The sequence below is a fragment of the Pleurodeles waltl genome, chromosome 4_2, assembly GCF_031143425.1.
Source record: "Pleurodeles waltl isolate 20211129_DDA chromosome 4_2, aPleWal1.hap1.20221129, whole genome shotgun sequence".
In the NCBI taxonomy this organism is placed as follows: Eukaryota; Metazoa; Chordata; class Amphibia; order Caudata; family Salamandridae; genus Pleurodeles; species Pleurodeles waltl.
This window is the reverse complement of record NC_090443.1, coordinates 1,022,600,945-1,022,673,033: the sequence shown is the minus strand read 5'-3', so window position 1 is coordinate 1,022,673,033 and position 72,089 is coordinate 1,022,600,945. Positions and strand designations below refer to the sequence as shown.

General features: G+C 43.0%; 1 protein-coding gene across 2 annotated transcripts; it reads left to right on the top strand.

Moving 5' to 3' along the window:
* Positions 1-11,855: 11,855 nt before the first annotated feature.
* Positions 11,856-67,479, top strand: LOC138293612 (membrane-spanning 4-domains subfamily A member 4A-like). Of its 2 annotated transcripts, none has more exons than XM_069232885.1 (7): positions 11,856-12,005; positions 23,720-23,865; positions 28,446-28,559; positions 34,033-34,089; positions 43,378-43,554; positions 44,820-44,948; positions 61,944-67,479. In XM_069232885.1, the coding sequence occupies exons 2-7, from the start codon at positions 23,734-23,736 to the stop codon at positions 62,064-62,066; spliced, it is 732 nt and encodes a 243-aa protein (XP_069088986.1). In that variant the 5' UTR covers positions 11,856-12,005; positions 23,720-23,733; the 3' UTR covers positions 62,067-67,479. The 2 variants fall into 2 exon arrangements, with proteins under 2 accessions (XP_069088986.1, XP_069088987.1); XM_069232886.1 differs by having other exon boundaries at positions 11,856-12,360.
* The last annotated feature ends 4,610 nt before the right edge of the window (positions 67,480-72,089 follow it).

The following is a 72,089-nucleotide window of genomic DNA, read 5'->3' as shown; positions in this document are numbered from 1 at the left end:
CGGAGCGGGCTTTTTCCTTACATACCAAGCACTCACACTAGCTATTAGAGACACATGATCAGGGGGTGGTGACAAGCCCAAGTTACACCAGGGTTTGCAGTGTTGCCTTACACATGGAGTAGGACGCAAGATGATATCTATCCTCTATACTGCACTATTAGTGGCTGTCGCACACCGTGCTTTTGGCAGTAAGCTTCGATGGGAAGATGGCCTGGGGACCGAGCTCACCACTAAACAATGGGCGATGGCGCTGGAGCACATGAAGTGCGGGTCACGAAATGCTTGCCTAAAATTTCCACAGTTTAACTATCTTCATCAAACATACCTAACTCCACATAGACTCCACACAATGTTCTCTGGGTATCATTGACATGCCCCAGGTGTGGCCATGCAGATTCCACATTTTTGCATATGGTGTGGAAGTGTCCAGTGTTTGTGAGTGTGTGGATCTAGGTACTCGATCAGTTGTCCACAGTGGTCGACGTAAGGTTATTTCCTGATGCACTGCTCTGCCTCTTAGGGATTGCTAAGCTTACCTGGCGATCTACATACCACTTGAAAATGGTAATCCTTGCCTTGGCCCTGTTTAAGAGATGAATAGCCATGGCCTGGAAGGCCGCGTAGCCACCCACAATACTTAGGTGGCTTTAAGCAACCCATAAATGGGCATTAGCTGAGGCAGACGCCATGGTGTCTGACCAGCAGCAGGGAGGCAGAGGAGCCGCCACTCTCTGGGACGCATTTGTCCTCCAGAGGTTTACATAGGTTTTAGTATTGTTTTAGTTAATGTACAATGTTGGTTACTCTTCTGACGGACAGGACGCAAAACCCTGTATGGTATTGTTAACTGACTTCACTGATGCGCTATGTTGTCCTGATTTAAATGCTTTGTATTTCACTTGTCTGTTTTAGGTGCCAACAACACTGATGTACTCGGTGTTACTGAGCTGCTCTGGCTATTCGAACCGGGGTGTACATTTCATTGTCCAATGCATACTGAATGGTTTTACCTTGAAAATACCAATAAAGAAATATAAAATAAACATTATTGGTTAATATTAAAAAATATACCGATTTATTAAAACAAATTAAACAACAACTAAACTATTATAATTAATAGTCAATTAAATTATCAATTAAAAAAAACATTATTTACTATTCAAGTATGAATGATTTACTATTTTAAAAATAATACTAATAATTATTTACTATTTAAAAAATATTACAATATTGTTTTTAATTGTTACTTAACTTCCTACCCTATACCTCTACAAACCTAGCAAACCACACCTTAAAAATAGTAAAATAAATTAGTGTTACTTAATTTACATAATAAATATTAACTACATAATTAATTCAAAATTATCAACTGATAATTAGTACTTAATTAGCTTCCCTCCCTATCCCCCTACAAAACCACCAACCTGCTACAACACTATAATTTACTATTAACAATGGAATAAAAAATTCAAAATCACTCAAAATACAATCTATATTTAAAAAAAAAAATACAAATTATGCAAACAATTGTAATACATAAAATGAATATATGAACTAAAACACATCAAAAAAATTAACGACCCTGGCGGTTGGTGGTAAAGCGGCGGTAAGACAGCAAACAGGCCGGCGGCAAAAAAATTGAATTATGACTGCGGCGGTTAACGCCGCGGTCATCCGCCACTTCACCATTCCGACCGACATGACGGTAAAGACCGCCGGGCTGGAGATAGCGGTCTCCAGCCCGGCGGTCGTCACTAAACCGCCAACGGTATCAGGACCCTGCATACCGCCATGGATCTCGGGTGGTTGGGAAACACCATGAGATCCATGACGGTAGGCACTATCAGTCCGCTACCCCCCACGAATCCTCCCCCGCCACCCCACGCCCCCCACCCCCCTGCCACCCCCCAAAGGTGGCACAACCCCCCTCCCCACCCCGACCCCGAACATGCACATATACACACCCCTACACGCACACACCCACACATACACATACACACACCCCTACATGCACACATACACCCCGACAACCTATACCTGCACACATATAAACAGACATGCACACCGTCCGACCTGCACACAATTCCCATACACACAACACCCCCCACACGCATACACTCACTCACTCACCCCCTCTACACTGTCACACGCACACCCACATGCACGCACACAACACCCCCCCACCCCCTTCCCTAATGGACGATCAACTTACCTACTCCATTGATCCTCTGGGAGGGGACGGGATCCATGGGGGCAGCTCGGCCACCAGCACACCGTCACCAGAACACCGCCACACCGAATCATGGGACGTGATTCAGTGGGCGGTGTTCTGTTGACATGGCAACCTCCACTTTCCCGCCGTCCGCCAGTATGGCTGCTGGCGGCTTTCCATACGAAAAAGGGCGGTGGGCTGCCAACGGTCATAATACGCGTCGCGGAAGACCGCCACCACTGGCGGTCTTCAGCACTGCGGTACCGAGGTCGTAATGACCCCCAATATGTTTACTACATTACTGAAAATATTAAAAACAATAATAGTCTGAGAAATGATATCACTTACCTAAAAAATAATATTCTTGACAACAATATTTTTGCATCACAATATTTTTGTATGACAATATTTTATATCCAATATTTCTGTCTCCGATATTTGAAACGTAATATTTTGCCCAAACACCTTGTAGAATTCTGCTTTTCTTTTGGGGACCACCAAGCCTTACTCCAGAATTTCCCCACTACTGCTCCACTAACTGGGCTACTGGCATACAAAGGTAATATCAGGAGTGAAGTAAGGGGAAGATATGCTGTCCTGTATAGTTTCTCTGGAACCAAGCACAACTGGAGAGCCTAATGGATCCGTAGAATCATAGGAGCCAAGGCCTCATATTCCTGGGAAACTGGACTTCAGTGGGCAAGTGGATGATGAACCAAGGGTTGAAGTTATTCATATCAAGGTAATATCCACTAAGGAGGCAGTCATTTCTCTGCACCCTCAACCAATCCCTAGCTGTTGCCTGTGTGTTTTTTCCTGCATTGTTCTCAGAGTAGGTTTCTTGACTAGGGAAGGAAAATGTTGGAGAAAAAAATGCTCCAATTAAATGAATATGCTGAGTGGGAAGTAGATGAGAATTTGTCCAATTAATTATGAACTCATGAGACTAAAACAAGTGACAGACTTGCTGCATGCCCTTGGAACCCCTGACAATGTAGAATACTCGCCAATGATGCCAGAACGTTTGTGAATATCCTTGGGGCAGATGTCAGTCCAAAAGGTAATAGTCATAGTCGATTATCGTGACAGAGGGTGCAACATCCTGGTTGCAACTCTTGCTCTTCAACAGGAGTGATCACAGCATTTGCCACCAGACACTAAATTCCAGGAAGGAGAGCCTGGCACTGAAGAGAACATTGAAGGACAGGAGTGGAACAGAAGATGGCTCTGTGAACTGAATCTTGACGCCCATAGAAACCCAGTCCCCAATACTGAGGAACTCCAGCTGTTCAAAAAGTTCAGAAGACAGCCTCCCAGAGGGGACGGTTGTGACTTACCTCAGAAATGGGTAGTCAAGCAAGGAGGTTAAGCATAAAGGAGGACTGGAGCTGGGCTTTGTCAGAGGGGGCATCCTGGCCTTGACTCCTTTCTTTAAAGGGCTTATTCCGACCCCTGGATGCTGGCAGGGGACGCAAAACTCATTATAGTAGCCACTTCAATTGCAAAACTCTTTATAGTAGCTGTCAGTTTACAGACCTTCATGGACCACTTGATAATCTCCTCTAGCTTTGCTCTTGCAACAAGCAAAGGCATCAATAAGGTGTTTTGCGACTGTCCACTCTCCATGATTGCATCCAAAAATTTTGATGTGCTTCCTCTGAAGAATCGACTGCTACTCCTGCAGAAATCACGCTATCAAAAGCCTCAGTTTCTGTTCCATCCTTGAAAGTATGGCAGTAAAGTTATCCCTTCCATCAAAGACTGAAGAGGGACTAGACAAGTAGCATAAGTGTTGACAGCAATTAACATTTCTTACTAAGATCTTTTATAGCTCCCTTCACCTTCTCACCCTCTAAATAGGAAGGAGAAGTGTCCTCTGATATTACAGACCCTGGTGAAAAAAGGCCAGCCATGTGGGACTCACCCGTCAACACTGATGGACATTCTTCATTGAATTCCACTAATGGATATATTTGGGACCAAAGTCTAGTTAAGTTAGGTATTTAAACCTCCTTCCAATCTCACGCTAACACTGTAGAATTGTGAAGCAGAATACTCACAGGTTCTTTCCTCTGGCATTGCAGAATAAATTCACCCTCCCTTTCATTTTGTATTGGCTCAAGGAAATGGTCATATTTTGCCTCATTTGCTGCAGAGGTTCACCCACATCTGTGGCTTGGATGTAGCACACCTCATAGTTTGTTCTTCTTGAGCATCGTCGTTATGAACATCAGACTGATCTTATTTAACTTGCTTGGTACCAGGAGAAGCTTCTCTAGCTAGAAGTGCAACAGCTGCAGAGCTAGTTATCATTTGTTCCAATACTGTCACAGAAGGATGCTCAGAGAAAGCAGGCGCATGAGCTCTCCTACATCAGAAATCAAAGTCAGATCATGGTGTTTGTACTTCTCACTGCGCTTCCGAGCTTCTTGATCAGGGAGTTTACCAAAACTGATCACAATAAAAAAAAACAAGCACTGGCAATGCCAAAGGTCTGGTTTTAAAGTAATACTGTATGTCAGTCAGTCAGTCAAAGATCTTTATTCGGCAATTGCCATAAAAGTACAGACAATTTAAAAACACAACTCAGATACCATAACATAAATAAATTACCTAAACAGCCCAAAATCATCTAATCCAAATTCCCCTTTCACAAATAGGAGAGAGATATACTAAGTATGATTTTGATGCCACTTAGAGATGTACAAATTTACAATAATTCTTATCAAGATGTTTACTAATATCATAAAACAGTAAAATGTAATACCAACATTTTGAATAACCTAGAATATAATAAAAATCCTCACTCCATATAAAATCGCGAAAACTGTCATAAACAACATATAAAATTTAAACAAAAATGTAGGAGATAACGTAAATAATTTACAAAATGTTAATACCGGTTCCTGATAGCAATAGAAGATCTAATAACATTTAATACATAATAACACATTTGAATTTCTGACAGTTTCTGAAAATATGTCTGAGTTTCCTTATAGTGAATGAGTCTTAATTTACGAAAAAGAGGTAAAATAAAAAAATGTCTAGGGGTAGCATAAAGAGAACAAAAAAGAAAAAAATGAGAAGTACTCTGCTTTGATCTAGCATCACAGGGACAAGGTGGTAGATATTTTTGCCAAATACACTGATTAGGAAAGGCCACCTTAAAATGAATCAAATTCAATCTAAATAAAGTTAAAAGAGAATATATTTTTGGACATGAGAACCAAGTCAAATAGGGTTCCATGTATGAGGCCGTAACAATCTGAGCATAAGAATCAAAAGTTTTCAGTTTCGGAGAACTATGGAGTCTTAAGTCTAAAATATGCTCAGAGTGACGTAATTTCAGCAGAGACCTTGCATTTGTGGGTAGCGATTGTGGTTCTTCAAATATATACCTAAGCCTCAGCTTTTCAAAAGATGTTTGCAAATACGAAAGCCAGGGAATCCTATTTGAATTGGCCAACAGTAAACATTCAGTAATACATTCCTGCACAAGACTTGCCGCTGGATTCGTCCAACATCTAATCCACAACAAGAGAGGGGCAACAGAGACCGTGTCCTCTAAAAAGCATTGGCCCACCTCCTCGTGGCTAATGATGTTTGCTATACACTTGGGTACCATCAATAACCTACGCCTAAATTTATTCTCAACACGTTGGAGAGTGGGTACTTTGATGTAGCCCCGGACACCTGCCCCATATAGGGCTGCTGAAACACACTTGGAGTTATAGAGCGTTACAATCTGAGAAGAAGGTCTATGGCCCAGTTTACGGGTAAAACGGAAAATCGCCAGTAGTAAAACATTGTGGTAAAAGAGAATGATCATAAAAATGGCACAGTGAGTGTATTTGAATCCCATTTTATGACCTATTACAATAATCTGAGTTAGCCAGTAGATAGTCAATTTAACAGGGATTAGCAAAATTAATTATGACACAGTCTCCATTATCCGCTTTTCTTAGATATTCCTTGCCATTTGCTGGGTCTTAAAATTAAGGTGAGTATTCCATAACATGGAAGAGCTCACATGCATACCTAAATAGCAAAACTTCTTCACCTTATTAATAATATTGCCCCCAATAGTAAATTGTTTAGACTTAGTATTTCGAGGGCCACATGTCATAACAAATGTCTTAGAATAGTTCAGATCAGGATGCAGCATAAAATTTAAAGAAAGGTCCAACAGGCCTTGTAAGCCATTTGCAGTGCGAGCAATTAGTACGGCATCGTCTGCATATAATAAAACTGGGAGCAATCTCTGGCCCATCTTTGGTGCAACCTTCCAGTATTTTATCAAAAAATCGTAAAGCCCATTTATATATATCAAAAAAAGAAAAGGGGCTAAAATACATCCCTGTCTTACTCCCCTAGTTGAGGAAATGGGGGAGGTTCTCTGACCAGATGGGCCAAACTGAACTGACACCTTTAAATCCGTGTGTAGGCGCTTTATGAGCTCCAGTGGGGTCGCATCACACCCCAGGGTTCCCATAATTTGCCATAACTTCTCTCTATTTACCAGATCGAAAGCGCTAGTTAAATCAATAAATGCCATATGAATGGACTCCTTTTTGGCAGTTACGTATTTAGTAAGAATAAGGTGCAAGTTTAATACTTGCTCAGCTGTGCCTAAACCAGGTCTAAAACCAAATTGAATTGGGGATAAAATATGTGCCTCTATCACCCAGTCCTCCAGGCGAGATAAAATCACACTGCCTAGAATCGATAAGAGATATTGGTCTATAACAAGAAGGTCTATTGCCCTTTTTGAATATAGGAATAATAGTTGCCAATTTCCATGAGGAGGGTATATTACTTTTAACGCTTTTTAGCACATTTGTGATTAGGGGGCCACAAAGATTAGGCATAGATTTAAAGATATCAACAGGAACTCCATCAGGGCCTGGAGTCTTCCCTTGCTTTGATCGATTAATGGCTCCAAAGACCTCATGAAGATCAAATGAAATATCTAGGGCATTTGTATTAGAATCTATATTAATCTGTTTAGTAATATTATCCTCCTTAGTCAAAATATCATTATCTGGGTAAAATACTTTCCTAAAATGATTCAACCATACATCCTCTGCAATAAGACAATCATCAGCCTTGATGTTACTATCCGAGAAATATGAGTGATTTACCACCTTCCAAAATTTTTAAGTGTCCTTCAAGTCAGTGGCAGCCAATAGCTCTTCCCATGCCTTAGTCCTTATTTCTAATTTCCTTTTTTCCAAAGTGGCCGTATACTTGGCCCTAGCTAATTTAATTAAATAACGAGAAGGAGGAACTATTTTAAGGACTTCTTTTAATTTTTTATGGGCAGTTGAACATGCAGAATCAAACCATCTGTGGGCAACCGAACCCAGGGGAGGCCTATCCGCCACCAAAGCATGCGAAATAACATTACTTAAAAGTTCAAATTCTTGGACTATATGATCATGGTCTAGCTGCTGGGACAGACAAATATTAATAGAATCTAACCTAGATCTTATAATTTCCTGATTAAATTGTGTTGGATTTATTTTGTCCCATTTCAGACGTAGGCCAGAATTTGTATGGAAAGTGGTATTTCTTCTCGATCCCTTATCCTTAAAGGCCTGATTAATATTTAAGTCTAATTTAATACATAAGGGATTGTGGTCACTAGCACAGTGAGGAATAATCTTAAAATCACAAATTAAATGATAATCTGGGGAACCAATAAGAATGAAATCAATAATACTCTCCTTCGAATTCCCTGTAAAAGTAGGGATATTTAAGGTATCTACTGCCGCTTTCTCCATTACATGAACCAGATCAAACTTACATAGGAAAAAATTCAGAGCTTCTCCTTCAATTGAATGAATTAAATGGGTTAACGACTCTCTGCCCTCAGTTGGGATGGCACACAGTTCTGATGGTTCCTGACAGCATAGGGGAGTATTAAAATCACCAACCCATAAAACAACTAAATCTTCATCCTAAAATTTGGTAGATGAGTCAATAAACTCTACTACATCCTCTAGGTTTCCCATGAGGAGACCACGCGGAACATTATTATAAAAATTTAAAATCAAAATACCTTTACTTCCACTAATAGATAATAAAACAATCATAAAATATGGTGAGGACCAAATTAAAGACACCTCCAATAGTGGTAGTTGTAAGGAAACAAGAAATAAAAGACCTCCTCTTGCCCTTCTCATTGAGGAAGTTAATGCCGGTTGATAAAAAGATGTGTACCCATCCAAGAGAAACTTATCTTTTGACCAAGTCTCCTGTAAACAAATTATGGCAAAAGATGATATAAAACTCATCCAATCCAAGTTATTTATTTTAGACCGAAGCCCCGCAATGTTCCAACTGATCAATGTTATGGGTTTGGGTCATAGACATAATACCGATTTATCAATATTTTTAGAAGGGGAAGTATCAAATAAGATCTCACTTTCTTTCTGTATAAATTTGTCATGGTCATCATCGGCCGTTAATCTCGGCAAGTTTTTGGACCCCGGGTTTACGGTAACCGTGAGTCAATCATTCTCGTCAAGATAATTAAAAGCCAGGAAGCGATTACTAGTAGGAACATATATCTGAAAATATGGCCTAACTGGGTCCAAACTGTGATTACTAGGTTCAACAGTAAAACATTGTGGTAAAAGAGAATGATCATAAAAATGGCACAGTGAGTGTATTTGAATCCCATTTTATGACCTATTACAATAATCTGGGTTAGCCAGTAGATAGTCAATTTAACAGGGATTAGCAAAATTAATTATGACACAGTCTCCATCATCCGCTTTTCTTAGATAGCCTACCCGCTTCACTCTGCGCGCCATAAGGATCTTGTTATTTGGATGATAATTAGATTCGAATTTAGATTTCAGCCAGTGAGCAGACTTCCTAATTAGGGCTTGTGTATCTTCTTTTTTGTTACTATCCAAAGGAGGCACATTTGTTAACACCAGAACATACGGAATACAATCAGAAGGTAAATGCAATACTTCTGCATGATTTATAGATTTGTTGAATATGGGAAGGTTTGGACCAAAGGAATAGACTTCCTTAGGCTTTTCTTGAGGCAAATCATCGTACTTTTCCCACACTTGATAATCCTAAATTAAATGACTGGGAAAGAGTGCTAATCGCGTTGTTACAAAAACAAACAAGTCTTTTGGTTATCATAGTAATAAGTTTCTCCTCTAGAGTTACACAAAAAGATTTAAGTATGGAATCTATTGTACAGGTGGAATCACTAGGAGCATCCTTATTCGTAGGGTATTAATTGGTGAAACCAAAAAAACTGATTCATTGGCACTTATTGCCAGTGGAGTATGGGTTCTCTTTTTAGGGCCCGAGGCCTTTTTTATATTCTTGGACCTTTTACCCGCTCTCCTTTTAATTAACACTTAAAACAGGGGTTTTAATAACATTTTGTGGAGGCATAACACAGTGAACAGACTCTGTAATATTGGTAGTCGAAACCAACGGACATGACCCAACCTTTGGATTAGGAATTATATGAACAGAAGGCTCCAGTGGAGGCTGCTGGGCAGATTTTTGAACAGCCCCAATCGTTTCTTCAACTTGCTCCAGTTCGGATCCAATAGCCCCAATTACAGAGGATAAATAGCTGGTAAGGGAAGGTTGGACTGAAGAGCCCAGTCCACCTTCCCCCTTTTGAAGACTGTTCTTTCTTTTCTCCATTTTATATAATATTCACACACACCTCCTAGAAAAGGAAGGACAACAACAGTACCTTCTGTCCTTGACGTATTCACCTCAGATCTGAATTGTCTTTAATGGTTTGTGTTACAACCAAAAGGGGTAGCCAAGCCCAGCCTCAAACGGGCTCGGACGGGCACAAACGGGCCCACCCTTGTCCCCCACTGCGGGGCACCGCGGCGCGCTAATAAGCGCCCACGCGATATTAGATTCCGCCTTCAGGTAGGCACAATGAATCCTGGGACAGGGAGCTCCCCTAGCAGAGTACAGGTGCCTTTAAACAAATTTTCTGGTGAACACACGTTCTCTGGTCGCAGTGTAGCAGTGGAGATGTCGGGGGGGGCCCAACCCAGCCTCTTCCTGTCGATGACGGGTGAAGGACAGGAGCACGTCCACAAATCCAAAGGGGCTCCGGTCCTGCCCCCACCGCCGACCACAGTTCCAGCGCTTCCCGCGAGGCGGGAGCGCGCTCACAAATTCATAGGGGCTCCGGTCCTGCCCCCACCGCTGACCACAGTCCCAGCGCTTCCCGAGAGGCGGGAGCGTGTTCACAAGTTTAAAGGGGCTCCGGTCCTGCCCCCACCGCCGACCACAGTTCCAGCGCTTCCCGCGAGGCGGGAGCGCGCTCACAAATTCAAAGAGGCTCCGGTCCTGCCCCCACCGCTGACCACAGTCCCAGCGCTTCCCGAGAGGCGGGAGCGTGTTCACAAGTTTAAAGGGGCTCCGGTCCTGCCCCCACCGCCGATCACAGTTCCAGCACTTCCCTACTGTATGGTAAAGTGAAGCATTACAAGTAAATACAATGGGAATAGATATGCATTTGTCCAGAAGCAAAGAACTGTAGAATAACATTGGTGAAGGTTTAAAAGTCAGGTGATAGTTGCGCTGTCAAGCCAGACCTAAAAATCCATGAAGGTTGTTGTCTGCCCTCCTCCCATCTGTGTTGCTGCCACAAAACAACATAAGGTATCTAGTTATCTAAGACACTTTAATAGCATTCCAATGTTGTGCGTTGGCCCCTAAAAGATTGAGCTTAAATAAACAAAATGATTACAGCTGTTAGGAGGGAATGCACATTTAGGGGAAACACAAAACCTCTGCTGAATCAAAACATGTAATTCTGGCTCCCAACATGTGGACGGAGCCAAAGCCTTTCTCTGGTGATGTTCACATAGTTTTCTGGTGACAGCACCACTGCCAAGTCAGACAATAAGGACCGTAATTTCCACTTTAGCTGTTCTATGTAGGAACAAGATTACATATGTTCCTGAAGTCCTACAGTACCACCAGCATTGAAAGAACAGCCAGAGGTGGTGAACGCGGAGCAAGAAGGCCTCAAACCCCTCCCTTTCATTCAGTTGCAAAATGGGCAAAGTACAGAAAATAGGGACAGCTATGGCAGGACCTTGGTGGTCAAAGCACAGCAGCTTTACTTGAACATTAAGCATAAAATCTTGAATCTTTCTGCTGAGTAGGCACACTCAGGTCCATCCTCACAAGGCAGAACGGAACCGGAAGTATTGTGGTTTGCTTCCACCCTTTGAGCTTTTTCTTCGTAATGTTGTGGCTTATGTGAGGCACAGGGTCAAAGTTACCTAACTTCAATTTTTTGAAAAATTGTTTGGCTGGGGTAAGTAAAAATGTTGAGTTAGATGGGACAGAGCTCATGTTGTAAGGACTGGGATGAGGAAGGTGGCTGTGTAGGTAATGCCACCTTAGGGTGACCATATCTTTAGGGGCACTTTTCCCGGTCGTAAATGTTTCACCTACGAATCAGTGATATCAGGTGTGTCAGTCTAATGAGTTCAACAGAAACAAAGTCTACAGAAACTAGAATCAATCATTGATGTTTCTACAGTTGTGAGTTTCTGCCGCGTCACAAGGTCGAGGTCCAGTGGAAAATGACAGGTGTGGCTTTATCTGGAAGTGCTGCCTTCAGATGACTGCACTGAAGATGACATGAGGCGGGCGTGCCCTTCAGCACTAGGTAGCAGTGGATTGCAAGTGTCACAACAACCTCAGTGCTGTTCCATCCTGCAATTGGATCTTCTGCGGTCACAGACTGGTTCAAAGTGGAGCCTCAAATAAGGTGTAGTGATTGCTTTCCCTTACATGTTTTCAGCAGTGCTTAATTTGAGCTGGTGGTTTCCAAGGGGGCTCCCCGACACTCACTTTTGGGGACCAGCACTTACTTTTCCTCACCAGACATTTACCAAGAGCATGAGAGGGAATAACACACAAAGTGGAAAGAAGAAAGAGAAACACTGAAAAACCGCCACACGGGCAGAAAGCGGAAGAGGGCAAGAACAAGCGAGAGGGGCAGGGCGTGTCTGGTGATGGATTAAAAAGGCATTGGGTGGATTCAAGATTATGCATCTTTACTATTCGGAGCACCGACTATTAATAGCACCGGCTGCACGTTTTGGGCACTCAGCCTTTACAATGTAAGTACTGGTTTGTAAGTGTCAAGACCTTTATCTAATATTAAAATAAAGATTTTACAAAAGACATTTAGCAAGTACTTTACAATGGATAGGCTGTAAGCAAAATTGCCTCTGCCCTGCCTTCATTAAAGGTACATGCAGCTCGAGTGTTTGTCGGTATCGGGCTAGACAGCGCATGCGCTGTCTTGAAGAGACATGTTGTTTACAATCTGTGGGTTTCAGCCCGCCCATAGGCTTACCAGTTGCTTACTATGTTGTTGCTCTCACAACCTTTGTCTATGTTTGTCCATGGCATGCATGCCTCATGCCTCGTCTTGTGAGTCCCCCTTCACCAGAGCATGGACCAAGTACTTGTATTCATCCACTGCGCCCATTTTAGGATCCACTTTTTTCTCTGTGTTTGAGCACTCGACACAAGTGTTCATGTTTTCTCTTGCTGTGTCCTCCGTTCAGTGTCAGCTGTTCTGAAATGAGAAGTGATGGTATCGGCCCACACTTGTGAGATTTATCAGTTTAATTCTCGGTGTTTATGTGTTCTCACACCATAACATTTCTTTTTGTTTATTTGTTGTCACAATGCTGAAAATATATAATCAATCAGTAATTTATTAAGGCCCTCATTCCGACCCTGGCGGTCCAAGACCACCAGGGCCACAGGCAACAGGCTGGCGGTGCTTCATTGCCCATTCTGACCGCAGCGGTAAAGCCGCGGTCAGAAAAGGGGATCCAGCGCCGCCATGGGGATTCCGACCCCCTTCCCGCCAGCCTGTTTCTGGCGGTTTTTACCGCCAGGAACAGGATGGCGGGAACGGGTGTCGTGGGGCCCCTGCCACTGGCATGGGCAGTGCAGGGGCCCCCTAACAGGGCCCCAGCATGATTTTCTCTGTCTGCATAGCAGACAGTGAAAATCGTGACGGGTGCTACTGCACCCGTCGCACACCTGCAACACCGCTGGCTCCATTCGGAGCCGGCTTCTGTGTTGCAGGCCCTTTCCCGCTGGGCCGGCGGGCGCTCCCTTGGCGGGCGCCCGCCGGCCCAGCGGGAAAGTCAGAATGGCCCCCGCGGTCTTTTGACCGCGGGGCGGCCAATTGGCGGTTCCCGCCAGGCGGGCGGCGACCGCCGCCCGCCCGGGTCAGAATGACCCCCTAAGTGTGCTACTCACCCGGAAAGGTCTCAAGGCGCTGGGGTGGGGGGAGGTGCTACTGCTCAAAGAGCCAGGTCTTAAGGCGCTTCCTGAAGGTCAGGAGGTCCTGGGTCAGATGTAGGTTGACGGGGAGGGAGTTCCAGGTTTTGGTGGCAAGGTGGGAGAAGGATCTGCCGCTGGTTGTGGTGTAGTGTATGCGGGGGACGGTTGCGAGGGCGAGGTTGGTGGAGCAGAGCTGGCGTGTCGGGATGTGGAAGTTAAGACGCTCGTTGAGGTAGGCCGGTCCGGCGTCGTGGAGAGCTTTGTGAGCGTGGACCAGGAATTTGAAGACGATCCTTTTGTTGATGGGGAGCCAGTGGAGGTCTCTGAGGTGGGCTGAGATGTGTTTGTTGTGAGGGAGGTTGAGGATGAGTCGTGCTGAGGCGTTTTGGATGCGCTGGAGTTTCTTCTGGAGCTTGGCCGTTGTTCCGGCGTAGAGGGCCTGCATGGGTGACCGTTCTTCTGGTTTCCACGGGGATCCATCTGAAGGTCTTGTGGAGCATGCGAAGAGTGTTGAAGCATGAGGATGAGATGGCGTTGACTGGCTGGGACATAGAGAGCGAAGAGTCCAGTATGAAGCCGAGGTTGCGTGTGTGGGTGATGGGCATTGGGGCCGACCCCAGAGTGGCAGGCCACCAGGAGTCATCCCATGCTGATCTGTTGGGCCCAAAGATGATGATCTCAGTCTTGCATATGTCACAAATTTTCACTTGTTGGAGCAACCATCATTTGATATGTACATAGATTGTTTCATGTACATGGGATAAATATACATGCTTTGTGCAGTAATTTCTGTCGTGGCGTTTTCTTTTTCTTTGTTTTTCCTTATTGGAAACACCTTTTTGGGTGTCCCTTAAAGAAATAAAGGTCCCTAACAAATAACTGATACTGGCAGGGCCTTTCTCTGTATGTATCTTATGCTACCCGGGCCCTGAGGTTTACTGGGTAACCCAATGGATTGGAATACTCTCTCATGTGCAGCGCAGGTCGTACGCTTTCTCTGTGGGTATCTGTGCTTCTCTCGCCTGCATAGTCTCAGATTCATAAGGCAGTGGCTGCCACACAAAAACAAGAATAATTTGTTCTGCAGATACCGAGGTTAAGAGCTCTTACCTAAATGGTATTGAGTTTATCCATTGATATAGAGTTTTCGAAAATAAAGATTTCTTGCGCAACATGAAACGTTTTTGATAAACTCAAGATGTTACAAATATTGCTTTGGTAGAAAACGGTTATTGCATGAACGCTACAACACCGCAGTGCAAAAGGAAACAACAGAGGTTTTAAGAAACTGTTGCATGTCAGAATGATATAAATGAATTTCCTGAGGCAGACAGTAGGTGGCACAATTTCCTCGCATTCGGAGAGAATCATGCTTCTCAATTATATTGGTGCGTCTGTTTGCCAGCCAGAGTACTCCGTTTCTATGGGAAATGTAGCACACGTCTCTTCACGTAAATCCACACGTAAATCATAATTACACTCCACAAAAATCCATTCCACACCATGCCACATAATTCCACAATACACCACCCAGTTCTATACCACACAATTCAACGCCACACAGTTCCACACCACACAACATAATTACACTCCACATACCACTCAACACCACATAATTCAACTCAGCATAATTATACTTCACTCCATGCCACAAAATTCCACTTCAAGGCTACGTTCCACATAAATACACTCCACACCATGCCACATGCAGGCAACTGCCTAATGTAAAATGAGCAAAGTTGGTCAAGAGAGTTACCCTAATCATTTCTTGACAAAACAATGGGTTGAAATAATGACTGAAAGTCCTTGTTCTAGGATGTACTCCCTGCCCTCTCTGAACCCCCAGGGTTAAGGGGTGGGTAGAAGTAAAAGGGGTCTAGGGGTGGGCATAGGTAAAGGAGGTATGTGTTATTTTATGGATTGGGTGTGTGTTGAGGTAAAGGGCTAAGGGTGATTTTAGGAACTACGCGATGCTAAAGCCCCTAGCAAACATGTTACTTCCCTCTCACACCGTGCTCCAGTGCCTAAAGTACTGCACTCCAGATGTTGTTGGACCCATTAAGCTAAACAAATGAATGAATGTATGAGTGAAGTTGAATGCTTCATTGTGGGGTCTTCACCGCAGCATGGTGGGCTACTCTCGTCAACGGTGGGCTTTGGAGGAGCTGTTAGGGAGGAGAGATCTGATCTCATGGCCAGGTCTGCCCACTTTGGAACTGAGGAACCGGGTTCGAGTCTCGGCTTTGGCTCGACATTCTGTGACTCGGGGAAAATCACTGCTTCTAAAAAAGTAATCTGACCTTTGGTAAAGTAATCCGGTGCTCATGCAAAACACTTTAATACAAAACTGAAAAAACGGTGAAAGTGTGGTCAAGTTGGTATCTCGTGTTAGAAAAAAGTTTAATTTTCTCTATTTTTATGAGAAATTTCTCTTTGCAATAGCCAGGGAATTGGACGAAATGTAGGGCCTGATTTTTTTTGTCGGGGAGGGTTACTCCCGTCCACCACATTCCGATCCCATAACAGCCTATGGAGCTCGTAACATGGCGGACGGGATATCCGTCACGTTTGTGACCAAGTGACATGTCCGCCAAACTGTAAATCAGGCCCTTGATCTAATCTAAATTGTGTCATGGGAACTACATTTTTCCGTTTACTGATACCTCCATAGTGCTCATTGAGACTAGCACTGGCAAAGTCAATAGGACTGGCGTACAACAGAAAGTGCCTGGATGCCTCCGTGAAGTGGCCCCGCAGAGATGACCAACGCACGTTCCGAGAGTGAACAATGTTCTTCTTTATTTAAGTTTATCAGTGACAGGAAACAGGTCCATCGGCAATGACCCCCCCCCCAGGCTCAACTGACATGAATCAGTTCTACACATCGCAGACGCAATAGAACTCAACCATGTCATAATGCCCCAACACTCTATCACACCAAGCACAAACACACACAACACATCCCCCCCTTATCTTAAAAAAAACTTAACACATTAATGAAGAACACGCACAATACAAACAAGCAACCCAGACCATCTCTGTCTCTAAATACCTTGGGAACTTATTATTTATCCCAACACAAAATCCTTCAACTAACAAGGAGGTGTAACCTTCCTCTTTCCCGCTCTGTTGGAAGTTCCCATCTCAAAATCCGATACTTGCCCCTTACCTCCTGCCCATCCTTCACACTCATTATCACCGCCTTCACAATCATTAACACATCCTCACAATTATCCACCACATTTGCTCGACCAAGATTAGAAGAACAATCAGAATTAGAAGAACAATCAGAATTAGAAGAACCATCCTCCTCATCCTCCAACAAGTCAAAAGTTTTCCTCTCATCCATTTTTCCATCCAAACCACCCTCACAACTCCTAATGTTCTGTCCATCATTATGCAGTGAACACGTTTAAGATTCCAGACTCTACCGTCACTCAATCTAATAGCGTTATGCAGCACCTCCATCACTTGCTCTGGCCCAAAGTACTGACTCTCACCCTTCCCACCCCTATAGGTTTTTTTCACACGAACCCAATCTCCTACACTGATCTTGAAAGTTATCACACTGTGCAACTTATCATAAAAAGATTTATTATTTTCCTGTGATCTGTTCAAACAATCCTTCACCAACTCTGGGGACCAACGTCTAATTCCAGTATCCACCAACCAAGCAGGATTATAATTTCCTCTTGGATTCCTTCCACTCATAATCACAAAAGGACTTAACCCAGTAGTACTGTTCTCAGTAACTCTGTATGCCCAAACGGCCTTAAACACAGCAGTATTAAGAATGGCTGACTCTATTAAACCTTTCCACAGTGCCATTACCACTGGGATTATACAGGGATGTAGTTTTGTGCTTGATACCTACTCTCTCAAAATGCGTCTTTGCTGCATCAGAAACTAATTGGACACCATTGTCGCTCAACAAACTTGCCGGAATACCCTAAAACAAAAACGTTCTGTCAATAAATTCCAAAACTGTAGTAGTGTTAGCCTTTTCTATTATTCCAATCTCCGGCCATTTAGAATACAAATCCATTAGCACAGTTACATACTCTTGTGCTTCACCTACCGGACCAAACAAATCCACAGCTACACACTCCCATGGCTGTTTAGGTAAAATCATTTGCTCCATAGGTGGTCTCAAAGTGCATAAACTTTTATCGGCTGTAGAACACACTCCACAAGACCTGACAAATCTTTCCACAGCCTTATCCACACCCAGCTATCAAAATAAATCCTTAACAATAGATTTGGGGCCAGATGTAGCAAACATTTTGCATGGTGCAAACTGCGAAAATCCATGCAAAATGCCTTTTGCGATGCACATTCACAATTTGCGAGTCGGTACAGCGAATGCGGTCGCAAAGCAATTCGCACTTACCACCAGTGTCACACTGGTGGTAACCAATTCGCAGAAGGGAAGGGGTCCCCAGGGGACCCCTTCCCCTTTGTGAATGTTGCCAAAAAGGGTTTTTCAGAGCAGGCAGTGGTCCAATGGACCACTGCCTACTCTGAAAAACCGAAACCACATGCTTTCGTTATTTTTTTTATTTTGCAACTCGTTTTCCTTTAAGGAAAACGGGCTGCAAAATAAATAAATAAATGCTTTATTTAAAAAGCAGTCACAGACATGGAGGTCTGCTGTCTTCAGCAGGCCACCATCCCTGTGAGTGCAGGGACTCGCTATGGGGTCGCAAAATGCGACCCATCTCATTAATATTAATGAGGTGGGTGTTTGCGACCCCATAGCGGCTCGCAGTCGGTGTCTGAGACACCGTACTGCATCCGATTTTGCAAATCGTAAATTGCGAGTCGCACCGACTCGCAATTTCCGATTCGCTAAATTGGAAAATGCTACATCTGGCCCTTGGTCGTGACGATGCCAAAGTGACCCTCATGATACAGTTCCAAAATCATCTCCATTACCGCACATGGAGGAATAATTTTAACTCCCCTCAGAATAACATCCTCATCCACCGAAAGTTCCGACCTAACTTCCCAAAAGTACCTACAAGATTCTGTCAACTGATCCTTCCTAGGCCACCCTTCCAAAACATACTTCAAAACAGACTGCAACACTACATCTCCTTCCATCCCCTTCCCCCAAAATTATTTTTTTAGAGCAGGTCTACCAGAGTCATGTATTAGGGCAGTACTGAAATCATTCCATGGATCATCAACACATTTCTATAATGGACTAGGCAATCTAGACAAACAATCAGCCACCCGATTATTCTTACCAGTTACATACACCATGCAGTACATAAAGTCTTTCATGCGCATGGACAAACTTGCAAATCTCGCTGAAGCCAATACACTGCCCTCGCACATGAGTAGCATGATCAAGGGTTTATGGTCACATGGAACTGTCACCTCCTTACCCCACACAAACGCAGGGAAATGTTCCAATGCCCAGGCACAGGCCAAGGCCTCCTTTTCAATGACCGGATACTTCTCCTCAGAAGGTGACAAGGATCTGGAAGCAAACATAATTATCCTTTCCTTTCCATCCCTGTCTTTTTGAGATAAAACTGTTCATAGTCTTTTGTTGCTAGCATCCGTAGTTACAAAAGTATCTGGCTCCGGGTCAAAATTTCCCAAATTAGCCACTTTACTTAACTCACTCTTGACCCTGATAAATACTTGCTCACAAAGTTCATTCCACACAAACCGTGTATTTCTTTTGAGGAAAAGCCTCATATTGTAATCCTTCTCTGCGAAATTCGAAACAAATTGCGCGCAAAACTCAGCCATTCCCAGGAACAATCTCACATCATCCTTGCTTGTGGGAGTTGGCGCATTAACAATAGCATCTTCCAACGACAATTTAGGTTTCACTCCTTCACCACTGATCTCATGCCCCAAATAATCCACACTCTTGCATTTACTCAACTCCACCGTCAACCCCTTGCTTTCCAACACCTCCAACACATGCGGCAATCTTCCATCATGCACATTCCTACCCTCCCCGAACACCAAAATGTCATCCTGGAAATACGTCACCCCCTTGCACCTTCCAAACAACTTATACATCAAACGCTTAAAAACAGCAGCAGCTGACACCAGTCCAAATGGCATTCTCTTATACTGGAAACACCCAAAAGGTGTTATGAAGGCTATAAGTTCCTTTGAATTGGCAGAAAGTGGAATCTGATGGTAGGCCGCAGACAGGTCTATTGTTGAAAACCAATGAGCCCTCTTAAGACTGGAAACCATTTCGGTGATTTTCGGCAACGGAAAACGATCAATAACAATATTGTCATTTAAATACCGTAAGTCAATGCATAGCCTAATATTTCCGTTGCTGCTACATGCTATTACCACAGGTGAAATCCATTCAGAACTTTCTATAGGTTTGATGACATCCATCTGCATTAACTTGTCCAATTACTTTGACACGTCATCTCTTGTCATTATTGGCACTAATCTCAGCTTGTGAATCTTCAGTACAACACTGTTTTTATTACAATATCATGTTCAAAACCTATTAACCTTCCCAGTTGTTTGCCAAAGACTTTAGGGAATTACTTATCCATTTCTACGGCTAATAAATGACCATCATTCACCACCATCACCTTCTCCTTGCCATTCGGATCCAAAATAATTTGTAATTGTCCTTGATCTTTTCACCCAAGCACAGATGGCCCACTCTTTGCTACATACAATTTCCCTCTGGCACACCTGTTTTTGAATGAGAACTGTAGCTATCTGAATCCTAATAAATCAATCTTCCCTCCAGTATAACTTTCAAGTTGTATATCCGTTTGCAATAAATGTGTGCCGATTTTATCCACAAATGTCTTTTTCCATACCTCCTCACTAATTATGGTGAATGGTGAACCAGAGTCTGTATACATCACAATAGGAATACCTCCTACTTCCATTTCGCACACCGGTTTTCCCTTTATATTTTCATCAGTTATGTTCAAAACAAAATTTCCTTCCTCCACAGCACCTCTGGATTCGACATTTCTTTCCTCCATATCACTACCCGTCTGGTCACTGCCTTCATATATGCACTTAATTATCTTCTTTATACTTCTGCATACTCATGCAAAGTGGCCCACAATGCCACACTTGCTACACTTCAGTTTTAAAGCTGGGCATGTTTTAGCGAGTGCCTGATGCTCCTTGCTGTCGCACCAATAACATCTCCGTTCACCATTCCTGCTCTGTGAAGTTTTCTGCTCCTTCGCAAATTTTCGGTTTGTCACTTTATAAACACAGTCATCACAAGCACTTTTCTCAGATGACTTTAATTCGGAAGCACACCTTTCGGAAATTCCCACCTTCCGTACTATAGCCAAAACATCCTCAAGTGGAGAATCACCATTGATCCACAACCTTTCTTGGATGGATCGATTGTTACAATGCATAACAAGTTGGTCTCTTATTAGATCATGATGGATCGCACCAAATCTGCAGTCAATTGCCAACACCGTCAAATTTGCAACATAGTCATCCACAGACTATCCTTTCTAATGTTTTCGTTGAAAAAATGTATATCTAACAATACCTATGCAAACCTTAGGTACAAAGTACCTATCAGGATCCTGTATTGCCGCTCCAAAAACACATATATCACCACTCGCAGAACATTTCGGCATTTTATTGTATGTCTTTAATCCAATTGGACCTAACAAGTGTAATAAAATTCTCTTCTTTTGTTCTGCAGTCATTTTATGTCTTCATCAACTGCACTAAGGTAGTTATTAAAATAGTCCTTCCATTCCATCCACTTGATGGTTGGCGTACTTCCCGCAAACCAAAACGCTTGTGGAGGAATAATTGTAAAATTAGGTTGTGACATACTGTACTATCCCAGTGATCAATTCCAAGGTAAACGTATTGCTGCTGATCCAACTGAATTCCTTGCTTTATTCAGCTCCTTTTATACTGAACTGTTTATGGTGCTTGACCTGTTTCCAAACTGATGCAGATATTGTGTGCCCACAAAAAAAACAATAATAATAACAATAAACGCGAATTACGCGTTTTTTAGAAATAAAAGTAGTGTTGTTGCCATGGACTGTACAGAATGAAGGCAACAAATATGCCAGTATGCCAGAGAAAAAAAAACATCAGCCCAGTACAATGGTTTCCGCTCGCACGTTCTCCACTTTACAGCTCACACGCGACTTAACCGTTAACAATAATTATTTAAAAAATAATTGTAATAAATACTGGCAAAATTCCTCACCGACTTCCATAGCAGTCAACGTCGCCGCAATCAACAATACGCATTGTGTTCAGTGAAACGTGTAGTCGGCTTTCCTCATGCTCAAGTCCTTAGCGTGTTACCAAGGTGACGCTTGACGCGTCTCCAAGGCAAAGTTCAATACAATGGTTTCCGCTCGCACGTTCACTTCGCAATAACGCGCGTGCGGCTTAACTGTGAAAAAAAAAACAAAGTGTAGTAATACTTGGCTGGCAGCACTTCTCACCGATATACTCCCGGTAATTACTCCTTGTCAATCCAGAGGTAACAGTATGTGCAGTTTCAAATGGCACGCAGCACGCATCATCAGTTTCCCCGTCGCTTCAGTCTTTTCCACAAGGAGTGAAAAGCGCCTTCTTCGACTTCAACCACCACGTCGCCAAATTGAAGTGGCCCCGCAGAGACGACCAACGCACGTTCCGACAGTAAACAATGTACTTCTTTATTTAAGTTTATCAGTTACAGAAAACAGGTCCATCGGCAATGACCCCCCAGGCTCAAGTGTCATGAATCAGTTCTACACATCGCACACGCAATAGAACTCATCCATGTCATAATGCCCCAACACTCCATAACATAAAGCACAAACACACACAACACTCCGTCCATGCAGCGAGGAGTTGAGCGGCCTGAGACTCTGCTCACTGGCGTCCCTACGAAACAGTTACACCAGTGGACTTTGACTCCAATGTCACTGACAGCTCCGCAAAGCAGTTTCTAGGAGCTGCTCTCGTCAGATGACACAATTCCCATGCACCGAAGGCAATGCAGTATCATAGCCCGTTATTCATAGGCTTGACCTTTAGCCATGCTGCACAGCCAAACTGCTGTACACTATGACCAAAAGATACTGGAAAATCGAAAATATTTTTTTCTATGGGTGTGTCCTATTGACTTTGTCAATGCTTGTTTTTAATTTACAGGCTTGATCACTTGACACAAAATGTGTGTGATTCCGGGCAGATTACTGCCTTCGTGTGCACAAAAAATTTACATTTGTGAAATGTAATACGAAGGTCAATTTTTAGAAATACACTTCATGTAATTCCAATGAGTGGAGCACTGCTTGATATGTCTGAGGTGTGCTCTTTCAAACCCTGTTAATTTATGGCGCTTTATTGACCTATGGCAAAGTCTGAGCTCTAAACACCACTGCACGGGCCCAGATGGGGGACATATTTATGAGAGGCTTGCGCCACTGAAGCATCACTTTTGGCGGTGCAAAGCTCTCAACCATCTCTACGAGGCCACGCAAAACCTCTTCATATGGCGTTGAACGGCCTCATAGAGAGTAAAATAAAGCAGCACAAGTCGCTGTGTTGCCTTACTCTGTGCCAGGAGACGTTCCATGGACATTGCAGTGGGTTTTCCCAGGCAAACCCATGGATTTTGACGCTGTCCCAGATTTACTCAATCACGTAAACCTGGGGCAGCGCCAAAAACCTTACGCATCTCAAAGTGATACTTTATCTCCTAATTTTTTCCTCTTTCCATGTGTGCTGCGTTCTGCAGCGCACCTAGAAAGAGAAAAAGGCCTCTCTGGGTTGTTTTTGTTTTTCCTGCACAAAAACAATCCTGCAAACAACGTATATCAAGGGTGCCTGCGTTGGCGCTAGGAAGCCAATCGTGCCAGCACAGAGGGAAGGGACAGGAATGCACTGTGTTGCATTAATACTGTGCATTCCTGCCCTTTCACATTTGCATAGGGCAGCGCAGCAAGAAGACTTGTGGCGCTGCCATACGCCAGTTGCCCATTAATAAACCCCAGGGTTTTTAGGAGGAGGGTCAAATCTGTTACAGTCAAGAACTGCCACATACTAGGGTGAAGCTTGACTGAACCCCAAGTTTATCTCTCCAAGTATGAGATCTAACACCCTGCTCTTTTGATGTCAGCAGAGATTGGCAGAAGACAAAGTATGACCTCACTTCAGAACCTCTCCTTTCAGATCCTGAAGTAAAAATGGCGTCGCCGGAGATGGTGCCCAGTGGGGTCCTTCTAACAACTCTTCCTGGCACTACGGTCATCCATCTTCCAGGCCCAAGTCAAGAGATTCAGAGGCGATTCATGAGAGGAGAACCTAAGGCGCTCGGGGTAAGTTATGGCATCTGCATCTCCAGGGGAAGGGAACGGATGGTGCACAGGGACATTGGGGAGGAAGGAAGAAACAACTTACTTCCAGATCTAGGCATTTTTTAAATCAGTTCTGTGCATTCTGGGACTTGTAGTCTTATTTAAATTGAGCCTGTTGGACTAGTATAACTAGAAACAATAATATGGAAGTCCAAGACTGGAAGAATAGTGTCCTAGTGGTGACTCTGAGTCATATGGTGACTATAGAAGAAAGCAAGATGGCATCTGTGCTGAATATGTACAACAAACATTGGCAAAGCCAGTAGGTATGGTTTAAATATGCTGTACCCTGCACTCACTCGGTCACCTCTCACCCTAGACTTATACACACAAACACTCTTCACTGTACACCTCACATGGGCCCACCGCAACCCCTGCAGTCACATGTGCTTTCCGCTTACCCCACACTCACATCAGCACACTGATCCAGTTGCACTTGCACACTCCTCACTATGCACTTACACAGGCACACTTCTGAACCTATACACACCTGGTATCCAGCAATCAGACAGGTAGACCCCAGCACTCACACAGCCACAACGCTCAGCCTGCACTCACATGGATGCCCTGTTCACACTAGACTCACATGGGCACACCACTCACCCAGCACTCACATGGCTGCACCACTCAACCTGCACTCACATGGGTGCACCACTCAACCTGCACTCACATGGGTGCACCACTCAACCTGCACTCACATGGGTGCACCACTCACCCAGCACTCACATGGCTGCACCACTCACCCAGCACTCACATGGGTGCACCACTCAACCTGCACTCACATGGGTGCACCACTCAACCTGCACTCACATGGGTGCACCACTCACCCAGCACTCACATGGGTGCACCACTCAACCTGCACTCACATGGGTGCACCACTCAACCTGCACTCACATGGGTGCACCACTCAACCTGCACTCACATGGCTGCACCACTCAGCCTGCACTCACATGGATGCCCTGTTCACACTAGACTCACATGGGCACACCACTCACCCAGCACTCACATGGCTGCACCACTCACCCAGCACTCACATGGCTGCACCACTCACCCAGCACTCACATGGCTGCACCACTCACCCAGCACTCACATGGCTGCACCACTCACCCAGCACTCACATGGCTGCACTGCTCACCGAACACTGATACAACCTGGCAAATGGTGGCAGCAGTGCATAGAATGAAGAAAGGAAGATATTGTGGCCATGTATGGGTCAACTCACCACTTGGGAATACATGAACAGCGAGAAGTTAAGGGGTACAGCCACCAAGTTAAAGTCACAAGTGAGGAAAATCTTAGTAGGGGTGCAAACTGGCAAGGACCAGAGACAAAAGGTGGGGATGAGATAGTTGGAGAAAGGGAACAGAAAGACAAATAGCGCCCGAATGTAGGCAGCGTAGGCCAATAGAAGTGTTCTGAACCCCACTATGCCACTCTCCCCGGATTGCAGTAGGTACCCTGCCAACAAGGGCCAGGGCTCCCTGCTACCATGAGATGGTTCCTTGCTGAAGTTGCATCCTTCCTTGCCACTCAGAACGAAAATCTGGGCCCCCTTGTGCACGACTGTGGTATTACAAGACTCTGTACCCCGTCTGCGTTAATCCCAGGCTCCTCTGTGGCGGCGCTGAGGTCAGTGGGGAGGGGAGAGCGGGCTGAAGCTGCGTAGGCCCAGGGGCGTAGCCTGATCGGTCAGACTTAGGGGGTGTGAGCTTCAGATTTTCCGACAATCACACTGGCATATAATGTTAAAGTACATTATACGACAAGCCGGGTGCATGAGAGGGGCTTAAGAGGCAGTGGAAAGGGAGAGGTATGCACATTGGTAGAAGTTCTAACTGAGAGAAGCACATTACTTTGTAAAATATTGAAAAACTTGTAGGGCCTGCAAAACAGAGATGAGAGAGAGTGTGTGTTTTTGTCAGTGTGTACATAAATGCCAGGTGAAATACGACAGACACCTCAACCTACCCGACTGAAAGCAACAGAAGCCAACTATTCTTCAGAAAATACATTTATTGGGGGGCGCGTGCAACAGCCCAAATCCCCCCTCTGAAGGTACACCCCTGCGTAGGTGTTGCATCTTTGAATTTTAACTGCTGCTAAGTGTGTGAGGGTAGACACAAAGCTGGTTTGGCACTGTGAGTGGGTGTGCATCCCCAGCCTGCCTCCTGCACTCCTGCCACGTTAGCGGCACAGATGAAAACAGACTGATCCTGCAGCATCACCACGGTGGACACTTAATCCTAAAATAGTATCTTACTAGTGATGAAGCTCTTTCACAAGTGTCCATCCACACTCTATAAATCAGAGAACAAGTCTTCCAGTGAAAAATGCAGTTGTCAACCTCTGTAACTGTCACATCGGATACCCTTAGTAAAACAAATAGTGCACAATGGCTGAGTAAACTTGACTGATAACTTTGTCAACAAAAGCACCTCTTTCTCTGCCCACTGAATAAAAAACTTGAGAAGCTGGCATCCCATTGAAATTGATACCTGAATCGAGGTGCTTCACATAAAATTTAAGAATTTACAACTCTGGCAATAATGGTCCTACCCCATTGCACTAGTGCAAAATACAATACTAAGTTAACTTAGGTGCCTAAACCTCTTGCTTTTCAGCTGCCAGGAAACCTCCTAAATAACACACAGAACTCAAAACAAAGGGAAGCACTCAGAAGTTAGTGTAGTCTTTGATCCTTTTGTCACACTTCAAATGAATGGAATCCCAAATGTCTGCGATCCTATGCTGTAAAAAAGGGTATAATCAATATTTATTCTTCAATCTCATCACAAACACCATACCAGCCTACACGTTTCGTCCTACAAGGGACTTCTTCAAGGGCTATAAACAATTAAAATACTCAAAAGAGCAAACACATAAAAAATATATATACATTTCACATTGCACAATAGCAAGCAACCAAAATCATGCATTGCTAATGAACAATTTAAAAATATTCCTCTTTACTCATGATATATTCATTTACTGTAATCATAGTAATGTATTCATTACAAAATGGAGGACCAAACATAGTATTTCATTTTTGTCTGTACATTAAAATGTATTTTGCTCCAACAATGGACACTTTCAGGAACTGATTATTGCTTTTATAGATATAAATCCAAAATGGCAAAATATATTATAAGTTTATCAGTCATTATGCTACATTACTATTAATTCAATTTGCATAGACTATGGCTGTTGCCTTATACGGTTTATTACCAGGAGAAGTCTTCTCAATATTCCATATCAAGTAACATGTCCATATGTGCCCATATCTGACTACTCACAAATATTGCATGAAATTCAAATTTATCACTTAACAGAGTCATGTAACACCCACATAGCCACAATATGAAGCATGTGTTTTACACTTAATAAGGCTTAATAACAATATATCCAAAATGTGAATGTACCATATGTCCAGTGGGGCCATCTTGAACTGTCCTCCCAAACAAAACACAACAGGCAAGGTGTGGAGCAAGGCCTATCACATTTATATCAAAGCATCCAATCATAAGTTAGCATCCAAAATCAACAGATCCCAACTCTCCTTCACTTTTTCAACAATCCCAAGAACAGGTCAAATCCTTTTATCACTGTTATTTAGTTACTCAAATTAACAACCCTTATTATGATGCCATCTTGAAATTTCCTCCCTATGGATATATCAATCGACCTCAGCTAATTGGGAATTGGTCATCAGCAACAACATTCCCTGCAATGTCCATAACCACATTAGCAGGGCAAAGCAATCAAAAACGTTGTCCTTTTTCTCCTCAGTAGAGTACAGGCCACCGGCAATGTCTGCTAATCAGGCCAATCGCCCAAATTATATACAGAGCCTCAAACATTTACTTGTGAAGAAATAGTGCAGCCTGATCCGGCAGCATAACAGCCTTTTTGACTAAATTATCATTTTTAAATGCCACGCCTTACCCTAATTGGTCAGTATGTCTTGAAACTGCCTCTTTTTAACAGTGCACCATAAGAGTCTGCCATCTTGGAATATGTAACACTTACAATATCCATGTCACAAAATGCCCCAAAATCCTCTATTTTAATAGCAATATAAGAGCCCTGATTTAGGAAAAGTGGAACTACACCCCGTGCAGTGTCACTTTTCATACATCACTTAGCGCCCCCTAAATTTGGCGCTGCGATTTTGGCCTTGTTGGGCCAAATTAGCTTAAAAAAATTACGCTAATGTGGCGCAAGGAGGCGTTAGAGGCTCTTAAAGCAGCATTCCGCATAGGGTTTTACTCAAAGCCAGGATGTGCTATTTTAGTTGACCCGGGTTTGCGTAGGAACCTATATTACAGCCCCATTATGACCCTGATGCATAAATCACTGGGTCTGGTGCTGCAGTGGTGCAAAGGGGTTTTGATGCAGTCCTTGCACGCACAAAGTTGATCAGCCCTGCCATTTGTGGTGACACCCATCACACTATTGACAACACAAACATATCGTAAATATAGACCTTGGTATCTAGAGGATAATGCCATTTGTAACACCTTTTCTGTTCTTTCTAATTGCAGGTGGTGCAGATTCTTTTGGGCCTGATACAGATCACGTTGGGAGCACTTCTTTTAAACAATCCCTTCTCTGGTGTTTACCCTATCAGCGGGCTTCCATTCTGGGGGGCACCATTTGTAAGTAGGGGTGCCTAGCAGAGTGGAAGGATGGTTTTTAAGAAGAGGATTAGAGGGCAGTCGTGTGTGGCTAAAATGATGGACTACTAAAATGATGGACTACTAACTCAAATTTATTGATTTTGATTTATTATTGGTGGTGTGGGTGGGTAAGACAGTGTAAGTGATGTTTTCTATGGACCTCTGACCTGTCAGTGTGCAAACCTTTATATTAAGGCTCTGATTTAAGAAAAGTGGTGTTGCACCCAGTGCACTTTTCTTGCGGCCCTTAGCGCCCCCCCAACAACATCATGTGTGCGCTGTATCTAAGATACGGCGCACCATGATGGTAGTTAGGGGAACTAGCGTCAATTTTTGACGCTCGTTTGGAGCTTTGCGGGTTTAGCGTAAATTTTTTTGACACTAATCCTGCAAAGCCCATTGAGGCCCATTGGAAACACTGGGAGCCTCCTTTGAATGCCTTCTCTGAGCAGGCGTAAAAAGTGCAGAAACAAATGACACAATCAAATCTTTTAGATTTCTTTGAACCATTTTTTGCTCCCCCCCCCCCCCAACGAGGGAATGCCCCAGTTTGCATACATTATGCCTGGCGCAGGCATAATATAGTGCAAAGGGTTACAAAGTGGCGCAATGCATGCATTGCACCACTTTGTAAATTTGACTTAGTGATTTTGACCTCGTTGGACCACATTAGCGTAACAAAATGATGCTAATGTGACGCAAGGAGGCACTAGGGGCTCGTAAATCAGCCCCTACAATTTCTTCTTGTGCACAGGCACTGGATCGGGAGCTGTCTAGTCCCTGCCAGAATGTTGCTGCTCTCCATGGACCCGTCTCCTAGTAAGCTACACAGGGAACCTACCGATGGCAAAAATAAACCATTTCTGGTAAAGAATGACAGACAAGGATCTCTGTTTTAAAATTTACTCAGTTAATTAAGGTCCAAAAATACATAGGCTGGGCCATCAATGCTAGATCAATAAGAATACAATACAATACACAGCAAAACTCAGTAGAGTTTAAAATCCAGTATAGATTCCCCTTCAATGATTGGGGACAGGGATTTCACTCAGCATGAAGAATTTACACTCTTTTATAGTCCTTTAAACAAAAGCCGTATATATTCACTTAATTAGTACGTGGTTCACATGCTCATAACTGATAGAAATTAAGCAAAGCGAAATAGCTGCAACAAAATACATTCAACCATGTTCTCACTAGTCTGATACTTGGAGTTCTAGTGTTCACAGCATTTGTTATCAGTACGTGAAATCTTACAAAGATCTTTATTCAGTCTGAGACAGTTGCTCTGTCCTTGGTAAAGTACACTCTCTTTAAGTAGCTATTGGGATCATCTTCTCAGCCATTGAAGTTGACGAGTCTTTATTATGACACAGAATAAACAGCAGCTCAGGTCACATCTTAGACAGCAATGTCACAAAAAGATGGACTGCGAGGCCTAAATTGTCCTAAACTTTTGAAAAATCAATTCTGTTCAATTCAAACTGGTTTTAGTTAGCGCACAGATACAGGCCTCCCAGCGCTTGTTGCCAACCTCTCCAGACTACCTACAAGGACTCCAAGGCAAAGCTCAGGCTTCAAAAAGATGGGTTTTAAGAAGTTTTCTAAAGACTGGTTCTGACTGCTAACTTCTGAGGGTGCGGGAGGGTCTTCCAAAACCTGGGAACAAGATCGGCAAAGGAACGGCCACCACTTCTTGCTCTTTTGACCCTGGGTACTGACAAGAGCTGCTGATTGCTAGAGCAAAGAGTCCTCCCTGGGACGAAGAAGGCCAACAGATTCCGGATAATGAGCGGGCCTTTCCCATGGATGGCCCGATGAGCGATGCAAAGAGCCTTATATAGAATTCTCTTCTGAACTGGAAGCCAGTGAGGGGCTAGTAGGGCAGGTCTGGCTGTTTGGCGCTTCAGAATTTTATGAAGAATTCTAGCTGCTGCCTTCTCGACAACTTGGAGTTCCTTTTCACATATTTCCGGCTCCCTAATTGCAGGAAGTTCCATAATCTAATAGTTAGTTTATTAGGTCCTGAGTCACTATCCTCCTCATGGAGTGTGGTACCATATGTCAGAACTTTTTGAGGTACCTAAGGATTCTGCAAGCTTGAATTATCATAGTCTAAGCATTGACATTTTTGAAAATGTAAGCAGCCTCCATTCACAGGGCAGAGGCCTGAAGGGGAGCTAAATAAACCTCTGATTAAAGGTGGGTGCATAAATCCATGGGTTTGTGTTGGTTATGTCATGGGTTTCAATCCCACTTGATCCCTTTTTTTAAATGTTATTTAAAAAAACCTAATATGACATTCTTGAGAGTGACACAACTTTGGCACCCAAAAACTTCTGTAGTCCTGCCTAGAGGACATGCACATGTCTGATATAGTGTTCCTGCACTTTCATGTCCTCCATCAATTGTGATTGGCTTTGGCCTTCACCATAGAACCACACTTGCTGAACGAGGGGCATAGGGGGTACAAGTTAAAATACAAAGGCATTAATAATCTTATAGAATGTGGCATTTGTGTAACATATGTTCACCTCATACATGGCACAGTAAGTCATCCCCTGGCAGAAAGCACAGTATTTAACCTGGAGACCCATGGTACCTACCTGGGACATAAGTTACAAAGGAAGCCATGAGGAAAGGCTTGAAGGCAGGGATAAGGGAATGAAGTCAAGAATAAAGTTAGGAAGGAAGGGCAGATAAGGGGGAAGATAAAACTCATTAAAGTCCTATAAACATTCTCTCATTCACCACCTAGCATGCTGCAGGAAAAGACAGTCCACTTGGAACTGTTAGTGATTAAATCTGATCTGATGTTATGCAACTCCGTTAAATTGCTATCATCAGCTTCCACCTGAGATGTAACAACCACTTGACAATCATCGTCAGTTGTCCTTCAAAGCTCCCTCACCACAATCAGTAATTGCAGCCATCTGCCACTTCACAGGTCAAACCCCACTAATGGGATAATGTATCATCAGCAACAACAATTAATCTACCATCACAAAAATTCACAGTTCAGAGCAAGTTTGCCAACATCAGGCAGGAGGAGAGCTCAGCCTGTGAGCAAATGAGCATTGGCATGTGCCAAAAAAATAAATTTGTTTCTTGAAAGACAAGGATCTTCTGGCTGAACAAGTTTGAGAGAAGTTCTAGATTTTCATTGTTGAATGCAAGCATATATTAATTATGTCAAAGAAATCTGCTTCTACGAGCCACATCTCCAAATATCAATCGGTAAATCCCACTTCTTTACCATGGTGACTCTGGTTTATCATATATTGAAGGTGTGAAATGCAGTTGTATGGCCTTTTCCAGGTAATCATTGGGACCAATCAAATCTGTCCTTCCTTAGGCAGTTTTTGTTGGAGCTGAAGCTTGATGTGTGTCCAAAATGGGTGAATAACATCAAAAACACTTTACTTTGGCCATCCTTGACTTCTGAGCAGTCGAATCTCGAAAGTTTACTTTCTCCTGACAAAGAGAAATATTAGAACATTGGAATGTTGGGGACTCCATTAGAGCCAATGGAGTGCTCTGGACTTATAATGGCCAGTAAAAGCCCGGAGCATCAACATTCCAATGTTCTTTGCTCACAACAACAGCTGTGAACAAAGGCCTCAAGGAGCCCGAGGGAATTTTAATCCCCTTAGGCTTTGTGAGGACTTTGTTTAATTTATTAGAACCGTTTGCCCTCTAGTGGCAGAATGTTCTAATAGCCTTCTAGCCCTTCGTAGCTGGGCTATACTGGCCATTAAAGTCCCGCTCCCTTGTTAAAGGCCCTCGCCGCAGGCCTTTAATGGCCAGTATAGCCTGCTATGGCGGGCTCTAAGGCTATAAAAGCTTATCTTGTAGATTCATTCTACAAAAAAAAAATGCTTAATCAAGCTTTCGCTGTTCCTTCCCTAAACTCCTTCCCGAAAATATTAAAAAGCTATTATTGTGTTCTTAAAATGCACTGTACAGTTCTCCACCTACCCTTCTTCTCTTGATGTTGGGCCTCTTATAAGTTAAATATATCTTGCCTTATTCTGGCTTAAGGCCATATTGGTACTAGGGTTATATTACAGTCAGTGCCATTATCCCAGTAAGGGATGAAGTTTAGCACCTAAGTAATTTATAATTTCACATGGTATATTTATGGAACAAGGCCCAGGATTTACATTGACTGATGCAACTAAAAACATTTGGATGACTGCCAAAATTATAATGTGCATAATATGTAAGATTTGGTTCAACCACTGCAGCAGTTTATTTTTTATATTGACCTACAAAAATATTGTGTCTGGAATATTGAATAACACTATATTGACACGTTAAGTATATACAGGTGTACAGAATAAAGATAGGTACATGTGGAGTTAATTCCTACCTCTTTATACTTCCATCGACCATATAGTGGTAGAACTTTTTCTAAGAGGGAGGTGATGAGGGTTATAGAGCATTTCACAATATAACCCACTTTATGAAGAGTGCAAATAACTTTAGAAGATTGGAATGTTGCGAGCTCCATTGGAGACAATGGAGTGCTCTGGGCTTATAATGGCTGGTAATAGCCCAGAGCGTCAACATTCCAATCTTCTTTGTTTACAGCAACATCTGTGAACAAAGGCCTCACAGAGCCCGAGGGGATTCTAATCCCCTTGGGCTCTGTGAGGACTTTGTTTTATTTATTAGAACATTCTGCATTGTAGTGGCAGAATGTTCTAATAGCCTTATAGCCCTTTGTAGCTGGGCTTATCAGCAATTAAAGAACAGCTCCCTTGTTAAAGGCCCTCGGCTCAGGCCTTTAACGCTGGAATGGTCGGTATAGCCCGCTTTGGCGGGCTCTAAGGCTATATTGGTACTAGCGTTATATTACAGTCAGTGCCATTGTCCTAGTAACGGATAAAGTTTAGCACAAGAGGGCCTAACTACCTAAGTAATTTGTAATTAGGTCAAGGATTTACATTGACTGATGCAACTAAAACATTTGGATGACTGCCAAAATCATAATATGCATAATATTCCTCACATGCCATAAAGAAAAAATATACAAAGGACTTTGTCTGCACAGCAAATGTATGATTTGATTGCAACTATTGAATAAAAATGTTGAGGATTACACTACCCAGTTCTTTATACAATATTACACAAGCATGTCTGAAACTTCAAAGACAAAGGAATAAATGTGGCTCCCAAGAGATCTGTTGTAATTTTACCTAACACAGATGATGATATGAGATTTAAAGTATATTTAATAATATTTTTGTATGCTGAATGAAGAACTCAGTTTTATGACGTACAACCTTTCCTACTTGATAATTATAGTTTTTTTCTCTTTCTGTTTTCTGCAAAGTTCTCCAGTGTGTCTGGTGTAACGTCTCCACTCTGTAAATATCTAAAATAAAGAATGGATGGATGGATGGATGAATGGATGGATGGATCTAATTGACTTTTGTTTGATTCACAGTACATTATTTCCGGGGCATTGTCGGTGGCAGCTGAGAAGAAAGGAACTACGGGGCTGGTAAGTTTGGTGTTGACAAAAAGCTAAATTCTTCTGTCTGGAGAACTTTGTTTGATTGAATGTAAATGGTCTGGCAACAAGTTTTGTTTCTGTTCTGACAATAGAGATTATAGCATTAGACAGGATTAGGTTTTAGGTAAGGGTATATGCTAGAGTAAGAGGTGGGTTTAGGCTTATGCTTAGACGAGCTTAGTGTGAGGTCAATGCTTAGCATTAGACGAGGTTAGGTTTTAGGTAGGAGTATATGCTAGAGTAAGAGGTGGGTTTATGCTTATGGTTAGACAGGCTTAGTGTGAGGCCAGTGCTTAGCACTAGACGGGATTAGGTTTTAGGTAAGAGTTTATGCTAGAGTAAGAGGTGGGTTTAGACTTATGTTTAGACGGACTTAGTGTGAAGTTAATGCTTAGCATTAGACGGGGTTAGGTTTTAGGTAAGAGTATATGCTAGGGTAAGAGGTGGGCTCAGGTTTATGGTTAGGTGTAGGGTGAGGGGAATGGTTAGTTTTAGGCTTTGGTTCAGGTTTTTTGTTCACGTAAATGCTATAAGAAGTAGGGTTAAGTTAAGAGGAAACTCTGGATATAACAAAGAATCCGCAGGCTGAATTTCCTCTACCATCCGCATTGAGAAGAAAATTCTGATACTCGATTCTACTCAGTGTTTAGTGTTTACTACAGAAATTGTAAGGTCAAGAGACTCAGTAGCTACAAAAATGTTGAGGGGCACACAGACTTTACTTTAAAGACAAAAGGATTTAGCACAAGGCAACAAACCTCTGACTGAGCCAATCTCTCTGTCTTTTCTTCCTTTTAGAAGAAAAATGGAAATCCTTCTTGTTTGAACTCCAGTTGAACTAAATACTACTGAGAATATATTTATATGAGGATAATCAGTTCCCCAATGTATTTTGTAATCCCTTTTCAATCTTTTAGCCATAATATCTTAGCCATTTAGGATGGTAACAGTCACATCTATTTGTTAACAGTGAATGGGTGACCTGGTGCTTGAATTCATAAGCACCTCTTCCAGAGGAACAGTTTGCAATTTTAGTTAGAGAAAGGCCAGGCTTTTTGGTTTCATCAAAACTTCTCAAAATGTTCTTTTCTCCTCAGACATCCTGGCAGGGTGTTCCATAAGTGAAGCACTAGTATGGAGCAAGTCTTATCACCTAATTGTGTGTACCCGAATCTGTGTACTGTCATTAGACTTCTGTTTCTAGATTGAAGCTCACAAATTGGGACATGTTTCTTCAGTCAGGACATGTTATTTCAGTCTGCGGTGCATGAGCAATGGATCAATTTTATTATACGTTCTGTGACACGCACACAGGGGGTGATTCTAAGTTTGGCTGGCGGCGGGCGCCGGCAGCCAAACGGGAACCGCCAGAAGACCGTACCGCAGTCAAAAGACCGCGGCGGTCATTCAGACTTTCCCGCTGGGCTGGCGGACGACCGCCAAAAGGCCGCCCGCCAGCCCAGTGGGAAAGCACCAGCAACAAGGAAGCCGGCTCCGAATGGAGCCGGCGGAGTTGCTGGTGTGCGACGGGTGCAGTGGCACCCGTCGCGATTTTCAGTGTCTGCTAGGCAGACACTGAAAATCTATGTGGGGCCCTGTTAGGGGGCCCCTGCAGTGCTCATGCCATTGGCATGGGCACTGCAGGTGCCCCCAGTGGCCCCACGACACCCGTTACCGCCATCCTGTTCCTGGCGGTGAAAACCGCCAGGAACAGGATGGCGGTAAGGGGGTCGGAATCCCCACGGCGGCGCTGCCTGCAGCGCCGCCGTGGAGGATTCCCTGGGGCAGCGGGAAACCGGCGGAACACTGCCGGTTTCCCGTTTCTGACCGCGGCTTTACCACCGCGGTCAGAATGCCCCCAGAAGCACCGCCAGCCTGTTGGCGGTGCTTCCGCGGTCGTTGGCCCTGGCGGTCAATGACCGCCAGGGTCAGAATGACCCCCACAGTGTTTTGAAAATAATCCGTTCTTGGTCTGGAAGCTGGTGACTTCTTCTGAGATGGTGCAGTCCAAGAAATAACACATAAAAATAGTCGATTCACATCAATAGTCTAACATAATTCACTGTTTTTGTAGTACTCTTTGGTAGCAAAGTTAGTACCTTGTGTAGCATCTCCAGGTAATAGAAACCTAAATGAATTAGTAGAGTAAAAGTAAACAACTGATGTATTGAGACACCCTGAATTTTATTGCCACAACTCAGTGAACTGTATCACAGTTGCTTCTACAAACACCAGCACCACTATCGGTTGTCCATTTAACGTAAGTGAGTGGGACCTCATTCATTCTGCCATTTGAGCTGTGGATTATCACTAGCCCACCTCCCAGTCTATCCTCTCTATTCTGTGTGAGCATCCTATACAACCCAGGGACTACCATGGTGACATCCGGACCAGAATAATCCTTAAATCATGATTCATTAATCACCAATATATGTATTTTCTCCCTCTCATTAGCAATGCTATTTTTGACCTGGAGTGTAACAGAAAGCACACTCAACAACATGCATTTGGCTACCATATCAAACACCCCACCTTGGTGCCTACATTTAATATATAACTCTTCCCTCTGACTGGCAGAAGATTACCAATTGAAACAAACTTCTACAGGAGCAGATGCCTTTTACCCAACTCCCTCCAACAGATGCGTGCCTCTCTCTCTCTAAAAGAACAATGTTATCTCAGAATCTTCTTTTCTCCTGAAGTCAGAGGATAAATCCAAGGTTCTCTGAAGAACAGTCCAAAAGTTTTCAAATGTACAATTTACTATTGTCTTTTACAGAAATAGAAACCTCCTTCTCAAAGTTTGTATTTCTCTATCACAGTCTCTAAGTCTGAGTTCTGAGGTTTGTCTGTTAAGACTGGTGAGTCTGCCATATATATATATATATATATATATATATAGTGTATATTTGCAAGTCTGGAAATTATACGGAAGGATTCCTTACTGCATTTGCTTGAAGTTCAACTGAGCCAGAACGAATTCTCCTCAGAAAGCCTATAACCAGTTGCTGGAAGAAGGAAAAAATTCAGCTTCTCCAAAAGGGAAAAAATCCCTGGTGTGCACACCGTACCAAGAAAGAGGGATTAACTACTCAAAACTGAAAGAATTCTCAATGAAGCCAAGCGTCACAGGAACACTGCTCATTCTCCTCAAGATGACAGTGGAAGTGCATGGCTCCCTGAAAGGAACAGCTGGATGGAAGCTACAGCACGGGACCAAGGTAGAAACACTAGAGCGCTGACCCCACAAATAGTAGCGGCCACCATCTTAAGTGGCAATTAAACCTGAGGAGGCTAGTTCTAGGAACAGCCTCCGCAAGAGCCACCGGGAGTGAGGACGCCGCTGCAACCACTGTGGGTACAGAGAAAAGGGGAATCGCTTTTGCTGAGGGAAGAACCTTACAGCGCTGGCAATAGATTTCCTGACATTGACTATGGTTGATTCTTGAGTATCAACCTCTTCACTGGTTATGAAGGTTTCTCGTGCCATATTCTTTATACAGCCCATTTGCAACTACAGTAGGGATTTTTTTGAGTAAACCAAATGGCCACATAGGCACAGGCCACGAGTCAGTCTGCTGTGTGAATACACAGCTCATCTGTTTAACACACTGACCCATTGAGCTTGTCTTTTGAACTAGACTGCCGACCTTACTTTCATCACAAAATGCTAAGCGGGTGAAGAGGGGCAGGGAAGCTACCTCTACCACTATATACACACTTTATAATCATAGCCTTCCCCTGTGAATAGAATAATATGTAACAAACACTGTGATCGCCTTGTTCTTTCCAATAGATCGTCGTGCCCCAGAAACGTAGTATCTAATTCTAAAAATATTTTAAAAACATTTAAAAATGCATAATACAATATTGAAATGGCTCCTTTAAGATGGCCCAACCACAAAAGAAAATCTCATTCATGTATGCCATGATTCTTCCTGTCCATAAATGCAAGACCAACCTTGGACATGTCATACAACTATCATATTCAAGAATGTTCTTCCATGATGGTAGATAATTAACATGCTATGAAAGTTGAAGTTTATCTTCTCACAGTTATCTGTGCAGTTAGACGCCATATAAGAATGTATAAGTAAATAAATAAAACACCACTGAACTCTAAATAAAATCCTTACTGGTGAAAACAGGTTTCCCAAGGATAAAAGGTAAGATTATGCTTAGAATAAATATGAGTATGTTAGAGTGTAGAAAATGTTAAAGTCGGTGTAAGTGTTTGAGTTAAGGACGATGAAGCTGTTCTTACAATTCTGTTGCGGCATTGCCATGGCAATTGCCTTATATGATTTAGTTGGTTGATGGAGCATTTTCTAGTAGCACAAGGTCTACGTATTACACACCAAGATATTAGTAAATAACCAAGCCTGGCATTGTACAATAGATTCCCATCAGGAAGAAAAGAAGGCTGGCAACAAAAAAACTGGACAAGTGAACAATATTTCCAAGTGTACAACTGGTGACCCTACAAAATCAAGTGCTTATTTTGGATACATTAAATGCATAAATAAGCACTTAGGACCACGGGACCAAGGTCTTTACTAGAAGCTGCCAGCAAGGCACGACAAGTAAAAACCAGACAAAGTTGATCGACATCCAGTTCATCCTTCAAAGGCTGTTCGATGCCATTGTCAAGCACCAGTGAAGAGGATGGATGTGCAATGATGGCATCGACCAAAGAACGATGGGCACATGTAGGCTTGGCTGTCTGTAAGGAAGACCAAAGGACAAAGGCGAACCACCTCACAAAACAACTGAACTCTTTTGGATGCTATCCCAAGACTACAATAAAGGTTAACAGTTTTCCCATAACCTTTATCATCGACTGGTGCGTCAAGTAACATCATGCAGTTGAAAAGTTCAACAGTCGTTATACTGTGCCACACCACCTCAATCATTCAAACACAAAAGTATACGTGTGGGCTGCTTCCATGCCATTTTCCAAGTCAAAGGTCATTCATACCGACAATGTGACATAAAGCGGTATCAGTGCAAGCACCAATTTACTTTCTTCAAGGAGCCTCATCCAGTGCATTTCTACTCAGTTTTGCCACCGCTGCTGATGTGGGACTGATATCTCTCAATTACAATCCCCTACTCAGTCTGAAGTTGTAAGTCAGTTTCCATTGTTGTTTCATGAACTGGGCAGGCTGAAGATGATGAAAGTGCGACTTCACATCAATGAGGATATTTGCCCTATTGCTCAGCGGCAGCATAGAGTCACTTTCCATTTGCAAGAAGCTGTTGAAAAAGAACTAGAAACACTGTTGAACTATGACATTGTGGAGCGCTCCTCTAGTCCTATGCCATGGGTTCCGTCCATAGTGGTGGTGCCTTAAAAGGACAGTGGAGGTGTAGTGCGCATCTGTGTTGATATGCACCAAGCCAACAAAGCAATTGAGAGAAAAAGGCATCCCGGGCCACACATAGTGGACATGATTATACAACTGAACGCGGTCAAAGTCTTGACCTAAACGAGGGATACCATCAACTCGAGTTGGGAGAGAACTGCAGGTACATCACTACTTTATTGACTCATGTTAGCTTGTTTAGATATAAAAGGTTAAGTTTTGGAGTGTCATCAGCTGCAGAAATAGTTCAGGATGTTATACATTTGTTAACGTGCCCCTTTATGTCAATTTTATACACATTGGGACTCGTTTTAGGCCGATGAATCTTTTGACCCAGTGGAGAGACACCGCAGGACGAGATAACTGATCAATATGTCAAGCAATATATCAATGACGTTATCAACATATATCACCACAACATACTTTACTTTGGATAAAGACATTTATTAAACGGTCAGCGCAACCATGACCTTTCAGCCATGAATAACCGCACCTTTATTGGAGTTTTATGAATTTTATTCCCTATTGATTACAATCCAATAATAGAAGTGTCAATCCCAAAACGAAGAAGCATAAGAGCAATGTCACAACACGACAGCTATAATAAGACTTCAATAATGCAAAGATCATAAACATAAGAGCACCAACATAAGATATGCATAGATCAGAGGGCATAGAGTATCATATGCGTCTCAGTTCAGCATAGCACAATGTCAGTCACGTCTGTTTTGCGTCAGTCAAAGTGATCACCTAGTCTAACCACTAATTAGCATCAGCATGTTGGACTTCATGCAAAATAACTTTGAACACAAATTTGGAAAACATCTGACTAAGGTCTCTATCCAAAAATACAGCAGTTGGTACCTAGAAAGGAAAAGCAAACAGACAAATTACAATAGCATTGTCATAATTACCCTCCTCGGAATAAGTCAGCATACAGGAGCAGTCTTCGTCTTCAGGACATAAGTTAGGACGCCGACAGTCTATTTCATCTAAGGACAGGGGACACTTCCCTCATAAAGAGGAAAAGTGTAAAGGGGCAGTCTATGGATGAGGATGATTTTGTTTAAGTCTCAAATCACCAAACAGAGTGACAGAGTTTCTGGATGCAAATCGACATCCTTCCCTACCTAATTCCAACGATCTTTCTGTGTCATGAGTTTATATCCCTTTTTCACAATACATTCCCCCAAAATTCTATTGGATAATCGCTATACCCCACTATCTTTAGCCTTTCAAATTATACATTAGGTAATCCAAATTGTCACCCCACGATAATTTATAACGCTTTGATTGGTCTTTATAATTGACGTCTTCGTAGGTGGCACATCCGGAGGATGTCATCTCCTTGGCACGTTTCTTCAGGTCAAAAGTTCTCTTTTCAATGGTTAATTGTCCTTGAATGTTTCTACAATTGTTGCAAAACGTATAAAACTTATACTAAGACAGCTAGCATGCGGATGGGAATAGGGCATATCTTGCAACATAAAACAAAGGAAAAGAACACATGCTGGGTCATGGCCTTTTACGAGTCAGCACACTGGAAAACAGAAAAATATGCTTTAATATGAGAGCTACACGGCTAAAACTTCAACTCACGCTAATTTAAGGCCTATGGGTTCTAATGCAATCTTCGTAGGTGTTAACATATTCAATTAATCATAATGCAAGCAATTCTTTCTTACAGTTGACATTAGTTTATGTGCACAGTAGTAACTTTACACTTATAATTATGTTGAGAATACATTTAAGCAAATAATATTTTATGATCGTTTTTATATGCAGCATTGTTAGGTATTTATGTAAGCATTTCACATCTATTATATGAAATATTTAAACTACGCCCTCTCACATTGAATCATTCATTTTGTCATGCGTGCTTTTAATTACAGTGATGACATGCTAGTATTTGGCAACACAACAGAATGATGGACGGAGTGCTGAAGCTTTTCAAACACTCACTCCCAGTCACGGACCAGGGTTAAATCCTATGTTCTTTTGCTCACCATGCCACCCAAGTTTGGACCCAGCCATATCAGTCTTCACTCTGCCCCCCTTGGGAACAGTCCAGCCGGAACTGCCAGGCCAGGTCCTCCCGGGACTGCAAACAAGCATCCTGGGACCCGTTTCGGGATATCACCCCTCATCAGCCAGGCTGGCTTGAATCTAGTGGCACAACGAGCAAGGGACCCAAGTCTGGGCATACCATGGCAACTTAGGGCAAACACAGCAACACAACAAAATGATGGCTGTGGTGCTGAACCTTTTCAAACACTCACCCCGGTCACAGATACCGAAACCAGTACCAGGATGCTTTTTTCCGGTCCAGGGAGGACCTGGCCTGGCAGTTCGGGCTGGCTTAAGATGGGAGCAGGGTCAAGACTGATTTGCATATGCCTGGGTCCAAAGTAGAATGACATGGTGAGCAAAAAAAAAACAATGGATCAAACATCAGAACCTGTGACATTGGTGTCCATAAGAGCACATCTCAACTTTCTCATACCACTCGATCTGGCCAACTAGTGCGAGTGCTTCAACAACTTATTGAAGAAATATGATGTGGCTGTTGTTTGTACTTTTCAATTAACAAAAGGAGAGATGTAGTGTTGGGAAACTGTGTTTGCTAGGACCCTTGCAGTTCTGGGTGGACTCAACCGAAGAATTACGTGATATGCTGGGAGGTGTTAAGGTGTAGTTATTAATCGTTATGACATAATCGGAGGGCAGAGCAAGACTGTATGCTGAGGAATAAAGACGTACAATCCAGAGGTCAATGTGTGGCGCATTCATTCTACATGCTCCTGGGCTGGGGAGGATGCTACAGGTATCAAGGAAACAAGTACTGTGTGGATAGAATATTGTGTCAAAAATATTGAGGACCAAAATTTGGAAAAGGTAAGTGCAATGAGGTAAGTATAGATTACAGATAGATATATTTATATTGTCAAGGTACATATATATGGAGTTAAGTATAGATAAAGTTTGCTTACCCATTGAGGTGTACCTTCAAAATATTTTAGTCCTCGATATTCTTGACACAATATTTTGTCCACACAATATTTTTTCTCCGATATTTTGTGGAAACACCCCAGAGCTAGAGTTACTTATGCCAACAAGTGACTTCCAGTTTAGAGATCAGAACGCTAGAGCTCGTCTATATCCCAAAGCCAGTGACACTGCTACCAGATAATGACTCCCAGCTTTGAGATAAGAAGGCTAGAGCTTACCTCTGTCCCAGTGCAAGAGATAAAGCTGCTAGGTAATGCATCTCAGCAGAGAGATGAGGAAGCCAGAGGTCACAACTGTCCCAGAGCTAGAGCTACTGCTGCTAGGTAATGCATCTCAGCAGAGAGATAAAGAAGCTAGACGTCACAACTGTCCCAGAGCTAGCGATACTGCTGCTAGGTAATGCATCTCAGCAGAGAGATAAGGAAGCCAGAGCTCACGACTGTCCCAGAGCTAGCAATACTGCTGCTAGGTAATGACACCCAGCTCAACGATGAGAAAGAGGGCATTCACTTCCCACCAGAGCTAAAGCTATGGCTCACAAGTCATGACTCACTGCTCAGAGATCAGAAAGCTAGAACTCACGTAGGTGTTACAGTTGGGGTATTGCTGCCAGGTAGTGACTTCCACTTGAGAGATCAGTAGCTGACCTGACATCTTTTCTAGAACTAGAATTAGTTTTAGCAAGGAGTGACCTCAGCTCAACAATCCGAAAGCCACCACCTTGTTGCCATAGCCAAGTTCTGTTTATTACTTCACAATCTTTACCAAAGCAGGAAATATTCTGAAGATCCTGATTCACAGGTTTTTGGTCTCATAACGCCAGTTCCATTTTCTCACCAAAGCATTGCCATATGTATCACTGAATGCATTTGTTAATTCCAAGAAATGTGTTTGTTTTCAGGTGCGTGGAAGTATGGCTATGAACATTGTCAGCACCATCATTACTCTCCCGGCGATAATCATCATTTCCATTGATATCGTTTTTGTATCTTTCAACCTATCGGATTCTTCTGCTTGTTATATCTCCATCCCTGGAAACGATGGCCAGTCTTGCCTCAGCTACCAGGCCGGCTTGGTGGTAAGTGTTGACTCCTCTGCGGAACTTCCCCCATGTGGAGGTGTAGCCCAAGACCATGGGGCCTCCCCAACCAGCAACATAACTGCCCTTCTTCCTCACCCTCCTTAGAAAATGTATCTCAGTCTGAACTTCAGTGGCATTTCCAATAAGTAATTTGTTTTTCTAAAATAGTGACTGACGTGGAAACAAGATTTAGAACAATGTGCTCAGGAGAGATGGTGTCTTGGGGAATTCATAGGTAACTTAACCTTTTGCTCTATGAGGTGCATCTGCAGTAGAGTCCCTCAAACCCAAGGGGCATGTGACTGACCAATGTCTAATCAAGTTCAGCCAGAGCTTGCCATGTATTTTGGCTGAGGGTCATGAGTGGTCCCAGTGGTCACCATTGTGTACTCATCACAGTGGAACCTGGAATTACTAAGGGTTGTGTGGGATATAATAGGGCAGATGTTTGTCCTGCACCTAAGTCCTGTTATAATGACCCTGCAGTAATTTGAGGGAACTTACACCACGTGAGTATCCGTACAAAACCATAGTGAATACCCAAGACAAGTCCAGGAGCCTGACACGGGTAGCCTGCCTGCAAACGTTCAAACCTGATCCGTACATTCTGTGTGACCCCCCACAATGATTGTCCCTGAAATGGACCACCTCACACCCAATAGAAAATCTGCATATCCATAAATATCTTTCAGACACCCTTTGAGGGGCCTATAACTGCTTCCAGAGTATCATCCAATCAGCAGCAGCCTATTGCGTGCCTCATTGGTGGGAAAGGGGGCTTATGTTAGCCACCTGCCTCTTGTGAGTAGAAGAAAGTAAATTACTCCTTTTCTGAAAATTGTTGCTGGCCCCTCTTAATAGAAAATGCAAAGTGGGGGATTCATCACCAATCTTATGCATCCACAGTATTGAAATATCAGATTACCAGTCATTAATATAAATTGTATTGAGGTCATTTATAGTGCATACCTTGCCTTCGGACTGTCTCACGTTGAATGTTACACTTATAGTGAAGTAGCCTTTATAGCAATAAGTAATCCATTAGTTCTCCCCCATCGTGTTTTTGTGGCCTATTCCTCTTCGCGAGAAACCCCACATTCTGATGCCTCTTAAGACTACATGGTCAAAATATTTGAAGACACTAGGTATCTGTGGATGCAGTATTTGCACAGTGCCTCTCCTGTGGTAGCTCCCAGCACCTCTTCCCCACAATGTACTTGTAAGTTAAATATTGCCACTACTATGTTTGGTTTCTGTTTCAGGCGCAGCAGCGAGGCATTGACGCCTTGGCTCTGATGCTCAGTCTGCTGGAGCTCTGGATCACATTATCAACCTCCATTTTTGCTTGCAAGGCTGTATGCCAATGCTGTGGTGCCCCCAAAGTAACTCAGGTAAACAAAGATTGTGCATGGTGTTTCTGTAGCTTGCGCCTTCCCGCTTTAAATCTTCCATCTTCTATTATTTGTCTATTGTTGTATTGCTTTTATCAGTCTGCTGAAGTCTTCTTTTCCCTTTTTCACCAATCTCTATACCCTTTGACTTACTGAATCTTTCCTCTCTTGAACATAAGCCGCTCTCCCACAACCTTATTTTCCCACATCTTTAACTTCTCTACAATGCCTTCATTTTCTCTGGTTCCTGTTACTGTCATTATGCCTTTTGATCTTGTCTACCATGCCCTTATTTCTTCTTGTATAATTTACTCCCATTCTTGCTTTTTTGTTGCTCTCACCCACACCTTTAGTTCTCCTTGCTATGATTGTCTGTCATTCCTTTTATGTACTTTTGCCACAATTATTATCATTCTCTCTTCCTTGGGCTTCTGTCCCATCTCATTCTTTTCTCCCGCCTCATTTGGGGGCAGATTCGAGAGCCCCTTGCGCCACTTTAGCACCGCCTTTGCATAATTTTTTTAATGCTAAGGTGGCCTCTTCCCCGCTCCATATTTACAAAGTGACACAATGCATGTATAGCGCCACCTTGAAACCCTTTGCACCACATTGTGTATTCACTATGCATAGTGTACGCAAAGGGGGCGTTCCGGCGTAAGGAGGCCCACAAAAATGGCACAATGAAATCTACAGGATTTCATCGCATTATTTTTGGCGTCATTTTTAAGGCCTTTCTGTCTTTCTATCTTTCTATCGTTCTATTCTTTCTTTCTTTCTTTTTTGCCCAGCCTTCATTTCCACACACTGTTCCTGGGTTACCTCACCCAAACATGTCCCTCTCTACAGATGCATGGCATTTCAGAGTCTAAATTAACTATCACTCTTGAATCTCATAATCCCACCTGTAATAATCACACCTGTCAGAATCTCACCTGTAATAATCTCACCTGTAATAATCCCACCTGTCATAATCCCACCTGTCATAATCCCACCTGTCCTCCCCTAGCCCCTTCATCACCTTAATAATGCATTCCATTTCCTCTTCCTTCCATCTTTGTTCACTGTTCTTCTCTTCTTTAGCACTTTATTTTTTCAGTTCCATTGTGTTCTGTTTGCTTTAATATCTTATTAGTTGAACCTTGCCCATGTTCTTTGGAGTGAGAACCACGCTACATTTCTTTGTACTCTTTTTACCGCCTCCTCAAGCACTTTCTGTTTCTTCACGCTGTGTAACCGCACTAATTTTCGCCTCTGTTTTATGTCTTTGTCTCTTACTACTTCTCCAGGCTCAAAGCATCCTTCCATTTTTATATTATTAAACTTCTCTTCAACTTTGTCCCTGGTGATGAAGTCATGCTACTCCTTCACCTCAAATGATTGGCTGATTTGCTTTACCTCTCTCTTCTGTGTCGTTGGCTGAGTCATCTCTCTCGTTTGTTCAGAGTCAGTACATCTTTATCCAGTCCCATACCCCTGAACATGCAGTCAGTCGGTTCCCATTGTAATGACCTCCTGTAGCCTACCTGCAGGCACACATATATGCTCATTTGCCTGATGCTTGTTCCCAGAGTCACAAACATTTGCTTGTTCATCTGATGTTTGTATCCGCAGACTCAAATATTTGCTCATTTATCTAATACTTGCTAATCGATGGACACTCATTCACTTCACACCAGTCAGTTTCAAGTGAAAGTTGGATTGTGATGATAGCCAGAATGATGATGTTGTCTCTGTGATTCCCAGCTCATCCATGTGGCATTCCACAGCACTAATGGTGCCTTTTGCATAAGCCTAACCAGAAGGAGTGCAGAGTAGTGCAGGAGTTGCTGGGAGTGGGCATCTGCTTGAGTATATCCAAATTGTGAAGGCCTGATAAGGAAAGTTGGTCATTTGGATAATGAATGAAGCTGATGTGAATGTACAGGTCTTTGCTATGGAATTGTAGCAGTCTGGGTCTTCACAGAGACCCTCTTATTCTGAACCAATGCCGGATGTTCACTTTTCTTAGACAGCGTCATTACTTTGGCTTTTCCTGTGCTTCATGTTATGAGAGGTCGCTTCCATCTGTGTTCCCTTTTAACAGTTTAGCCCAGGGTCCTTGTTGTCACAGTTTGTATTTCTTTGGTTGAAGAGTCAGTGAGATGGACCTGAATATAATTTAAAAGTTCAGTGTAATCATGACCCTTCGTAGCCCAGGTTTTATGGGAATGTATGTCCTTTGTTGTGTGTATGTAGAGCACTTTGGGAAGTAATTCACTGTTCTTGTTCTGTGTGTTCTTTGGAACCAACTCTCCAACGACTGCTGCAAAGCTAAATAAAAATGTGACCAGATAGGACACTCAGGCACAGATTTAAAAGGGCCTAGCCCCTCCTAGCGCCACATTATCATATTTTTTATGAAGCTAATGTGGCCCGACGAGGCAATATTCGTAGCACCATATTTACAAACTGGCGTAATGCATGTATTGCACCACTATGTAACCCCGTGTGCCACATTATGCCTGGGCCAGGCATAGTGTATGCAAGGGGGGCATTCCCCCGTTAGGGGGACATAAACAATGGAGCAGTGGAATCTCAAAGATTTCACTGCGTCATTTTTAGCGGCTATTTTTAACGCCTGCACAGAACAGGCGTTAAAAGGGGGCACAGCATTGTTTTCAATGGGTCTCTATGTACTCTGCAGGATTAGTGCCAACGTTTTGGTGCGAATCCTGCACAGTACATCAACAGCATCAAAAACGTTGATGCTATTGCACCTACCCTGCGCCCTGGTGCACCATATATTAAATACAGCACACACATGGTTGCGGCAGAGGGGCCCAAGGGGCCCCAAGAAAAGTGCTCCTACATATAACGTAGCGCCACTTTTCTTAAATCTGGGCCTCAGTTCTTTGTTGTAAGGCTTGTAAGCCTACAGATACCACAACAATGTAGGAGTTGGCGGTCTGAGGGAAGATAAAAAACATTGCTTTGTGGTCTAAGTTAAGGCTGATACCTTGAAGTAGTAGTTATTCACCATTTAACTTTTGAGGACCCCTACTTAATTATTACTGGATTCTGGGAACCCCCCAAAAAGTAATTGCTAGAATCCAGGGACTTCCACTGAGTCACTCCTGGAATCCGGGGAATCCGGCCTTAGCAATTTCAATGATTTGAACCACAAAATAATACACAAAATTCACAGGAACAAGCATTCGTCAAACAAATACACAAGCAATGAAATATCTTGCTTCATTCAAAAACAAATATAGCAAATATAACAAATATACATTTTAATGGGAAGGTTACATCTTTTCTAAATTCAGTTCAGGCCACCCATCGTCAATGCTACGTTTTGTTTGATGCACTTGCACGACTCCCACAAATCAATATATCAATTTGATGTTTTGCCTTCAATTGCAAATCCCTTCCCATTTACAGACCGTTTCAAAAATTTAATTTTCAATTTTGCTTTTTTATTTATATACACTTTATTAATCAGTTAATAATATTTAATTTTCTATGCAGTCGCAGACCCCATGAATAAGCGCCTGTGTGTCCCCAGGCCACAGGTTAGGAACCTCTGCCCTAGAGCAGGGAGTTAAGGCACTTTGGTGCTTTCAAGGCCCGGTTGTGAGGTCTTAAGGTGGAGGAGCCAGGTGTGAGGATGAGGTCACTGGGAGGAAGCGAGAAGGACAGCTCAAGCACAGCATGAACAACTGAAATATCATGAAGGTTGTTGGCTGGGAGGATTGGTAAAAAGAAGATGTTTATTTACATATAGTAAGGAGGCTAGCAGGAGCATGCTGACATGGTATATTGCAGTTAGTCTAGAGGACATATTGTCAATTTATTGATGATCAGGGATTATAACTTTATAGGTGTTGAGGTGTTGGGTTGAATAGCTAAAAGGTCACAAGGCGAGCGTTAGGGACCAAAATATTAGTGTAGAAAGATGAGTTGACCTTAAAGGTACTTTTGTAGGCGGAAAGTATGGAAAGCTGGAACATACATGAAAGCGTATGAAGGGGCACACGACCATGATATAATATGACGCTGAAGTTACAAATAGCTTCACAGATTTGATAGCATTCAAAAATAGGTGACCATAGTCACCATAAAAGTAAATTGATTGTCAATGAATGATACCTAAATTCTGATGAATATTTCATCACGCGTAGATAACCATATGTAGTCTTCAGGTTCCCCACTTCCGACAGCATCCTGGCTTCTCATCATTGTTTGGCTCTGTCTCTGTGCACCAAAGCTACCTTCTGTCTTCTTCAGGCCCTTGTTGAATGGGGCATATCAGGGGTTTAATGTATGATGCCTGATCATGTGATGTGGTAGATCGGGTGTCTGATGTATGATGTAGGACCATGTGTCTGACGATTGGTGCCTCTCCTCATCATGTGTGATGCACAATGTAGGGTATCTGATGTATAATGCCCTACCACATGGCATGGAGAAAGTCAGGTGCCTGATCTACGATGCCTGATCTGATCAAGTATGATACGGACTGTCAGGTATCATGTGTGATGCTTGATCTGTGCGATGGGTGATGATTCACCTCTGATGTATGATACCTCATCATGTGTGATGGGGATGATGGGTTACTCCAGTATTGGAACTTTCATAGATTCACATGCTTGAATCATTCCCCATCGTCGAGATGGGAGTCCCGGTACAATTTTCATAAGTAATGTTAAAACATATTGAAGAGAAAAAGGCCCTAGGCCTCTTCAATTTGATAGTCTATCAGAGTCATTTTGTGAAAAGGACCAAACTCGATCCTCCACCAATCAGGCGACAGCACCCTTCAGAACCTCCTGAGAGAAGCTCTAGCACCTCAGATTTTCTACTGCAAGTCGTGCTAGGGAGTCTCCTCAGAGCTCTGCTCTGTTTTCACACCTTTATTCAGCTCTTTTTCTCTCAGAGAAACTCAATTATTTTGATTTCTCAGCTATTTTTCAACTATGTCTGGCAAGGAAAAGAAAAGTCTCTTTAGAGACTGCAAGACTTGTGGGAAGAAAAGACTTCATTCTGAAGATCCTCATCAAGATTGCATTTACTGCCTCTATCCAGATCATTCAGCCAAGGACTGTAAGATTTGCCGTACTTTTTCTTCTAAAACCTTAAAGGATAGAGAAGGCAGATTATTAATATGGCTGCAGAAACTGAAACATAGGAAGGATCCAGTTTCTGATTCTGAGAGTGAGGAATCATCCACTTCCAAGAGATCAACTAAAAGGGCAAGATCACGCTCTAGATCTCCCTCACAAACCTCAAGGAAAGCCCTCAAAAAGACTGCTTCAGGGTCTTATAAGGGTCGCAGCCCATCTTCTTCCCCAACTAGACTCTCAAGTAAAGAGGGGAAAAAACATTCTTTCAGTTCTGAGAGGCACAGGAAATCCTCATCTGTTCCACCATCTGTGCCCTTCTAAAAGCCATCTTCTGTAGCTGGAAAAAAGGCATTGTCGACGGATTCCCCGTCGACGGCACCGTCGGTAGGCGCATTGCCGACGACAACAGCTACTTTAAGCTTTCCATCGTCCACGGCTCCGTCGGCGACATCGTCGATGAGTACACCACAGTCGACGAGAACTACAACGACGACATCAGCGTCGACGACCGTCTACACCTCGTCATCGTTGACGGCGCTGATGTCAGTGTCCGCTTTACCGTCGTCCACGACTTCGTCGACGGTAGACTCGTCGGCGAAGCTTGCTGCTATTAAAATAACGGTGCGCCCAGCGTCGACGCCACCGTCTACGACAAAGTTAATTTACACGTCGTCGACGAGGGAAAAATATAAAAAAAGAACAGAAAAATGAACTCCAACCCACACTTCACCTAGTAAGGTATCCTCCCTGGTACCAGTACATCTTTTGGAGGGAGATGAAGATTCAGATGAAGATGGGCCTTTTGGAACAGCCCACAGTCCCTCTGAATTGAATGTAAAATACCAGGAAGAGGAGGAATATGAGGAAGCTTATGATCCCCAGGCTTCCTTGGAGCATCAGCAGTATCAACAGGGAACGTATATCCCTTCCGACCTGCTTACTGGCCTTAGAGCCATGTTGGTGGATTACAACAGAAGGTTTCCTCCAGAAGGAGAACAGCCTCCTCCATCGCCCATTTCTGGTCCTTCTACTCCACATCAAAGACCAACGTCTTTGCATCTCACAGATGTGGCCACCCAGACATGACAATTCCCCAAGACACTGACATTTCAGAAGGAGATCAAGAAGAAGGAGAGCTCATAGATACTCATTCAGAGTGGGACGAGTATATTATTCCTGCTCCATCTTCTCCTTCTCATTCGAAGGTGGAGTCCCCACCTGAAGACATTGGAGGTTTTCACAATCTCTTAGAGAGGGCAGCCTAGCGTTTTGCATTACCGCTACCTACGAAGCAAACAGATTGTTTTCTTTATGATTTTAAAGAGACCTTCCAGAAGTCTGTGCGCTCTATCCCGATGGTGAACTACTTGTGGGAAGAAGGCCTTAAAGTCATGACTAATCCGGCAACAGTCACAGCAGTTTTGCCACGTCTGGATAAGAAATACAAAGCTCCTGATGATGCCCCAACATGCTTGACAGGCCATCCTCCTCCAGATTCCGTAGTAGCTCAAGCGGCTCAAAGAAGATAAAAAAATCCTTCTGCTCCGATTTCCGCACCCCCAGATAAGGAGGGTAGAAGGCTGGATAACATAGGAAAAAGATTCTCTTCTATGGCCAGCCTAGTGCTTAGAGCTGCCAACTCCTTGGCTATTTTGTCTCGATACGACAGACAGCTTTGGGCGGATATTGCACCTTTCATTAATCAACTGCCGGAAGACGTAAAATCAGAGGCAAATAAGACTGTACAAGAGGGTCAACGCACATCTGCAGAGCTTATAGACTGTGCAATGGATATAGCGAGCACTGCTTTCAGACAGCTTGCAGGTGCGGCTGTATTAAGAAGACAGGGCTGGCCCAAAGGCACCTCATTTCGTCCAGAATAAAATCCTAGACTTACCCTTTGATGGCCAAGCGTTATTTGGGAAACATGTGGATGACGCCCTACAGTCAATTAAAACGGACACGGATACGTCAAGGTCATTAGGGACCCTGCAATATCAAAAATCGTCCTTTCGTCCTAGGGGGCGCGGCCAGCCCTCTTACAGAGGGGGATATCAACAACAGAGATACTCTTCCTATCCATCATCTTCACAACAATATCGGCCATACTACTCCCAAAGACAACCGACTCAACCAGCCTATAATAGACCGGCAGGCCGTGGACGCTCAACCCGCCCCGCTAAGGATTCAGCTTGTAGAACCTGATGTTTTCGAGGCGCTGGCTACGCCCAGTCTTCCTCCTGTCACCCTGGGCGGAAGAATTTCCTTATTTCTCAGTCAATGGCAGACCATTACGTCAGACAAGCGGGTCCTACAATTAGTGGAACGGGGCCATACTTTAGAATTTGTCCAGAAACCTCCCTCCAACCCTCCCCGCAGGACTCCTTCAAGATATCCTCAACAACTCAAAGAAGAGGTCTACAAGCTCCTTCTCAAGGGAGCTATAGAGAAGGTGCCTCGGGATCAACGAGGAACAGGATTTTATTCCAGGTTCTTCATCATTCGAAAAAAGTGGAAATATTGGAGACCGATCCTCGATTTAAGGCAACTAAATGTATACCTAAAGAAGCAATCGTTTCGAATGATAAGCCTGCAAGACGTCCTTCTGCGTCTCAATCAAGGAGATTTTATGTCATTGCTAGACCTCAAGGACACATACTTCCACATACCAATCCACCCTGCCCACAGAAAGTATTTGAGATTTACCGTAGCCGGAAGCCATTATCAATATCGCGTCCTTCCCTTTGGGCTCAAATCAGCCCCAAGAATATTTACCAAATGCCTAGCACCAGTGGCAGCCTTTCTCAGGAGAAGAAAGCACCAGGTCTTTCCATACTTAGACGACTGGTTAATAAAGGCAAAGACTTACACAGGAGCACACAAGTCAACAAGAAAGTGCGTTTCCTTACTGACCAATCTCGGATTCACGATCAACTGGGAGAAGTCCAACCCTCTACCAGTACGCAGTATTACTTTTCTGGGAGCAAAACTGAACACGGAATCCGGCATTGCATGTCCCACGTTAGAGAGACAACAAAGGTTACTAACCCTAGGGAGTTTCATACACAAAAGACGAAAGGTTACAGTCCGTCTCTTCAAATCACTATTGGGCATGATGTCTTCATGCATACCTCTGATCCCTCTGTGTCGGCTAAAGATGCGCCCCTTGCAGGAGCAGCTAAACCGTCAATGGCTTCAAGTATCAGGAACGTTCGAAGACCAGATACAAATAACTCCGATAATGATCAAAACCCTCAAGTGGTGGTCTCAAAAGCATCATCTCGCAATCGGTCTCTCGTTTCTGCAACAGCCAGCCCCGTGGACCATAACAACAGATGCCTCACTGGAAGGCTGGGGCGCAGTATTGCAGGACCTGAAAATAAGTGGCAAATGGCCAACTCATCTGGCATCAAGGCATATCAATTGGCTAGAACTCAGGGCAGTGCACCTCGCCTTACAAGCGTTTCTCCCAAGAACCTATGGATCGCGAGTGGTGATAAGAACGGACAGCACCACCACGATGCACTATCTCAACAAACAAGGAGGTACAAGATCTCTCACCCTCTCCAGGGAAGCCCAAGCGATCTGGAACTGGGCTTCGCAGCAAGGCGTCACACTATCGGCGGTGCACTTGCCGGGAATAAACAACAAGGCAGCAGATGCACTCAGCAGACAGAAATCGGACTGTCACGAGTGGGAACTAGACCAGACAGTACTAACCCAGATTTTTTCCCAGTGGGGAACTCCAACAGTGGATCTGTTTGCGAAGAAGGACAACGCCAAATGCCAGTTCTTCGCAAGTTGGCATCACCAAAAGGGATCTTGGGGGAATGCGTTTTCGATAGTCTGGTCAGACATCTTTGCTTACGCCTTTCCTCCCATTCCGTTGATCCCAAGGGTCCTCACGAAGATGAAAACAGAACCGTGCACTCTCATACTGATAGCCCCGTACTGGCTGCGCCAACATTGGTTCACAGAGCTCCTCATTCTGTCAGTCAAACCTCATATTCCGCTGGAGCCGTTACCTCATTTACTAACAATGAACAACGGCCAAGTTCGACACCCCGATCCGCAGTCAATACGGTTAGCAGCATGGCTCCTCACCACAGAGAATTTGCGCATTTGAACATCCCGCAGGACTGCAGGAATATTTTGTCACAGGCCAGAGCGGATAGCACTAACAAGGCGTATCAGTGTAAATGGAAAAGATTCTGTGCCTGGTGTCATCAGCGTCAAATCGACCCTCTTCTTTCACCACCAGAAGAGATGTTGCCGTATCTCTTAGAGTTAGCTCGATCTGGCCTAGCACACTCGTCCATTAAAGTTCATGTAGCAGCCATAGCTGCATACAGACGTTCAGATGACACACCCTTGCTTTTCTCTTCTCGGCTGATTAAGAGATTTCTGAAGGGGCTGTTCAGGGTTTACCCTCCTTTCAGACCTCCACCTCCTTCGTGGAATTTGAACATTGTTTTGGCACAACTGATGAAGCATCCTTTTGAACCGATCCACCGTGCTTCCCTCAAATATTTGTCGTGGAAGGTTGCCTTATTGATAGCTCTTATATCAGCTAGGCGGGTCAGTGAGGTACAAGCGCTCTCCATCCAAGAGCCATTCCTGCAGCTTAAACAAGATAGACTTCTAATGCGCACTAACCCGCATTTTATTCCAAAGGTTCCGTCAGACTTTCACATGAACGAACCTTTGGTCTTCAAGTCCTTTTTCCCTCATCCATCTACTCCAGCGGAGAGAGCATTACACTCTCTAGACGTGAAAAGATGCGTTCAATTTTATCTGGACAGGACAAAAGCTTTTTGGCGCTCTAATCAGCTATTTGTGGCGTACAGCGCTCCTAGGAAGGGGTACCCGCTATCCAAGCAGAGTATTTCTAGATGAATCGCCTCTGCTATTCGCTTCTGCCATCAGGCAGCGGGCAAACCTTTGCAGTCATCTGTGCATGCTCACTCGACGAGAAAAGTCTCATCGTCAGCGGCACTGTTTGCCGGAGTGCCACTACAAGACATATGTAGGGCAGCAACATGGAAGAGCTGTCATACCTTCACTAAGCACTATTGCTTGGAGTCCCTCTCGCACGGTGAGGTAGCAGTGGGCCAGGCGGTTCTCAGGAATCTCTTCAGGTGAAGGTGAGCCATTTCTCCTACATCCCTCCATCCTAGAAAAGGTATGCACATTGGAAAAAAAAAAAAAAAGAGAAGAAATGTATCTAAAGATAAGAGAACGCTATCATAATTCCATAAGTAAGCGGGTTGTCACACATTGATCAGGTTACATTAGTGTCTTATCATGTTTTATTACTGGTTTGTTATTCAAATTTCATCATGTATCTTCACAGGAATATCTCTATATATATTAGAGATAAAGAGATACTTATGTTTATGTATTTATACGTGTATATAGATAAATGTATATATATATATATATATATATATATATATATATATATATATATATATATATATTTAGAGACATATGTCAGTACACTCATATACTTCATCAATTTATACATGATGATAAGAAGGGTTTGTGGTTTAAGATAACCTGTTTATTAAAGATGTTGTCATTTTGCAATGTGCATAGTTATTGCTTTCTACTCTGATTCAAGCATGTGAATCTATGAAAGTTCCAATACTGGAGTAAGAAAATAAGTTACTTACCTGTAACTGTAGTTCTCCAGTATTGGAATTTTTCATAGATTCACATGCGACCCACCCACCTCCCCGGAGAAGCTCACTTCACCTCTTTCTTTCTATTTGTACATATATTCAACATAATATAAGCACTTGTGCTTGGAAAATCTGAGGTGCTAGAGCTTCTCTCAGGAGGTTCTGAAGGGTGCTGTCGCCTGATTGGTGGAGGATCGAGTTTGGTCCTTTTCACAAAATGACTCTGATAGACTATCAAATTGAAGAGGCCTAGGGCCTTTTTCTCTTCAATATGTTTTAACATTACTTATGAAAATTGTACCGGGACTCCCATCTCGACGACGGGGAATGATTCAAGCATGTGAATCTATGAAAGATTCCAATACTGGAGAACTACAGTTACAGGTAAGTAACTTATTTTCATCATATGTGTGATGCCAGATGGCATGCGACAGGGAGCGTGGTGTGTCTGATGTATGAGACCTGATCCCTTGCGATGGGGGATGTTGGGTGTATGACACTTGATCATGTGTGGTAAAGAATGGCAGGTGCTTTTCTATGATGCCTGAATATATGTGATAAGGAATGTCGGGTGTCTGATGTATGATGCCCGATGGCAGGTGATGTGAAATGTCAAGTGTCTGTTGTAAGAGGCTTTTGTTGTAGACTGGGAAAAGTCGAGTGCCTGCCATGTGATGCCTGATCGCGACTGATGAGGAATGGTGTGTGCCTGATGTATGATGCCAAATTGCATGTGACGGGAAATGTCAGTTGTCTGATATATCATTCCTGACAACGTGACGTGTCATGGGGAATGATGGGTGCCTGATCATGATGTCTGGTTATCATGTGGAATGTCAAATTATCTGAAAGAGGATATATGATCTAATTATGTGTGATGGGGAATCTTGGATGTCTGATGCATGATGCCAGACCAAACATATATGGGAAAAGTCAGATATATGATGCTTCAGTGCATGTATGGGGAATGTCAGATGTCTGACATACCATGCCTGACCGCTTGTGATGGGGAATGTCAGGTGTCTGATGGGTGATGCCAGATCCACGTGATGAGGAATAATGTCTGTCTGATGGTTGATGCTTGATCATGCGTGATTGAGAATGTTGAATGTCTGATCGCTGGTGATGTGGAATGCTGATGAATTATGCCTTGCAGTGTTTGATGGGGAATATCATGAGTATGAGGGGGAATGCCAGTTGTTGGATGTATAAAGCAGGCCATGCATGATGTGGAATACCAGGTGTCTGATACCTGATCATGTGCGATCGGAAATGTTGGATGTCTGATAATGATGCCTGAACACATGTGATGGGGAATTTTGTGTGTTTGATGCCTCTGCCCATGTGATGGGGAATGTCAGGTGTCTGATATGTGATGCCTGATCATATGGGATTGGCAATATTCAGTTTTGATGTACAATACTTAATCGTCGATGTTAAGGGACTGATGCGCTGCCTGTTATGTGTGGTGTCTGATACAGAATGATAAATGCATCCTGTCTGTTTATGTTTACTTAGAAATGATGGCCAATGGAAATCTGTTAATTACTTTAAAAAAAAAAAAAAGATTCTGAAATTGAACTACATCATTGGGCAATGCATATGTAATGAACGCTGTGCTGCATGATGGATGCTCATGGCTGATTCTGATGATTCGTGTAAAATGGATGCTAATGGCTGATCTGTGATGTCTAGTGTATCTTGAAGGGCATTGGCTGAAGTATAAGAAAGGCTGATGGCTAGATTTTACTTGAATACTGATGACACCCAAATGATTTGGGGCTATTGAAACACCATGCAAGCACAGAGAAAGCACTAGCTGAAGTGTTGAATATTATAGAAGTAATAAAGTCCCCCCAGTTATACATTAAGCAAGTCATCAAGGATTTCTGTAACCATGTAGAGGAACGAGGCAGAAGGCCAAGTTCCTTCTTTTGGTTATGGAGTTCCAAGGTGACCTGTAATATCCTTACCATGTATGCCAGGGGGTACTTTATGCCATGTAATACATGGTCACACCATCACCTTTCCGACAAACCACTTAAAACCTTGGTGCGTAGCTCTTCCATGTGAAAGAGAGAACAGCTGTGCAACATGAAGAATAAAAATAAAACATCTGGTGTAAAATTAAACACATCCAACACCTGTTAGATGTTTGTTGCAAAAAGATATTAGAAATACTTCAGACAAGAAAAAAACAGTTGCAGTAGCTCAGAACGTGTAGAAACATGCAGAAAGATTCTAACTTTTCTATAATTATGTAAGGAGTGCCAAAATAATCATTTTTCTCTGCTAGTCACTGTAAGCTAGAAGAATAGAGCAGAAGAAAGAAAAGCAATGTTTCATTTTTGTTGCTTTAAACAGCTGTTCCGTGACCTGGCCTGTCTTTCACCACGGCTGCTTTCTCTGGCAACAGGCATTGTCACATCAGATCTCTACTGCAATAACTTATAATGGTTGAATTCTGACGTCTTGTCTTTATAATGGGCGACTGAGTGCATCACAAGTCCCCGACTATAAAGAAATTAGAGACAGGCAAAAATACAGGAATTACAGAATCCTATGAACTGATTCATAGTGATATATTCATGGTGTCCAGTGGCTGATGTATGCATAGTGGCATACACCAGCCACTGGCAAATGGCAAGCTGTTATGCACCAAATCGAAGTACATTTCCATGCACAGCATTTTTAAAGAAATGGACACAGCAAAGCCAAGGAAGCCAATGTAGGCAAATCCAACCATCGTTGACAAGATCTGGAACTGACTTTTTTGTAGTGCAATGATTGCAGCTGTGTAAGAGATATGGTTTGATCATCGTTGGCTTCTGTCTAAATATGGATGCCAGACTGATCTTTGATGTACTGATGTGTGGTTGATATTGAAGGTTGAGCTGCGATGACTGATGGCTGAACTGTAATGAACACTGTAATGGGTCCTAATGGCTGATCCACAGTGAACACTGCAATGGATTTCTATGGCTGATCTGTAGTGCTGGTAAAACATGGGTGCTAAAGGTTGATCTGTGATGCTTAATTCATGTTGGTTGCAAGTATTAAAGAGGTCGATCTGTGATGACTAATGGATGATGACTTCTGATGGCTGATCTGTGAGGGCTAATGTATGATGACTGCTGATGGCTGATTTCTGATCTCTAATCCATGATGGATGCTAATGTTATTGTCAACATATGATGGCTGTTGTATGATGGGTCCCACCTGCTGACCTATAATGAACAGCGTGTGATGAATTCTTATTGCTGCTCTGTGATGCCTAGATTTTACTTGCATGCTGATGACATGCTGATTTGTGGGTTATCAAAACACCTAACTAGCATGGAGAAACCACAGGGAGAACAAGCTGCTGAAGAAGCATCACTCTGACTCGCAGATGTCAGAATATTTTTTCGAGCTACATCCTTCAAAACCCAAGTTGCTTCTCACTACAGCCTGTTCCTGGGTCACATGAATAGCTATAGTAGGCAGTTGGCCTTTGTATATTCCTCCTAGACAGCCATGCAATAGAGAGTCTGGGTGTTGGCAAGATGGACCATCTCTACCAGGATGTGGGGCTTAGCTTTCACCTTCCACACTTGTAATTCAATGGGGCTGCCTCAGCACACACACACACACATAAATGACTTCACACTAGCCCATTGTGCCCCAGGCAAACTGGGACCAAGGCAGGCAGGCAGGCAAGAAGTTCCAGACACCTCAGTAGAAGAAAACACCAGAAACTTCTCTCACTTCAAAGTGGGCACCAGGTATATCTATTGGTCCCTCAGATTCACTCTTCAGGACACACCGGGAACTGTGGATACAGACGAAGGACGCCTGCTGCTTTGCTGCTTGAGGCCTGCCCTACTTGCTGAGACGGAAGACTAGACCTGCATCCTTCATCCCAGGCTGAAGTGACTCCAAGAGTCAGCTTACTGACATCCTGTTAGAGGTACATGGATACCTTCCCAGCTGATCTGCTGCCTGGACCTTCAACTGGACCTGCAACTGAAACTTCCTGAGCCCTGCTGGCCTCTGCAGGAATGGGTTCCTGATCCCCAAAAGGTACACCTTTGGTCCTAGACCCTTGAAGGGACAACAGTTGAACTCCTCTTTGAAGAAAAGTAGAAATCCTAAAGTTCCGAGCACTTCACGTCCGCAAAGAGGCCTGCTCATGCCAAGATCTTGCTGATTGCCAGCGCAAAGATCTGGTGAAACCCAATTTTTTTGGGTACAGCATCCGCCAGCAACGACCTGCAATGCAGGATCTGCTCTTCACGCTATAGCATCAACAGCCCGCTATGACTGCTAATGCAAATTTCCAGCAATGACCATTCCCCAGGCACGTCAGGATCTTCGTGCTAAAGCGACGACCGTCCGGGATTCCCGGCCTGCACTTGACACTAAAGCGATGATCATTGGCAAAACTCTTCCTGCTCCTACTGGCCTCCTCCACTGCAAACAGAACTTCTCGCTCTGAACTTTCGAAAGTGACAGTTTCAGCAGGGCTAACCTGGCTCCTGTATCCTGCCAGCAATCCATCACCATCGGCCTCAACTTTTGACTTTCACCTGATCTCACACAACCAGAAGGCCACAAGTGGTGCTTTGTGCTTTCAGGTGTTATACATACCTGAAATCTTTAAAATTTCACATTTCAAGTTCTACTGATTGTATTTTTGTTGTATTGGTCTCAAATAATTTAGTACATTTTATCCAATTTTTCTAAATAGGTTTGGAATTGTTCTTGTGTTGTTTTTTCACATTTTTTTTTTTTTTAGTTCTGCATATGTACTTTACACATAGCCTCTTAATTAAGCCTGACTGCTTTTGTGCCAAGCTACTAGATGGTGAAGCACAGGATACTTTAGTGACTTCTTGTGGTTCACCCTGACAAGGATTGTGGCTGTTCCGTAAGTAGAGTTTTCACTCCCTCCCCCTCAATCAACAACCCAATTTCTTACAAGCCTTTATAAGCATTTTTAGTATACATTAATAAAAAGACAATAGTATGCCAAGAAATCTAAAACTGCCTCAAAGGTGAGAGTAAAAAATTCAGCAGTCAGAATGATAAGTTGTCTTTTCCTCTGAGACCAGTTTTCAGAGCCCTGTACTCTATCATGATCCCACAAATGCCACTTTTCAAAGCAGAAAAAGTTGTCCAAAAACCCATTTATGCCAATTGCCGAGACTGCTGGCTGAAAACTCCCAAAGACAAACAATAAGGAAGATTTTCTACCATTTTGCGGCGGATTGTGTCACAAAAATATACTTCATGTACAAACCCCCATATCAGACATCATGCACAGACGCTTCCACTACGGTGCAAGGATGAGTGCATGGCCCAAGGCAACCAAAAGTGCTCCATTGCAAATAAACTATGCCAGATATTAATAGATATGGTGTTTTTCTGCTCTCTTACTTTGGCGCAACATAGCTCAGCAGCTTTTATGATAAGACATACTTTAAAATCTTACAAACATTGTATATGAGCTGAAAAATACAGCACAAATGACAAGTTTGAAAAGTTTGTAAAAATAAAAACAGTTCTCCAAGTTAACATCAGCCTCAAGGGGGCACTAAGACCTCTCTTCAAATGTTAGTAGATATAGCACTGTATCAAAAACAGTGGGTGGTAGTGAAAGAATGCCTATGTACTACACATGGGCTGCCCCCAGATGCAAACTAACACAGAGTAGCGCAAAGTGCTTTGTGTTATTTTTAGAGAAGTTTCCAGTGCCAAAAAGGTTTTGAGCTGGAAAAGTAAATAACAAATTAACGGTTTGATCCAGTTTGCATCACTTGTTGTGCACTAGAGCAAACTTTTGCTAAAACTGGCCCTTATTTTTGTCGTTTTTCACAATGCCATGAAGGTTTACAGACATGAGCTTTATAATTAAATGTAACATAACATCTGTGGTGGCTTAAGCTTAAAGAAGTATGATGGTTGATGGGTGCTCCATGGTGGGTGATGGTAGGTGGTCTGCAATGGCTTCTGTATGATGCTGGCTGCTGATGGCTGATGTACAGTATAAGGCATATTATGATTATTTATGGTGATTTGAATTTTGGGGTTGTTTTGTCCTGGGGTTATAATCTGTTGCATTAATGGTTATGTTGCTTCTCTCTTTTTCTGAGGCTCTTCTGTTTTTCAGTGCTTGATGGCTAGTATGCTTTGTGTATTTTGCTAAAATATTCCCTTAATATTTTCAGCCCATGTTTGTTGTGCAGAACACCTATGGACAGGATCTGGGATTCCCTCCTGTGCAAGAACCATTAGCTGTTTCTCCACCGCCTTATGATGCAAACCATGTGGCCAATGTAAAACAGCTGTGAGAACTGGATGTAGACTATCTGTGCCAAGAACTCTGATCATTTCAGCACTATTTGTTAAAGGTATGCTTACTTGATTTGAGCCACCATCCTAAAAAGCAGGGGCTACCGATGCTAATTTTCACTATTATGTAACATATGTACAAAATTCCATTTGAAGACCATGCACATATTATAAGCATAATTCCAATCTGTAGTGCGTCAAACAGCAAGCTCCCTGTATCCTGACCAGAACCATCAACCATCCTTCCATCTACCTTTTTATCAATGGAGATGCCAGCTTGAAAGAAGACGTATGGGTCGTTTTGAGAACTCATCAGCACTACATAGTGTACCTTATGCCCTGGTCTCACTCTTAATATGGAGAGGAGGATATTTCATAATGGTGGGGCCATGCCACGCCTACATTTGTAAGGTACTCTTGCATCAGTGTGTTAATTCTGCAGTATTTATGCGATACCATTAAATAGAAAGTGTCATTAAATTAAACACCTTTCTGATGGGATGTGTTCAGGGCTTCAGAAAAGCAGTGTACCATCTTGTTTTATTCAATAAAATCAGCAAAAGAAATGGGGAGTAACATCAGTGTTGTTGCTTCGACCTTCACCAATCAGCTTACACTTTCGGATCGCTGGAAGATGCAGCACAGTGCGTCACAAACTTGATCTACGATTCTTTGCTTCTTGACCTGAAGAAAGTCCTTAAAGCCAGTGTACGAGAAGTCAAGTGAATACCGTAAAGGGTTAAGGCCACCTCCAATGTTAGACAGCACCATTAGGCCACAAAGCCCATGAAAAACTCAAGAGCCATTGACTTTCCTCCAATGCAGCGTACTGCTATTTACCACCCTGACATAATAAATAATTTATTTCTTACTCCTTACATAGACCACCTTCCTAAAAGTATGACATCATCAAATGGAATATCATTGTCTGTCTAAATGGACTGTAAATCACCCTTGCCTCAGCACTGCATTACCACTCTCTTGGGCTGTTTGATATAATGAAGGCATTCTGTTGTCCCCGATCTACTTGCATGCAGATTTAGACATTGTAAATTACCCCATCACCCTGACAGAGGTGCCATTCGTCAAATTTAGAAATGTTTGCTGGCCGTACAGCAAATGTACAACTTTCTTTTTTCAAAGAGAGAAACCCAAAGCAAAATTTTCTAAAAAAAGAATACCCCCTCGCCATGAGAGTTTGCTCCCATGGAAAGGGGACATTGAGCACTTATTAGTGCTACTTCCCGGCAAATTCTTCCCAGTAGTGACGGTCATTGGTCAGCTGTATGCCCTCCCATCTAAATTAGGTGGGTGGATATATTGCCAAACGGAGTATGGGTCTTTGGAGGGGCTTGACCGTGTTTTGGATGGAGTAGTCTATGCTGTCATCAGACCTATGGTTTGCCCAATTCTAAATAGGGCAAGTGGGCCGTCATGTTGGGAAGGAGGGACCTCTGTGGCAGTTGCGATGAAGTACCCTGTCTGCAAACATTTACCTCAAGCCCTTTGTCTTGAACAGTGTTGCAGCTTAGCTGTCAGTGATTGCATCCCTGTGAGGAAAATCAAACTTTCCACAACCTGAGAACAACAATTTGTATTGAGTTGATTTCCTGGGAACAGCACAAATACTCACTCCACTGAAACATAGCTATTTGGGAAATACAGATTCTAAACATAGGGTAGGATATGATGCCCCTGTCTGAGCTGCCCATTTTCATAAATTTTTAAGTTTCAAGGTCATGCCTCACTTCCATGGGAAAGGTACTGAACCCTAAGGAAAGGGCTCCTCAAACCTCTTATGGTCTGAAAGCCTTCTGCATCCAGAGAAGCACACATACCCCCTTAGGAAGGGTCACCATCTGGGGCATGTACTCCCGTCCTCACTCAGGGTTAGTGGGAAAAATAGACCCTCATAATGTGGGGTGCATTGCGGACTTCCCAATGTCAGATGATGCATGAAAAAGGTAGTTCTTGTAAAAATATTAAACGGGTTACCTAATCCAGGGCCTGCTGGCATTGTGCATAACTGCCCACTGTAGTTGCCATTACCACAAACTCTTATGTTTTCCTGTTGATCAAAATCCTTCCTCACAGATAAGTTTAGTGTTGTTCTGGCCACAAACTATAAACACTGGTGTGTTGCTCAGGCAAGCTGTGATGCATTGACATTTATTCAAAAGATATCTCTTTATCAAACCTTCAAACTCTGCTAGGAAAGACTGACAGAGAACTCAGGAATCCTTCAGCTGGCTTCTGTTTTAAGACAGTAGTTTTTCCTCTGGTGTGCTCCTTCCACGTCACAATCTTTAGGGTCATATTTATTTTTACAAAAGGGAAACTCTAATTTAACTTTGCAAAGAGAAACTTTCCAGGTAAGGTGTATTATTCATGCAGAAAGTGTGAGCCTGATTACTTACCATCCCAGTGCAGTGCTAAATCCACATTGTATCTCTGTGTAATATATAACTTCTCCAAAAGGCCTCTGAATTCATAAAATTCATGACATGTGAATAACATTTGTGTAGCTCTGTTTGTTTGTAGTGACTCCATGGTGCCTCATTTTTGAAGATGTAAAATATCAGCACTTGTTTGCCCACTTTGTCATGTTGTACATAATTTGGGGCTTATTTTCACCTGCCTCAGAATCCAGTAGCTCATTACAGGAAATAGCAGTTGAAAGCATTACACTTTATTCAGATGTGGCAGGGATTTAGGATGAAGGGGCATTGTGCAAATTTCTTCAAACTAGAAATACTACGCTGTTATCCCTAATTATCAATGCATTCAAGATACTGGGGCATGGGGGATCTCAGTTAAGTTATGGGTTTACAAGAAAAGACGCCACTTCATAAGGGAGAAATCCCTGCTGCACTTCACAGGCCGATGGATCTTTGGCATTGACTGAGAATTATCAGGAGCCGTACATCACATTAAATTGTCATCACTAGCTCTAGTCTATCTTAATCAATAATGAGAGTTTTGAATGAGTTACTGGGTTTTATTAATCAAATCTTTCTGTACCCCATCTTTATTAGTCATCATATATAAACATCAATATCAATCATTAGTTTTGTCAGTAGTCAGAAATGAGTAATCAATAAACCATAATAAATGCATTAAGCACATTACATAAAGGAAATAATCCCTATTCTAGGATGGGAATGAGAAGAGGTCAGTCTCAGAAGCTCATAAAGAGTTTCAAGTTCGAGAGAGAAAGAGATCATAAGCTTAAGGCTTCAGGATCAAAAATTAGTTCAGTAATTCTATAACCATTTAAACCAGAGCTTCTCATGTACAGATGTTCAAGAAACTCTGTAGAGTCTCATGCAAATGGGCTAGTGAGGAGAGGAAAGTGGCCAATGTGGTAACCCAGTCTAGGAACATGAACTGTTATAAACAAACCATTCTTTCAATGTTGCAATTTCTTCTTTCTTCAGCCGGTCAATCATCTTTTAATGCTCTCATGGGAACAGGATCACTCCTCGTCTTCGCACCAGTAGCACAGTAACTTTAGATGGCAACTTTCATGTCTACGCCTATTCCCTGTCAACTAACTGTTTAGTCTTGTTCTCTCATGATTTATTCTCCTGTCCAAAACTGCTTTCTCATGTGTAAACTTTCATAGCCATCTTTCTAAATAACAAACCTATTCATTAGCTAACAGTGGTTTTTGTGTAATTAGAGCATTGGAATGTAGAGAGCTCCACTGAAGACAATGCAGTTCCAAAGATCTGCACTCACTGGTAAAGGCCCTCTCACCTGAGTGTCGTAAACTCCACACGCTGCCACTAGCAATCCATTCTACTGCTTAAATGTGCAGTTACCCAACAGTCATACACAGGTGAAGAGCTGAACAGTAGCCATGGCAAATCCTCCAAGAAATGTTCACTTTTTTGAAAAGGCCTCATCAAATTGTTTTCATTTTATTTAGACACGTTTCCATTGATGCGTGGGTAAATAAATCAGCTGGAGTACAAAGAGAGATGCCTGGAAAACGCCACCAAAACTTTGCTTCACATGAACTGTATATACCTGAAGAGAAGAGGTTTGAAACCAAGGCTAAAACAGTAACAAGATGGGCAACTCAAATATTCAGAGACTGGTTGGTGGAAAATGGGCCTATGCCAGACTTTGAGATTAAACCACTGCCTGAACTCTGCAGCCTCCTGAGACATTTTTATGTAGAGGTAAGAAATGCCAAAGGGGAATGGTATAGTAATCAAACCCTAAAATAAATAGGGGCTGGACTAAATAGACAAATTAATAATCCTCCTTTTAGCAGAGTTGTTAATATCGTGCATGATGCTGTATTTGCACCTGCTAACAACGTGTTAGTGGCAATTTTAATTAAACAGTGTAGAGAAGGCAAAGATGTCAGTATAAGAAAATAATTTAAAACACCATAGAACTTATCATTGATAAAACACGGTAGTATCTTGAACTGTGATGAACCCATTTCACTGCAGTACTAAGTTTTTTTGATGCCCAACTACACCTTGCAAGATATGGCAGGGAAGGATTACGAGAGTTGCCTAAAAATGCTTTCACCTTCCTAGTAGATGAAAACAACCGTGAGTATGCAACGTTAACTTTTAATGAACAAGCAAAAAACCATAATGAAGTAAACGAGAAACTTAGATATCAGAACAGAGGTCGCATATGTGCCCAACCAGGTTGTGCATTGTGTCCTGTAAAATCATTGAAATTTTATATTTCCAAATTGCCCAGAGATTACAGTTGCTTCTATGAACAATTAATGGAACTTACTGTGGAGGATGCTGCAGGTGCCTTTGTTTGGTATTTCAAGGAGCCTCGTGGAAAAAAAAACAATTGGAGGACTAATGAAAGAAATCAGCAGGATAGCAGGATTAAGCCGCATTTGCACAAACCATTATCTGCGCACTACAGCTGTGCAACTGCTTGCAGAAAATGGTCTTCAAGCACATCCGATAATGGCAGCTAAAAAGTGAAATCAGTGTACAGAGTTACTGGAAAGCATCATCTGAAGATCGAAATGTATGGTCCACTGTACTAGAAAATGCAGGTGACAATATCAAGAAAAATACATCTGAAAAATATGTAAATGGACCACAAATCTGTGTAGAAGTAGAAGACAAACCTCCTTTGAGGATACCGAGGAGCAGCACAGATCACAACATGAAAATTATTATTTCTGATGTTTTCTTACACTGTAACATCCCATTTAATGTCAATGTACAATTTTTACTGAAGTGAAATATTACTATAACAGAGTATTTTTGATGGCTTTGCACAGCTTGTTTTTCCTCAAATATAGTAGTGTGCATGTTTAACTCGTAAATTTATAATTTGTTATTCCATAACTTTAGCACTGTAATTGTAGCTCAAAGCGCATGGTGATGTTAGTAATATAATAAATATTGTTTTGCCAGGCACATAGTTGTCCGTTGTTTCCGGTTTTATCCTCCGTGTCTGTATACATTTTCCTGTCGTGGTCTGTGTTTAGGTCAAGCATAGGCAGCGCTGTCTGCAAGACATGTTGTATTCAATATTGGCTTTTAACAACGCCCACTCTTGCCATTTGTTCTTTGTTGTGCTTGTCTTAAATGCTTCCTTTTTATTGGTCCATTTTTGAAAATTACCTTCGTTTTGTGCTTAGTTCCCTTCCAGGGAATTTCACTAAGAGGATTTTTTTGTTGGCCATCATATTACGCTTCCTCCTGTTACAGCGTATGATGGCCCCTCCTCCATCCTCCCGTCTGGTACTTGGTTCTACGCCAGTTAAAACAGACCTTGTTGGCCATTTCATTTTTTTTAAGCAGCTTTGCTTTCCTCTTGATATGTGCCTTCGCTGTGTGCTCTGCTCCATCACAGGTGAAACCGTGCCTACCAGTGACTAAGCAGTTGTGTAGCATTCTCCAGGATCCCCTTTGCTCTGGGCTCAAGATGTCTGTGGTCTGGCCGTGGGCCTGCTACCTCCAAGCTGCTTTGGCAGCTCCCTATAACGACCGGAGCTCTCTGGGCTCCCTCCCTGGTCTCTGGTTTCCTAATCCTGTTCCTGCCTGAAACTGTTAGGGCTGTTTCTGTGCCAGATAGCGCTCATGTGGTGTTTCCGCTCCCCCATCCCAACCCTGCAAGTGCTTAGAAGGCAGAGGCTTTATTTACATCAACATTTCCTGCCTTGGCTGCATGTGATCTTGGCACAGTGTTTCTGACCAGTGTTTATAGCCAGAAGATCCCTGGCTGAACAGCCTCTGCAAACTAAACTGTTCAGGTGATTACTTTTTTCCCACAATTATCTTGTCTGTCTTGTCTAAGCAATTTAGCCACGTTGGTGTTTTTATTCTCGCCCCCCACTTAGTTTTTTTAATTTATTATTATTTTTCATGGAGACAAAACTCCACCCCTTCATATATTGAACCTTGCCTTAACTTACTTCCCTTCGTGGTGCTTCACAACTTTTTTTTTAATCTCTTGACTTTTTTTTCTTCAAAGAAGCGGCCAATTACTTTATGTGTCTGTCTGTCGCAGTATTAGAGGGCAGGTCTACGGGTTTAATGAATCAATTCAACATGTTTTTGGATTATGTCTTGTTTTGCAGCATGTCGGAGATCAGCCATGGTCACTTAACTACTACCCATCTCCTCTTCACTCACAGGCACAGTTTGCTAGCCAGTTTTACTCCAAAGTTTTAAGTGTTGTTCTCCTGTTTCAGTCTTTTTATTGGTTTAATGTTTTTATCATTGATACTTCTGTGAGGAATCAACCCCTAAATTCACTACTGTTTTCACAAAAAGATATGATCAAAACTTACTCCTATGACTTCTCTTTCTTTAGTCTTTTATTGTGTCCAGTTCCTCCCAACCAGTTTCATAATGTTCTGTGACCCTCCTGTCTCTTTTCTGAGCACGAGCTTCTGGTCTCGTACATGGACTCTCTACTCGTGGTCTCCTATGTGGACCTCCCACCTCTGAGCCACTCGCATGCATGAAAAGTGACTGGAAAATAAAAGCAGGCCACATGGTACCATGCAGTGGCAGACCTCTTGCAAACGTTAAATTTTAGTTTCTGATTGCTGTGTTCAGGTATTAAACTAGCTCTATTGAGCAGAAATCGTTGTCTAAGCAGTAGCAATGTGTTTTAAAGTGACAAGATGAAATAATTCTGATACTCAGTGTGCCACATATTATGCCTTCTCTTGGTGGTCAAATTAGCCAAGGCTGTCGTAAAGTTTGGTTGCCTATTACCACGCAATTCCAGTACAAACAAACACAAATGATGGATGGAATGCAGAACCAATCAAACATTCACCCCCAGTCACAGATCTGGGTTTAATCCATCAATTATTTTGCCTACCATGCCACCCCAGCTTGGACTCAGCCTGGACCGGAAACAAGCATCCTTGGACCGGTTTCAGGTTATCACCCTTCATCAGCTAGGCTAGCTTGAATTCAGTGACATAGTCAGCCCGGGACCCACGTCTGGGCATACCCGGTGCACTTAGGGTGACAAAAGCAAACAAATGATGGACGGAATGCAGAACCAATCAAACATTCACCCCCAGTCACAGATCTGGGTTTAATCCATCAATTATTTTGCTCACCATGCCACCCCAGTTTGGACTCAGCCATATACAAATCAGTCTTGACCCTGTTACCCATGGGAACAGTCCAACCCGAACTGCCAGGCCAGGTCCTCCCAGGACCGGAAACAAGCATCCTGGGACCGGTTTCAGGGTATCACCCTTCCTCAGCCAGGCTAGCTTGAATCCAGGGGCATAGTGAACCCGGGGCCCACGTCTGGGCACACCTGTCACACTTAGGGTGACAAAAGCAAACAAACACAAATGATGGACGGAATGCAGAACCAATCAAACATTCACTCCCAGTCACAAATCTGAGATGTAATTCCAGTGGCCACAGCCTTTATCCTCTTGTCTTGTACCCCAATATCATCACTTCTTCCTCCTGGCCCTCGGTCTCTTGGCTTATAGTCTGGCTGTGCGCTTCTGGAGCCTGTGTCGGTCACCATGATTTCTTGACCTCTTCAGTTTCTTTGTCACCTCTGTTAGATACTTCTTTCTTTCCCCTTGTCCTTTATTTGCAATATCAATAACTCTTACTCCCGAGCCTCCATCTCCTGTCTCAGATTCTGACGGCTTGCTTCTGGAGCATGTTTCACCCTTTTCTGGATCTTACTCCACAGAATCCGCCTTTAGCCTATCATCACATCTACTCTGATCCTTCCTGTGTTGTCGTCAATATCTTGACCTTTTACTCCTGATCCTCAGTTCCTGGTCTCGTAGTCTGACTGCGTGCATCTGGAGCCTGCTTAAGTATCTTTTCTGGATCTCTTACTTCGAAGTCATCAGTCTCTTTGGCATCTCTGTTCAATCCTTTCTTCTTTCCTCTTGTCCCACATTCTCAATACCCTTACCTTCTCCACCCACCTCAGATTTTGACTGCACTCTCCCAGAGCCTGTTTCACTCTCCTTTCTGGATCTCTTACTCCAGAGAATCTGCCTTTAGCCTATTGTCACATATACTCTGATCTTTCCTTCCTCTTGCCTTGTCATCAGTATCTTGGACCTTTTACTCCTGATCCTCAGTCCCTGGTCTCCGATTCTGACTGCATGCTTCTGGAGCCTGCTTCAGTCTCCTTTCTGTACATGTTACTCCTAACTCTACACCTTTAATATCACACTGTCCCCTCTGCTCAAATCCACACTGCGCTCCTGTATCAAATCTGCAGTATCATTACCTCATGCTGCTTACCATAAGTCTGCGGTTTCAGATTCTGACTCTGTTCTTTTGGAGCTTCCTTCAGTCTCCTCTCTGGACTTCTTACTCCTTAGAGTCCACCTTTAGTCTCTTATTGTAGCCTCTTCTCAATACAGTCTAATGCCAAAAGTGTATTTCTGATAAAGGTTTTTATTGGATTTACATGATAATTGCATATGTTTGATTAATCTCTCCTTATTGCAGTTATGAACATGATTCAGGCCAACTTAACATCCATATGACGTTTGAACACACTCATATAAGTCTGGGTAACCCTTTTAGTTTATTTCTCTCCTTACTACTCCGTGGCTGTCTTGTGTCTTTTTTGGGAGGAATTGTGTTAGACAGCCAGCATGTCTGATAGTGGGTGGTGAAAGTGGTATTCTATTGGAATTGGCATGGCAGATTTAAATTAGGATGCTAAATGGCATCATTTTAATTTTTGGCTGCAGATAGAAGAAGAAGGTAAATGGAAGTGTTTTAGTTATATGCAGGGCCACTGGAATTATGTGGCAGGAAAATACAAAATTATGAGGCAGGGTTGACCAATATATGTGGCAAAAAAGTCCAGTTATGGATTTACAACACCAATAGCTCTAACTCAAGCAAATGCGAGACCCATTGCATTGCGAATGCTTGTTTAAAAATCGTTGTCAGGATTAAAAATAGCTATCTTGTTCAAAGCTCTTTTAATTCCTTAGTACTACATTTTTAGGTCGAGCCTCGACAGCACGCATGCGCTGCCTGAAAGACCTGTAGTTAGGGATATGGGCATTTTTGTCCCGCCTGCCGCTGCCTGCCACTTCCAATAGGTTGAAGGCAGTGTTGCTCTTGTTGTTCTGCCTTCTAAGTGGTTTGGCAGCCGATACATCACTTCCTGCACTTGTCCCAGGCGCACCGGACAAGTACAGATTACTTACACCTCACATGTTTTTCTGTTGTTTAGATGGACTATTTTTCTTTGTTCCCTGCCTCTCGTGTTTGTCAGCACTCATGTCCATGGGCGCAGTTCGTTTTCCGTGTTTGCCTATCACTGGGCCCCTACTTTACATAGTCAGTAATAACAAGTAGTGTTGTACCTGTTTTGTACTTTTTTCTCGCAATGTAAAACATGAAATCGACCTAGAAATGAATCCTCAGGCTCTCCCAGCACAGCAGGAGAGCCGATACTACAATATTCACTGCACTCGGGAAACCTCAACCCATAATGCTTTGCAAGCATTCGTTTTACAACACGTTTGTGCCCATAACTCAGCCTGTGGT

Coding starts and splice junctions, on each gene's coding strand:
- LOC138293612 (XM_069232885.1), top strand. CDS start 23,734: ATGGCGTCGCCGGAGATGGTGCCCAGTGGGGTCCTTCTAACAACTCTT. Junction 28,560..34,032: donor CATTCTGGGGGGCACCATTT/GTAAGTAGGGGT, acceptor TTTGATTCACAG/TACATTATTTCCGGGGCATT. Junction 44,949..61,943: donor GTGCCCCCAAAGTAACTCAG/GTAAACAAAGAT, acceptor TAATATTTTCAG/CCCATGTTTGTTGTGCAGAA.